The 72,089-nt window shown below is 41.6% G+C and overlaps 3 protein-coding genes across 11 annotated transcripts; 2 read left to right on the forward strand and 1 right to left on the reverse strand.

Moving 5' to 3' along the window:
- The first annotated feature begins 15,398 nt into the window (after positions 1-15,398).
- P5CDh1 (delta-1-Pyrroline-5-carboxylate dehydrogenase 1) lies at positions 15,399-20,617 on the forward strand. The gene is made up of 11 exons (XM_090160613.1): positions 15,399-15,484; positions 15,713-15,786; positions 15,857-16,049; positions 16,116-16,475; positions 16,533-16,795; positions 16,878-16,951; positions 17,522-17,670; positions 17,735-17,913; positions 18,151-18,339; positions 18,395-18,513; positions 19,523-20,617. The coding sequence occupies exons 2-11, from the start codon at positions 15,734-15,736 to the stop codon at positions 19,636-19,638; spliced, it is 1,695 nt and encodes a 564-aa protein (XP_090016739.1). The 5' UTR covers positions 15,399-15,484; positions 15,713-15,733; the 3' UTR covers positions 19,639-20,617.
- A 261-nt stretch (positions 20,618-20,878) lies between these two features.
- Camta (Calmodulin-binding transcription activator) lies at positions 20,879-32,859 on the reverse strand. Of its 9 annotated transcripts, XM_090161531.1 has the most exons (23): positions 32,690-32,859; positions 30,975-31,093; positions 30,793-30,893; positions 30,523-30,726; positions 30,365-30,448; positions 30,099-30,246; positions 29,974-30,020; positions 29,494-29,906; positions 29,008-29,422; positions 28,487-28,945; positions 28,304-28,430; positions 27,909-28,040; positions 27,371-27,483; positions 27,032-27,304; positions 26,514-26,964; positions 26,358-26,408; positions 26,263-26,295; positions 25,874-26,198; positions 25,481-25,808; positions 25,134-25,408; positions 25,000-25,074; positions 24,834-24,861; positions 22,450-24,281 (listed from the first exon to the last, which is right to left on the reverse strand). In XM_090161531.1, exons 2-23 carry the CDS (start codon positions 31,060-31,062, stop codon positions 24,189-24,191), a joined length of 4,263 nt encoding a protein of 1,420 aa, XP_090017657.1. In that variant the 5' UTR covers positions 31,063-31,093; positions 32,690-32,859; the 3' UTR covers positions 22,450-24,188. The 9 variants fall into 9 exon arrangements, with proteins under 9 accessions (XP_090017653.1, XP_090017657.1, XP_090017655.1 ...); XM_090161527.1 differs by lacking the exon at positions 24,834-24,861 and adding an exon at positions 20,879-21,558 and having other exon boundaries at positions 24,142-24,281; positions 26,358-26,964; positions 32,690-32,857; XM_090161529.1 differs by having other exon boundaries at positions 26,358-26,964; positions 30,377-30,448; positions 32,690-32,858.
- A 6,456-nt stretch (positions 32,860-39,315) lies between these two features.
- LOC149923396 (uncharacterized) lies at positions 39,316-41,135 on the forward strand. The gene is made up of 3 exons (XM_090161615.1): positions 39,316-39,331; positions 39,469-39,781; positions 39,815-41,135. The coding sequence occupies exons 1-3, from the start codon at positions 39,316-39,318 to the stop codon at positions 41,133-41,135; spliced, it is 1,650 nt and encodes a 549-aa protein (XP_090017741.1).
- Positions 41,136-72,089: the final 30,954 nt, after the last annotated feature.

Raw genomic sequence — 72,089 nt, forward strand, 5'->3', positions numbered from 1 at the left:
GAATTTATTTGACGATTTTTGATAGTTTGATTTGAAAGATTTAATTTGAAGCATGGGCAAACTACATCCTAGCAAAAGTGACATAATTACCAAAAGTGTGTCAATCGGACCTATTTCTGAATGAATGTTACGAGCGAAATACAAGTTGGGAGGGGAGAAGGGAAAGTATGCCTTGGGGAGGGAAGGAAGTTAAAACCAACAAATAACGCCTCGTAGTAGGGAACGGAGGAACTAAGTAGCACTGGTCAAAGTTAGTGTATTTTTTTATTTTTCGTCATTCTGTGGAGATGCTATCGCCATCTACCTACGATATAATACCATAAACTAAAAATAGATCCAGAAAGGCGACAATAAATAGTATTTTATGTGGTCGATCTCGATTCGAGCATTCATTAACCTTTAGTACAGGGATTGTCACACTTTTGGTAATTATGTCACTTTTGATCCTAGTTTGCCCATGGTTGAGAGAGCTGCAGAGCAGCGAAAATACCATACCGTTTCCGTTCCGTTTTGTTTCCCGGTATGGTACATATATCCGTTTCCGGTCCGCTTTGTTTCTCGTCCGTTGTTTCCGTCCGTTTCCCGTCCGTTTAGTTTCGCGCCTATTATTTCCGTCCGTTTGCGGTCCGTTTAGTTTCTCGCCTATTATTTCCGTCCGTTTGCGGTCCGTTTTGTTTCTCGTCCGTTATTTCCGTCCGTTTCAGCTCCGGCTTATTTCTAGCCCATTATTTCCGTCCGTTTCCGCTCCGCTTTGTTTGTCGCCTATCATTTCGGTCCGTTTCCGCTCCGCTTCATTTATCGTCAATATTTTTCGTCCGTTTCCGCTCCGTTTCAGTTATCGTCAATATTTTCCGTCCGTTTCCGCTCCGTTTGTTTCTCCGATATTATTTCCGTTCGTGTTCCGCTCAGTTTCATTAATCGTCTATATTTCTTAATATTTATGCTCAGTTTCCGCTCCCGTTTTATATTTTGCTTTCCCTCAGTATACACTCTTTTTAGAAACGTTTACTGGGCGCCGCCATTATCGTACAAACAACCAACGAGCCAGCCCTCTACCGCAGACATTTCATCCCCCCATAACCGGTTTTCTCATCACCCTCCCGGAGACTGTATGGTAATGGCGGTCGATTGGGAAGGCGCGTTTAATAGTCTATAGTCTTGAAAAATGAGGAAAAATTATTGTATTTTCCCGAATACAGAAATTTACAGAAACAATTATTATTTCTATTGAAATTTGCTCCGATCCCGTTCCGTTACAACGATTTTTCGGAAATTTGCTCCGATCCCGTTCAGGGCCGTAACCAGGGGGGGGGGCGGTCGGGCCGTGCCCACCCTGGACCGTATGGTTGTATGTACAATTTTTTTTTTAATTTTTTACCATTGCGTGCCCACCCTGAAATCAAATCCTGGTTACGGTGCTGATCCCGTTCCCTTACAACGATTTTTCGGAAATTTGCTCCGATCCCGTTCCCTTACAACGATTTTTCGGAAATTTGCTCCGATCCCGTTCCGTTACAACGATTTTTCGGAAATTTGCTCCGATCCCGTTCCGTTACAACGATTTTTCGGGAATTAGCTCCGATCCCGTTCCGTTACAACGATTTTTCGGAAATTTGCTCCGATCCCGTTCAGGGCCGTAACCAGGGGGGGGGGGGGGGGCGGTCGGGCCGTGCCCACCCTGGACCGTATGGTTGTATGTACAATTGTTTATTTATTTTTTTTCCATTGCGTGCCCACCCTGAAATCAAATCCTGGTTACGGTGCTGATCCCGTTCCCTTACAACGATTTTTCGGAAATTTGCTCCGATCCCGTTCCTTTACAACGATTTTTCGGAAATTTGCTCCGATCCCGTACCGTTACAACGATTTTTCGGGAATTAGCTCCGATCCCGTTCCGTTACAACGATTTTTCGGAAATTTGCTCCGATCCCGTTCAGGGCCGTAACCAGGGGGGGGGGGGCGGTCGGGCCGTGCCCACCCTGGACCGTATGGTTGTATGTACAATTTTTTTTTTCCATTGCGTGCCCACTCTGAAATCAAATCCTGGTTACGGTGCTGATCCCGTTCCCTTACAACGATTTTTCGGAAATTTGCTCCGATCCCGTTCCGTTACAACGATTTTTCGGAAATTTGCTCCGATCCCGTTCCGTTACAACGATTTTTCGGAAATTTGCTCCGATCCCGTTCCGTTACAACGATTTTTCGGAAATTTGCTCCGATCCCGTTCCGTTACAACGATTTTTCGGAAATTTGCTCCGATTCCGTTCCGTTACAACAAATTTTCAGAAATTTGCTCCGATTCCATTCCGTTCCGCTACTTTCTTATAAATTAGCTCCGATTGCGTTCCAGCGCCGCGGAACGGAACGGAGTCCGCGGAAACGGAATAATTTCCGCTCCGTTGCAGCTCTCTATAGAAGCATGGAGAAAAGGGCAGATAGTAAGGATGATGATGTGAACCATGTGACTGTTTTTTTTAACTTCAAACCGTTTTCTCCCTCCTCAGAGTGGGGGGATGAAGGAAGAGAAGGGAAGGGGTATTATCACGTGACGGTTAAACTCCAATGGGACGTTTCAAAATTTCTATCGAAAGTTTTAGTTTTGTATTTGGTTTTGATTTATGGAAAGTTTCCATCGCATTTTTACTTATTACCTGATTTACCTCATAATTATCGTTATTATTATTATTTGATTTAATTATTTCGCTGTATATTAATATTTTATTCGATAAAATTAAAAAAAATAATATTGTTTCGATAGGTTAATAAATAACTTGCATTGGTATGATTGATTTGATAGGCTAGTTTATAACGTATTTCATTAATGAGTTTGATTTTATTGGTTTACAAAAAATCTATTTTTATTGGGGGTATGATTTATAGCTTTATGTCTGTAAACAAAATATATAATTGATAGTTTCCAATAAGTCATTTAGGAAAAAATTGATACGATCGTAACTTTTCAACTACAATTGATAGCAACGCCATCTATTATATTTTGATAGGAAAAAAATTTATCTGCAAAAGTGTGCCCAGCTTTGATAGCAACTCCCTTTTAACACCAAAATTTTTCTTGTTTTTCCAAAAACCTTAAAAATGAATATCAAACTATATATAATTATATTTAAACTGCGCAATTAACCTACAAAATATAATAACATTTTCCTGAAAAAATTACTCTGAATTGCGCAGGAATATAAAATATGGTACACAGGACTCAAACTGTCTGAGTAAACTGAGTATTTGAAACCGGCGGGGCGGTTAAAAACTCATTTGAGTCACAGCCAAATCAGGGAGTAAGGAACCTTACGCCAAGGCCAAATTAGACCTACTCGAGCGGCCGTTAGGCTATTTTGGTTGGTCGGGGTGGAGGTCATCGGTCGCGGCCATAGAGATAATAATAACAACAATAATAATAGAGAGGAAATTACCACGCAAAGGCATGTATGAATAGCGGAGATGAGCAGAACTTAAATTAATGAACTCATAGGGATATTGCGGTCTCGTAGAAAATCCCTCGCTACCGGAAAATCGTACGCTACTAGCCCTCTATCGGGAAATATAGGCGTATCAACGTTTGTGCATGACCAAAAAACGGGGGCACACTTTATTTCCTTTCTGAACCTATTTCGTGCCCCGTTTTTCGAACTTTCGCAGACATAGCTTAATGTAGTTCATTTTACTTTTCTAGTTTGTGGTTAATATTTGCTTCATTCAACCCTTTATACTTTTTCTCGGCAATTTTAAGATTATACGAATCAAAAGTGGGGGGGGGGGGGGCAATTACATTAGTCGCCCCCCCCCAGGAAAATGTTTGGGGTTTCTACAACCGTGTACTTCAAATAAAATGTTAAAAATAATTAATATTTTTTTCTGTAGTTGGTGCTTAGGCAAATATTTTTACAGGGTCGGCAGCAGTCAGCGAGTGTACCTACTTTTAATTATTAACACGTGATGCCAGATCGAGGGAAATTTCCTACATCTAGGGAAATTCTGACCCCGAAGTGTACTAAATCCCATTGATAAAATGTAAACTTCTTCTCCAAAAAACTGCACTAAACGGAATTAAGAATATTGCCATCTGCTTAAAAGAAGTTCCTTTTTTATTAAAACAAATTTAAATTTTATTAATTTTACAAAGATAATACTCCTATATTTACCTATATTATCAAAGAAAATACTAATATTTTTACCTATATTATCAAAGGAAATACTCCTATATTTACCTATATTATCAAAGAAAATACTCCTATATTTACCTATATTATCAAAGAAAATACTCCTATATTTACCTATATTATCAAAGAAAATACTCCTATATTTACCTATATTATCATAGAAAATACTCCTATATTTACCTATATTATCATAGAAAATACTCCTATATTTACCTATATTATCAATGAAAATACTCATATATTCTTCCTTAAATCGTCTTTGGAATTTCTTATATTCTTATAAATTTTAAATTGTGTGTAATTTTTAATTAAATTTTATAAATTATACGGTACAAAAATAATAATAATAAAAAAAAACACCCACACGAACACTTAGGGCAGGGAGTACAAACAATCACCTAGGGAGGCGCCCGGAGGGAAAGTGTTTAGTACTGAGGCCGCATTGCCTCTCTGCACCGCGATGGCGATCCGTTGCAAGAGGAAAGTAACCGACCGATGCTCGCCTGTGACCTCCTTGATCCGACGGCCTATCGAATGGATCAAGGCCAGACCATCCCGCCCGAAGGAGCCCAGGGTTTCAACCGCGACAGCAGTAAAGATGAACCGATTTTCCAAGCCCGCGTATTTGGAGTTCTTCCGTAATTCGGCCTGGGTTTCCGCCCAGAGGGGGGCTGAAGAGGAAGATGCCAAGTAGGACGGGGCTAGAGGGTCGGTGCACGTAAAGTCCCAGACCAGGGATTTTCCACTGGACCATGGGACCAATGTCATGCCATCGGGTCGTTTCCCATCGTCCCGCGACAGGCCGGGGGGTTCAAGAATGGCCGGAACACCGGCAGAAATGAGGGCGCGTTTAAGTAGGTCATTGACGGCGCCGTGGCGCAACAGCCGACCAGAGCTTCGTTTGCAACTCAAACCGTGGGTGCCCAAGGAGTCCACACGGCTACCACAGTTGCAAACGTGAGGGACACAAATGTCGGCACCTAACCGAAGGCCGACAGCGATCCGGAGGAGTCGTCGTCTAAGAGCGTGCCCAAAGACGACGAAGGAAGGGCGTTTAGCCAACACCCAGAGTCCGCGGAGCTGACCGAGAGTAGCCGAGCTTTGTCCCTGTCGTTGGAAGTACGGGCGGACAACCGAGTGATAGACAGCTCGACAAGAGGGGCCTCCCACGCGCGTTGATCCGGCGATGGCAAGACCGCACCCGAAAGGATTTCCCACTGAGATGAAGCGTCGGAAAAATCCAACCCGTTAGAGGCAGACGAGAGATAGGCGGGGAGAGCGAGAGTAGATGCGTGGCGAATACCCAGGCCTCCCCGAGACACGGGAAGCGTCCATGAGAGCTTGGAGTAGAGAAGTTGACTCAACTTCTCTACTCCTAGATGAGAGTGTTCGTAACTGTTTGCAGCGCCGAACGAAGGGTTTCGTCGAACGACGTAAGGCCAGAGACGTCACGCCAAACGGGGGCGCTGCGGAGGAGATACGATAGCTTCGGGATAGCAATTGAGTTTTTCAATAGAAAAAAACCCTGATGGGCAGATATTTGCTGAAGATTTCCGACCATGGTATTCAAGAGGACAAGCAAGTGGAGATAGCCTCGTCCGAAAGGGGAGCTCCGAAGAGGATGTATTCGGAGCGCGATAAGAGTTTAACGCCAGGAGCCACCGCATGGAACATAGATTGGTAGTGTTGAAGGTCAAAGCCGCCGGGGTTTAGGAGTAATAACTCGCATTTGGAGGGGTTTAGCTCCAGGCCGATATCAGCGGAAAGTTCTTGGAGAAGTAGCAGGTCGTCGAGGACGGAACGTGGACTGCCGCCCAGCGTTGAATCATCGAGGTACTAGATGTTAAGCTCAGATGCCATGCGGGAAGCCACTCTACGCACAAGGAGGCAAAAGAGCGCTGGACCCAATGGGTCGCCCTGCTGGATGACAGGATTGATTCACCGTAGCTGAGATGTGATGGCGCCCTATAGCATTGGCGTAAAAACCAATAGAGGTCGGGGGTATCCTTGCGAACGCATTCAAGTAGACGGTCTCGTCAGATCATGTTGAAAGCGTTTTTAGAAACAATGGGAGCCTGATGAGGGTGGTTAACGTAGCGCCAGGCGGCGTGAGCCGCGGCTTCGCCCCCCCCCCCCATGAGTACCGAACCCCAACTGCGATGGACGAAGAAAAGGGCCGAGAATTGGCGCAATATGCGAGCAAGCTAACTTGGCTACCAGACGCCGAACGGTATGGCCAACAGCGATAGGACGGATACCCCCGTCCTTCTTCTTGAGAGCGCACAGAGGCGCCGTACAGCGCAGGGCAGATCTCCTGAGGGACGAGGCCATCGAGCATAAGATTACATAGTCTCGTTTGTAGTTTTTCAGTGCTCACCCTGCAAGATCTTTAAATTGATGTTTAAAAACTCGGGTTTTCGAAACGTATCATTTCGATATACAGGGTGTTAACTAAAAAATGGACCAGGGCGAATATCTCAAAATGTGTTTGAGGTACGATTTTGAAATTTTAGGTTGTTATAGAGCGCTCAGGGGGTCAACCAACTAGGAAAATTTAAATGACCTTGAACCATGTCTTCAAGGTCGTTTGAAATTTAACTTGAGAACCGTAAGAGTTACGAAGTTGGTTCCAATTAGAAAAGTGTTCCCCGTCTCTTTTTATGGCTAACTAGCTTTGACTCGATCTGATTTGCGAAATAGGGAGTCGATAAATGTTAGGCCATAAACAAGAAGGTCGTTAATTTGATAACGTGTGGAAGATGAGTTTTGGGAGCTGAAATTTTCAAACTAAAGACCCTCAACCACGATGAGGTTTTTTAACAAATTTCAGTACTCTAACAAGAGTACTTTTAAAGTTATCAGTTGAACATAGTCTTTAACACGTTATCAACTTAACGACCTTCTTGATTTTGGCCTAACATTGCTCAACTTCCTATTTCGCAAATCAGATCGAATCCAAGCTAGTTAGCCATAAAATGTGACGGGGAACACCTTTCTAATTGGAACCAACTTCGTAGCTCTTACGGTTCTCAAGTTAATTTTCGAACGACCTTGAAGACATGGTTCAAGGTCATTGACATTTTCATAGTTGGTTGGCCCCCTGAGCGCTCTATAACAACCTAAATTTTCAAAATCGTAGCTAAAACCCATTTTGAGATATTCGCCCTGGTTCATTTTTTAGCTAACACCCTGTATCATGATCATGCTTCGTAGCTGAACGATGCCGTTGGTGGCACGCCTTGTAGGTGGGGTATCGTTATTTAGTTTCGAGTTCCTTCGGGCCGGCGTCAAATTTTCATGTCCATTTTGCGGTTCTGGTCACCCAATAGCTCGGGGCACCGTACTTCTAGGAGAGATTGAAACTCTTCCTCTTAGCCCGAAAATCCCAGAAATGTATACATAAAGTCGATGATAGTAACCTTACGTATAATGTATTAAAACTAGAAATCATAAAATTTAAAAATCACTTTCACGTAGTGAATACTGTATTTTATTTGAAATATGTGGCACAACTACATTCGGAGTCCTTCGGTTCCTTCATCAGGTGTGATACTGAAGAAAATTTAAGGCAGTTCCCAGAAATTTCTTTTAGATAGATATATAGGCCTAGTTAAGAATAATTAAATTAAAATAACTCAATTACGCGGTCGAAACATAAATTATTTGTTGATATTTCCAGGAAAATTCCGCAATCTTAATTTTTCCTTGTTTTTGACCCTGGGTCCGGGTTATCTTATTTCCGCGTTTTGTCGGCGATCGTGGAACAAGCAAATTTAACAAGTAAATATTTTACGTATTTATAACTATTAACCATGTTATATTTTAATGTAATAATTGAGTGTCTAATATATGCGTTTTAAAGTAATTAAATGAAAATTATTGAGAATTCGTTTAGTTTTATTTCTAGATTGAAGGAGAAAATAATTAAAGTCAGAAAATTCTTATAAAATTTATGAACTTGTGAAAGCAACACAGCTAATCCAGGCCAATGTATAGTAACTCTTTAAGTTTTTTAATTCGATTTAAAAATTAAAAGTCCGTTGAATGTATTCCATTCTACTAAACGCACTTTAAAGTATTCGTGCTTCAATTATTTTATGTGGAAAATCGCCTTTACGGGTTTTTCCTCGCTTGCAAAAATTCCTTGTTTTTACCTCTTAGAGGGGACAAAGTTCCCTAGGAGGGGTTATACAATCACCGTGTCTGTCTGTCTGTCTGTCTGTCTGTCTGTGGGTGGGTGGGTGGGTCTGTCTGTCTGTCGGGGCAAAGGGTAATCATTGCGTACGCAGTTTCTCGAAATTTCTGCGTTCGCAGTTTCTCGAAGGGTTGGCAAAACCACCGTGTGACGGTGAGCGTTAACGGATTCATTTGCGGATGGGTTTGGTTTGGATTGTCTTTTTTTCGTCAACGCTCACCGTCGCGACAGTTTTAATTCAGTTTGATTGGATATTTCGTTATTGTAATGTTTATGTGTAGGTTGTGAATGTTGAGTTCGTGTTGTGAATGTTGTGGGTGTTGAGTTTGTGTTATGATGTTTGTGGATGTTGAGTCTGTTGTGTTTGTATGGGCGTTTACTCTCCAACGTCTTCTTAATTACTTTGGGACGGACCGAGTGCTGAGTGTTATGCAACCTCTCAACGTCCAATGGCAGGGTTTCCACCAGTTGTACACGGTATCATTTTGCGATTTTTTGCCGCCGGCCGGGAATCGAACCCGGGTCTGCCTCGTGCAAAAGGTGTACTCTAACCACTCAGCCACCAACGCTTGTTAATTTACGGTGTTTTTCTAAAAAACAGCTTTGGCGAATGTCCTTTACAAAGTTATAACGTTAGTTACTATAATTTATTCTACATCATTTTAAATATTTATAAATTATATTAATATTATATTTAATAAAATATTTATAAATTATATTAATATTATATTTAATAAAATATTTATAAATTATATTAATATTATATTTAATAAAATATTTATAAATTATATTAATATTATATTTAATAAAATATTTATAAATTATATTAATATTATATTTAATAAAATATTTATAAATTATATTAATCTTATATTTAATTAAATATTTTAGTATTTTAATGTAAAATTTGATCGTGATCAGGAATTGAACTCGGGTCGCATTGTAACAATGCGGATAGTTCACCGCCGAGCCATTGACTTCCTTAGGGAAAATATTAAAGTAAAGGAACCATTATGATGAGGCGGGTTTTTATACTAATCGGATTAATACAATATCTGTATATATTGTTTATTGAACTTTGTTTGTTTATTCTTTGGTACGGTTTTTTGTTTTGTTTTAAATTTTTGTTTAATTCTTAACAAACTTTCGTTAAAACACAAAAAGTAGTTCATTGTTACCTTTCAATAACGCTTAGAAAAAGGATAATTATTCAAAACTCCCGCGGAAACTATATCAAAGTAATAATATAGCGCCACCGTGTGGAGAACTATCAATCAAACCGGGTAAAAAATTTAATCTCTTCAATTTTTTGAACTAAAGGCTACGTTCAGCGCTGACCTCAGTATAGTTGCATCAAGTTGAAGCGGACATCGGTAGTAGATAAATAAAATGTTTAGCTACAAATTGGCCAAAATAATTTTCTGGATAGACTTATAATTTGGCCTATTTTGGCCTAAAAGAGGGGGTGTCAACTTTTTTATTTTTGATCTCAGGTCATTTTAAACCCGATTTTCGTGTTCTCCGGGGTTGATTTATATTTAGAAAGTGTTGGAATTATTGAAATCGACGCATTGGTTCAAAAGATATTCACCAAAGACGTTTTCACAGAAATTGAGAAATATCTAAACATCTCACCAAGCCATTTTAAATAATATATGTTGACGGGTTTTGTCGCCATCTATAGTTCCTAGAAGTAATATTTTTTGTTTAATTCTAAATATGTAACAAATTGAAGGTTAACATAAATATTTTCTGGCGTCGCCTCTGTTCGTTTCTCAAATGAGCACATGAAAACATTTATTATTTAAAATGGCTTGGTGAGATGTTTAGATATTTCTCAATTATGATATTCTGAATAAATTAAAATCGTTTCGTCTCAATTATTTTAATTATAATTAAAATTTTATACCGGGCGGGATAGAACTGGGATAACATTTTTAACAAATAACTCTAAATTGCGGAGATTTATCTTTAAGGGTTATCTCGAGAAATTAATACCACTAGGGACAATTCTTAAGAGGAGAGGTATATTTTGGCTTGCCAAATTTATTATTTAGAGACGTTTCGAGCCGTGGGCCATTATCAATCCACTTTTTTAAGCCAAATAATAAATTTATACCGTACGTGTGATCTTCTCCAGTTTCATTGTTTTTTAGTATACTATATCATGGTAATTAATAAGTTCAATATTTATAATTAGAAATTTCTGATTTATATTTAAAGTATCGTAAGGACTAGAACGCAAAAATTAGCATTAATTTTTCCGTGGTTTCTCCATTTGCAAGACTAGCGGCAGCGGCATCTATCGCAGGACGTGACGGCGATTGTATATGATTTAAAAAATCCTCGTTTTAGTCGCTTGCAAAAAATCCTCGTTTTAGTCGCTTGCAAAAAATCCTCGTTTTAAATTTTCCGCGTTTTCAAAGAAAATGGTTCTAGCAACGTATTTCTGATTTATATTAATGTATCGTAAGTATATGGAACTCGAATTAACATTTAAATGGTTAATAAATAGCTTTAATTACTCTCCAATTCGAATAATTTAATTTTTCCTCGTTTTACTATTTGCCTTGATTAATTAGTACAATTTCATTTATTCTCGTTTTAATTGTTCCGCGATACTTTTGATCTAAGACGTCGATGTTGACCAAACTTGTCGAGGATACGGAACTGTTAAAAGGCTACGTGGTAGCGTTAAGAAAACCCAGGTTTTCGATTGTATAAACGGAAAAGTCCGGGTTTTAGTCAATTCCTCGATTTGTAAAGGAATTGTCCGTAATAAGCGTTTAAATTAACGTAGTGAAGGCTTGAGTGAGACAATTTAAAATTAAAATGTTCAATAAATAAATAAATAAATAATTTCGTATAATTTTTTTCTCTTCGTTTTACTATTTCCGCGATTTCGAAACAAATTGTTATAATTACGAATTTCAGATTTTATATTTAAAGTATCGTAAAATTAGCATTTAGCTGCTTCATAAACACCCTTAATTACCGTAATTTAATTTTTCCGTGGTTTGTACATTTGAAGGAAAACACTACGAATTAAATACTCAGCCGCCGGACAACTAGCGGCATCTATCGTACGACGTGACGGCGATTGTTTTAGTCGCTTGCAAAAGTTCCTCGTTTTACTATATTCCTCGATTTAGCAGCCGAATGTTATAATTACAATTTTCTGATTTTATATTTAAATTATCGTAGGTACGAGAACGTACAATTATTATTTAGCTGCTTCATAACCACCCTTAATTACTGGAATATTATCGTAATTTAATCTTTCCGTGGTTTGTACATTTGAAGGAAAACACTTTTAATGAAATATTCAGCCGCCGGATGACTAGCGGCATCTATCGCACGACGTGACGGCGATTGTATATGATTTAAAAAATTCCTCGTTTTAGTCGCTTGCAAAAATTCCTCGTTTTACCAGTAGCAGCCGAATGTTATAATTACAATTTTCTGATTTTATATATATATATATATATATATAAACACCCTTAATTACACGAAAATTATCGTAATTTAATTTTTCCGTCGTTTGTTTATCCTACGGCAAAAAATCCTCATTGATTATTTTCCGCGGTTTACTTGCTGGGCGCAGTGTGACAACGCCGTCATACTATGTAACCCTTCAGGTTCATTTTCCCCCGTATACTTATTTTTTTTTTACTTTTTCTGTGTTTTATTTACTTTTGTTATTACGTTTTCCCCGCACTCTTGACCCTCTAAATTTACAGTTTTTGTTAAGTATTCGTAAAGCCCCATACGTCAAATATCTTAGAATTCCGAGCTCTATTTAATGAAACTAATCCCCGTGTTAAATATAAATTTAATTTAATGATAAACTAAAAACTTAAATAACTTTTGAACCATACATACAAATTAATTAGTGTTTATAAGCCTTACAGAACTCGATCAAACCCAACGATAAAATATAAAATTAAGATAATTAATTAAACCATTCTCTCAATATAAATTATAAACTAAATCCCTGCCTTCGGCAACGCTAAAATTAATCCCTCGCTAATTAAAGTGTTTTTATCTCGGTCACAAGACCATGGTGCAATACATTCAGCAAACTTTCCCAGCCCAGATTTCCCTAAAACTTTCCGAACTAAACCAGTAAAGCTCCCTCAGCTTACAGCGATCCCACGAAGTCATTTCAAGTCCACAAGCTTCATATTAACTATCAGGTAGCAAGATCCCAAGAAAAGCGGACGTTTTCCAAGGTTGCCGCCATAGGGTCAAGAGGGCGCCCGGACGTTTCCGCTTGGAGACAGAAAATCGGGAACCTCGAGACTCTCTGGCATTTCCCCCCCGCAATCCCAAGTGACCTTTCGTAAATCGGACAACGTCACCACCGCATGACTAGACACGAGTCTTAAATACACCAATGACCTAGGTAAAATGGGAGGTCACCAGTTGCTTTTTGTTTCAACCCCGCCCCCCAATAATCCGAACAAAACCAAGAGACAGGGCCCCAAAAAGAGAGAAGTTGAGAATCCTGGGGAGAAGTGAAGAAGTCTGCTTTTGCAAGAACGGACAGGACTCTGCTTTGGCAGACCTGGACAGAACTTGACAGAACTCTGCTTCTCGGGCAAGAGAAGAACCATGTCGAAATAAATATAAAATAATGTGCGATGAAGTCGCGCTTAAATATTAATTAACCCTCAATGCAAACCACATGATCGGAACAACGCTCCATGATTGCCTAGATGACCCACAGCCAGGACATTCCGGCCGGAAGAACATAAGCCAAGCAGTAATGAGTCTGAGAAGCGTAATGCCCTCAACACCCTCGAATCACCTGTTGATCACCCAATATCTAGCCATTCCGAGAGAAGACAGCCAGATGACCGAGACCGATTCCCTAGCCTAGCTGGACATTTCAGACTGAAACCCGAAGTACCTACGCCCCCGTCAGCTTGTGAAGTAAAAGAATATAGGAAGAAACCCGCAATTCGGCCGCCAAACCGTAGACGAGTAAATAAAGAGAATTAAAGAAAAGTGTGAATAAAGAAACGCGTAAACAAGCAGCCCCCAAAGACGTCCCGTTCTGTGAAGTGCGTGTGTCGGGCATCTTACGTAAACCGAGGAACGAGAAAACCCGTAAACGGAGAGACGACAACGTAGCGGAGGACACCGAAACCAAGTGATGAGTAGAATTTCCATCATAACCCCCCCCCCCCCCCCTTGTAGAGTACCCAGGGTCGAAATACGAAGTAGCCAGTGAAAAGTAGAGAAAAAGTTTTAGAAAAGAAAGCTTAATCCCTCGCTATTGTCCGAGAAAAGGATTTAAGACAGGTCCCCTCGAGGTTGAGAGTTCATTCTGCTTCTTGTATTTATACAGTTCAGATTACTTTTTCCGTTCGCGTTGTGCCCTCGCCGTTGTTATTATTTTGAGTTAATTATTGTCATTGTTTAATTGTAGAATCTTTAATTGTAGTATTTAATTGTAGTGTTTATTATTATTTAGTGTAAGTGTATATTTGTTTCTGCCCCCTCCATCCTTTGAAACCAAGATGCCTGAGAGTAGGGATACCGGAACTGATCCCATAGAAAATAGTAAGAGATAGTTTCATTAACAAATTTAAGGTCAAAGAGTGTATTTTTAGTGTTTAAATTCTCCTCTTATATTGGAAAAAGCTAAAAGAACCATAGTAGAGATGGCCTAACCATCACTAGAAGCGAAGTAAGATTATCCCCTCAGTTCCCCCCGCAATTTTGTTCATTTGTTTTTGTATTTTAGTGTTATTTATAAATTTGAGTGTTAAATAAAGATTTTGTGATTGATTAACGACAAAGGGTTTCCATTCTGAATTCGAATCTCCCCCTCTTTTTTATTTTTTTCTTTCCCCTGTATGTAACCCCCCTCTCTCAGATTTAATTCACTCCACGATAAGGCCACGACTCGCATTTTGTCGCCATCTTCCCCCCGCCTTGGTGAATTAAAATCTATGAGCAAGGGTTAGGAATATTTCCGTCCATCAATTGTATGACGAATTCCTTAAAAACCTTACAACTACTATGTGGTAGATTTCCTTCCATTTCCTCGATTTCCTCGTTTTCCGGGTTCTCCTTGTTTTAGTCGTGGTCGTACCCTTGGAAACTTGCCGCAAATAGCTTTTACCAAATTATCTCTGCTTTAACATTCTAGAGCCACGTAGCGGCCAACGCGAGTAGCTAGATTTTTGACGATTTGCTGCCATTGCCATTTTTAAATCACAAAGCTGACAAAGCTTAGCTGCAGCAGGACGAAAATCCAGCAGCTAATGAACTTCTCGTGTTGGCCGCTGCGTGACTCTGTGAAAAATTGAGAAAACTTATTGTTCTACCTAAGCAGTACGAATGTACGTGTGTGATCGGGCTGGAGTTTCTAACTTTCTATTACTAGAAATGACGAAATGTAGTTTTTTTTGCTACGAAATAGAAACTCCATGCTGAAATGTAGTGTCTAAATTCTAAATAATGATGTGCGATTAGAAATTTTTAGCAACGTTGCAACGCACGAAAATTATGTTTACAGGAATCGCCCCGTAATAAACTTGATATTCATCAGTTGCTAAAACTGTTTAATGTTACCAGGGAGTTAGTTCTACTCCCTGATGTTACTATGGCACCATGGCACTGGCTACGATTTATTAAAAAGAAAATTGATCAGTGACAGAATAATCTTTTGAACCAATCGAGTTTGAGAATTATGCTGTAAGCCAATCAAAACAATGAAATCCTAGGAATAAAGAAAAAGATCCTAGAGGGTGTAGGTTTGCCAGACGTATGATAATTATCGTACATGTATTTTGTGGGCCTTACAAAGTTAAATAGCTCTGATAATACGTTATTTTCGATAATTCGCCCTCAGTGTACCTCCTACTTTTGAGTAAATATTTTCTTCAAAGAATCGCGATAGCCGCTCACCAATTTACAAGTTTACGATATTTTTATTCTGATATCGATATTTTTATTCTGATATCGATATTTTTCTGGCCTTTTTAGGTTCAAAACGCGGTTTCTAGACTTTCTAGCTTGAAAAGTTTTTCTCTAGGGTTTCTACTTTCTTGTCGAGGGGGAGTTTAATCCGGAGCTGCGAGCACGATATCAACTCAGCAAGGTAACAATAATCATGTGCTATTTTTAGTTTTGTTTCGGTTTTGAATGAAAGTAATATTCGTATTATTAGTTTTACTTCCAAAGTTACATCCGTACCATCAATTGCGTCAAACCGTTTTTAGGCCTTGCTATCTTCTTATACTAGGAAAAATTAGTTAATTAGTCCATGGAGCAGCACATGACTGTGAGCTTTGTTTTAAAGTCTTAAACTATTTTTTTTTATTTTTAGGTCCCATAGCTAAATTTTAAAATGACTCTTTCCACAACATTGAAAACGACTCTTGCCAGACCTCAATTGAAAAGGTAAATCTAGTTTTGCAAGGAACCTATTACTTGAGTAAATGGTATAACAGAAAGGGTTTTCTTTTTCTAGGTTTTTAAATTTAGCTACTCAAGTAGATGATTTTCATATAAATAATGAACCTGTGCTACAATACATGAAAGGGAGTAAAGAGCGCAGAGAGTTGGAAGGGGCTCTTTCTAAATACAAAGATGTCTGTACTGAAGTTCCCATTATTGTTGGTGGGAAAGAAATTAGAACTGATAATGTTCAATACCAGTACATGGTAAAAAATTAAAATATTAGATATGGTATGATTAACAACAGTATTAATGAGTTTTGTTTTCTTAAGCCATTCAATCATGAGGAAAAGGTTGCTAAATATTACTGGGCAACACCTGAAATCATCAAATCGGCTATCAAAAGTGGCGAATCGGCTAGAGTCAAATGGGAATCTGTCCCTATTAGGGAAAAAATGAATATATTGTTAAAAGCAGCAGATCTAGTCAGTGGGAAATATAGAATGGATTTAAACTCGGCTACAATGCTAGGTCAGGGAAAAACTGCTATCCAAGCTGAAGTAGATTCAGCAGCTGAATTAGCAGACTTTTTAAGGTTTAACGCATACTTTGCTAAAGAAGCCTTAAAATACCAACCAATAAGCACTGATCCGAAGGTCCATAAAAATACATTCAGATTTAGAGGAATTGAGGTTTGTCTAATTCAGTTATCAGATTCTACGTATAAATACTAAGTATTCTGTTTTCAGGGTTTTATCGCTGCTATTTCGCCCTTCAATTTCACCGCGATTGGTGGAAATTTGGCTACAGCCCCAGCATTAATGGGAAATGTAGTACTATGGAAACCATCTGATACTTGCATTTTGTCCAATTACATTACTATGAAAATTTTTGAAGAAGCCGGTTTTCCTCCTGGAGTTATTAACTTTATTCCTGCTGATGGACCGATCTTTGGAAAGACTGTCACTGAGTCTCCTCTTTTAGCAGGAATTAATTTCACTGGAAGTGGCGTGTGAGTACCTTGTTTTTTTTTGGGTGGATTTTGTCTTACGAAGCACTCAAATGTGGCTAATTTGTTTCAATTATTTTGATAGAACTTTCAATCATCTTTGGAAGGAAACGTCAAAAAATATTGAGATTTACCAAAATTATCCAAGACTCATCGGAGGTTGGTCATTGCATGCCAAAATCTTTTTCCTGCGTGAAAAATGCATGTATAATATCTTATCACTACAGTTCTTATAGCGAAGTTAGGTCTAATACTAGACGTAATAAACTAAAACTATGCTTTGAAGGGCGAAAACTAAAATTCAATAGGTTTAACGTGGTACTATTGGCTAATACAAAAATATATTAATACTATTCAACTATCTAAAAGCACATTATGAAAAATTTTACCAAAATCGTGCAACTAAGGATAAAAATCCACTAAATAGGAATGTTATAACAAAAGGAATTTTGCAATAAGTTTGATGGGAGAAATACAGGAGGAAAATGACTGGGAAGGGGAAATAACAAATTTTTTAAAACAAACCCTCTAGTGCCATAACTAACCCTAGTAATGGTTCGCAATTTTATTGGAAACTGTTGCTATGCTTAGTTACTTCAGTCCTATTTATTTTGTTGGAGTGAGTTGCCTATTATGGTTTGTGGTGGCATAGGTTTAATACATCATGATTCGTTGCCTATCGAGTGACAAATCTAGGAGCTAATTTGTAACCATGTTTCTTGTTTATAGAATGCAGTGGGAAGAATTATCATTTCATACATAAGTCCGCTGATGTTGATACTGTGATTGCTTCAACTATACGGGCAGCCTTTGATTATAGTGGTCAAAAATGCTCAGCTTGCGCACGAATTTATGTACCTGATACTTTATGGCCAAAGGTAGATTTTTAGACTTATTTTAAACTATTATTAATCTGTTCTCTAATGCTTATTTGTATTGCAGATCAAAGAAGGTTTATTGGAGATTCGTAAGCAGCTGAAAGTTGGTTCTCCTTTAGAATATGACACTTTTACGTCCGCTGTTATCGATAGTAGATCGTTCAATAAGATTGGCAGCTATATTGACCACGCTAAAAGCAGTAGCAATTTACAAATTTTAGGTGGTGGAGAGAGAGATGATAGGTAAAACAAATTTGATTATCCTTAGTTATCATTAATTAAAATAATTAATCATTGCACTAATAATTCTAATTTTATTATCAATTGTTAATTTTTATTATTCATGTCAATTAGTTTTATTAATACTTTTCATAACTGACAGTTTATTTTAACCAATTTTATTTATTTTGATATAATATTTATGGAAGTTATAACTTATTGGCATTTTTTGAATAATTAATATTATACAATTTCTTGCAGTGTTGGCTATTTCATTCAACCTACCATAGTACAAACCACGGATCCCCACGATAAAATCATGAAGGAAGATATTTTTGGACCTGTGATTACGGTTTTTGTCTATCCTGAGAGTAAAACGGAAGAAACTTTAAAATTAGTATCTGAAACGACGCCGTATGCCCTAACTGGTTCCATTTTCAGCAAAGACGAGTAAGTGTTTAAATACTTCTTAAAGTTTCTTGAAAATTGAATTCTCTCTTATTAGAAAATTCAACAAAACTGCGGTTGAAACCCTTAAAATGACAGCGGGAAATTTTTACATCAATGACAAGTCTACTGGATCTGTGGTTGGCCAACAACCGTTTGGTGGTGGCAGGCGTTCTGGTGAGTGTGTTTTTATTTTTTAATGACTGGCTTTGTTTTGTACAAAAAGGGGTGTGATTGAATAGCTGGCAATTATTTAGTTTTGCGTCAAGTTATGTAGTTGTATTTCAAATTGCTTTTTGTTATCCCATAACCAGTGCGATTTTGCAGTCCTCTTTTTCTCATCCTTGTTGTGAGCTATGCCAAAAATTTGTTTAGGTTACTGATAATGTAAGAGTTCTTTCCAGGCATGCTAGCCTGATAGTTACTCTAATCTCTTAAACAGAAAACCGACAATTACTCAATTTTATCTAGGGATGCACCGATATATCAGCATATTTTTCTAATATCTGTAGCGGCCAATATTGGCCAATACTGATATTAGAAAAATATTTTCAGAAAAATTGGCCGCGCCATCTACGCCAGACTTCAGAAGCTAGATCATACCTTTTATAGACAGAGGGTTACGAGTGTAAACAAATAAAAAACAATTATATTCTATTTGTGATAGATGTGTATCACATGAAATGAAAAGAAACATATTTGAATATACTCTGGCAAAGCTTTTTTCATGAAAAATTAGAATAAAATGGAATGACAGTGTACTCAACTGTCTTTTACTGTGATTTTATCATATACACTACTGTTATGATAACTTTGTTAATATCGGTGCATCCCTAATTTTATCACCAAATCAAGTATCAGGTGCAAGAACTTTTTTAATATTTACAGGAAATGAGTATAATTAGTTTGTCTTGGTTTGTGAAATTTTAATAAAAGCTGAATACAATGATTTAATTAATAATAGTAGATCCGAGATTCTAAAATTATTGTAACAAAAAACGTTTTGACATTTTTATAGCCTCTTACTTTCTCAGTTACCCTAATTTGTTCTTGGCTAGAATATCACATTATTATAATGCTTGGTATTTTTCTGCATTTGAATATGACTTGTGGCTTACTTCGCTTTCTATGTCTTATTTGCCCCAAATATTTGATTGAAATTCTCAAAAAAAAATTGAACCTTTAGGTACTAATGACAAGGCTGGAGGACCTCATTACTTGTTAAGGTGGACTTCCCCCCAAGTGGTCAAAGAAACCTTTGTCCCTATGACTGAGTGGAAATATCCGCACATGGAAATATAATTATGGTATAGTTTTCACAAGTGTTTACTTTAAAGAAATTCTATTGTTTTTTGCTTTAGGCTTTTAAAAGCTAACTCGACTACCAAAGAATAATCAATTTTAGTGATATAAATATTAGCTTTACTTTTTTAGAATAAGCATTTTAACTTTTAAATTAAAACCTCTTAAGTCACTGCTTTTTTTAACTATGCTAGTCTATCTAACTGGAAAGCTTTATAATAATTAGGCATAAATGAACTTGACTTGCCAAAGGTAAAATATAGAAATTTGTTAACTCATTTTTTTACCAAAGGAAAGATTTTAAAATGTGTGAATGTGGAAGTAATTTTAGTTTTAATTGTTAAGATTTTTAAGTTTGATAAATTAGGATTGTCTCGAATTATAGTTTGATTATTTTCCCCCAAGTTTCAATTGAGAGAAATTAGATCAAATGAGTCTGTATCTTTTTATATATTCCTTCTTTTAGCAATAACATTGCGTAGTTTGCTCTGTGATAAACTCCTTAAGCTGTAGTGATAGAATGTATCAGCCATTTAGTAATAGTCAAAATAGTGGCTTTTAGTATTTTAGTCTTTAGAGCTTTCATTTTCACTGCCAATTAGCTTTACTTCTATACAATACACCTTGTATGTGTTTTTAAGATTTATACATGCGGGTTTATGGGTTTATATTTGATACGCGTGTAAAATTTATATAAAAGATCTGAAATATATAGGATATTAAAGAATTAACTACTTTATTTTTATACCATAAACTGGTAAAGTCATAGTAATAAAATGTATAACTTGTTAGTGAGGGTTTTGTTAACTACTTAAATAAAAACTATTTCTATAATAAGTACGGCCAAATGAAACATTTTGAACCAAACCCTAAAAAAATTGTAAGTTAAGAAATTATAAAACTTGTATTATACGTGTAACAGTTGAATCGTATCATGTTCTAGATTTTTTTTTTTTATTAATAAACAATTCCTTTTTAATATGGTGTTGATGATTACCTTGGACATGTATTTAGTAAATGTATCAATTATCTAAAACACTGTTGATAACCATATTCTCAAAGACTGGGTTTTGTAATAGCTAATAACCTTGAACTTTGATATAGATAACATTCGGTGTTATGCCAAACTTTTTTCAATCGATATTGATTTAACATATTGGTTGTCTTATCTGGAACTGGTAAAATTACGACATTATCCAACACTCATATCTAAACATTTTTTCATTCGTAACTCCAAAAATTTATTATACGTAGGCACAGAATTGTACATAATGAGAAAAACTCTCTGACCTTACAGCGAATCTTTTAAACATTCCTTTGATAATAAAGGTACTCTTGGAAACAATATTTAGGTTGACTCCGTATATTATAATATGTACAGGAAAAGTTATAAAACCATGGACCCAGAAAAAAAATTAACTTCTCTCTTTGATAAAATAAAAAGTAGTTAACGATATAGAGCCAATATTTACATAAATACAATAGGGATAATAAGTTTTAGAAACCTGTATAATGATTTGAAATACTAATTAATGAAGAGGATGCGTGTGAAATGGTGGGTGTGACTCTCAATGTGGTAATGAGATTATTTTGCATAAACAAATGCAAATTGAATTAATTCTGAGATCGCAACCATGAATTTAAAAAAAAATGAAGGGGTACATTTTTTAGTCCAAGCATCGGGGTGGAGGGGATTTTAAATCACAAATACATTTTGTTATCCATTTTAAATATAAAGATCTACGTTAATGCAAAACTAACGATCATAAAAAATACTTTTTCTGTAGAGAGTATCTAATACAACAGAAATGCTATACATTTTTTTTAATATCTACGCACCTTATTTTTATCCAACACCATTCCGTTAGAGACTTTTCGTTAAACCAAATAATTTTGAGCATGTGTTTTTTATATAATTGCCTTGAAAAAAAGAACCGAATCCCTAATTAATACTTTTAATTAGAATTATGGCAAGGTTTAATTACGTTTTTACGAAACAAATTCGTTTAAATACAATTTGTACTTCTGACCAGAAATGTTTGATTTTTTATCTAAGTTTTTCTCTTTATTCTGAAGAAATATTGATTTGGTGGAAATGCTAAGTGTTTATTTGGTTTTTTAAGACCCTAGAAATTTTTTTATCATCTTCACCAACTTTTATGAAAGATAGTAAATCTCTGAGAGAGCATTTAACAACTATTTACAAGAATAACAACCGTTATAGAGAAGGTAATTGGAATTGCTGAGAATATTATCCGAGGGGTTATTTTTAGGTAATATGTTTATAAGCAAAAATTAAAGTTAGTTTCAAATTAAGTGCTTAAGTTATTATGTGGGAGGAGATACTTTTGAAAAGTTATTAATTTTGAAGGTATTTTTTAAAAAATTCGGTTATCTACTCGTGATAAATTTGTACATATCTAAAGATGTGAGAAAACTGGTGGATTTCCAAGCACAGTGTTTCAAATACCATTTTCAGTTAAAATTTATTTTTGAATTTTTTTAATGTTCTGACCTTAACGTTAGAATGGATTTCAATCTATTTTTTATGTACATTCTATGATTCTTAGCACCACTACTTCATGCTAGCTGTTGTTTTAGACAAACAGCATTTTTTTTAAACTGCTCACTAAATGAAACCTTAACTACTCAAAATTTGAAAGATCGTTAGGAAAAATGTTATTTGGCTTTCTATAACACAGAGATGTTAGTTGAATGTTATATTTTTTTCTCGAAAAGATGAGTTATTTAAAATGGCAAAGTGAACATCCTTCTTTTTTTATGGAACATTTGTAAGCGGAGATAAATAGATTTAGCTTTAGAAATGATTTCAAATGTATAGCGAGTAGGCCTGATGGAAACAGGATTATGGTTCAAAAATTCTAAAAGCTAAACGTTATATATTTAGAGAAAGAAGTTTTCGAAAATACTCTGTATTTAGATAACAGCATTATTGTATTTAGATTTTGTCCTCTCCGGTTTGTGAAATTTCTTTAAGATAACAATGAGTTTTTTTTAACATCGGCGTTTTCTCAATTAAATAAATTTTTTACAGCAAATCTTAAATTTTTCTCGTGGCTTGTAGCAATTTTGGCAGTGTTCAATAACTCTTAAACTCTGAATAAGAAAGATAAGCCCTTAAGTGGGACTCATTTATAATTAAAGCCACTATGAAAATTAAGATGGGTGATTTATATGAGTATTAATAATACAGAAATTTTAACAGCTATAAAATTAATTTTATAAACTTAGAGTAGTAAAAAAAAACGCGTAACAAAAAACAATACTTCACTTCCGAAGAAGAAACTTAAACTTAACTTTTAAACAATTTGATATCTTAAAAACATAAATTATAAAAACCACCACCCAATACTAAAGTAAAGAAACAACAGTAAAGGTGGTCTAAAATTATCGGTACTAACGAAAATTACCGAATTTTAGATATATATATATATAAGTTACAGCATATATTTATTTTCATTTAAATTAAATAATTTACTAGTTTTGGCACGTAAACTAATATCCGTCAACAGTTTAATATATTTATTTCACCACCGGGTAATAGCAATAGGCCTATTGCGTTTCATTTTGCGCAAAATGCCAATAATAATGATTTATTTTTTATGCCTATAAAACTAACTTTACATAGCCTTATTTCTCTTTCTGGCAAAAATGAATGGTTTTTGGGGATGTTTGTGTGCTTTTTATAATTGTAATTCACAACAAAAAAACACGCTGTAATTAAACAATCCCCATAATAAATATGAGAATTTAAATCTAAGAAAAAATTCTTTTTGGAAGGATGAATTAATGACTAGCTCTAATGTTTTTTTTTTGTTTTTTTTTTTTACTATATTTAATTAAGAGAAAGATTTTATAAAATGAAGTATGAAGTTTATGGTTATGTTGTTTTTAAATTTGGAGAAGTAAGTGCTCTTACGCGAATGAGCCTTCAAAGATGGGTACGTTTATTTAAGATAACGTAGCTAAATGGTATTCATGAACTTAAATACCAAAATCTTAAACTAATACTCTTTATATAGTTTTAAAAACGCAATTTGTATAACATTGGTTTTGGAAAACTGGCACAAACTTTTATGTACATTTTTTAATTAAAAAATGTGTGGCCTTTTTCTTATATATCGTACCCAATTTAATTCATTAATTACTTCATACTCCAAAGTGGAAGGTTTTGGAAATTCATATCAAATGCTCTTTAAGACTCTCCCGAGCCAGAAAAGCAAAAGCCACAAAAAGGCCTAAAATAATATCATTTCTCATTCTCGTCCCGTTAATTATCATTTGTATCATTTTCATTTAATTATGGTTATTTAATAAAGTGAGGGGTGCCTCAATTAAAACTTATCAAGGTGACAATATTCTCAAAGGAGGGGGTTAGGAGATGACTCTCGACTCCAACGTTAGGAAAAGCCAAAGTTCCCCGTGAACGTTAACAATCCCCGCTGTTAATTACCAAATACATTTGAGCTTTATTTTGTTTACCTTAAATATTTTTACATACATAGGTAGATCACGTTGTGTCCAGGTTCTTAGAACGCAGCTCCTGGTATTTTGGCAGCGGGTCTTCCATCTCGATTTGTGGCCTCACGCTTTCGGCAGCTAAAGCACGCTCTTTCTGCAATCTTAAAGTAATTATGAACCACATTTAGTACACAAATATCTATTTTCATAGGCAATATACTCCACAGAAGTGGAAGTGGTGCTTAACAGATATGGCAAATAACATCACTGTATCAAAACAGAAAAAGTGGTAAATAATAAATTACTAACAATAATTTATAAAATTCAATTTAAATTCACATTTATCAGAGATTCAGTGGGGCATGACCGACAGTTTTTGTAATGTAAGTAGCGTTTAAAACTTTAAATTGCTTTTTTGGCTTTAAAGAACATCTTTTTAATGATTTACTTGATATAACAAAACATTATTCACTATTTACCGTTATTTACCAGTCGTATATTTTAAAGAAATGCAAATGCAATGTATGCATTTACAATTCTTTAAAACCCAAACTTTGCCTATTTAAAACCTTTAATAAAAAACTAAGCAGTTGTTTCGAAGAAAGGTCTAAAACAAACAACGAAACATTTGAAAGGTGTCAGAAGATTGTATATTAGAAATGTAGGAATGCGACATGCAGAATGAAAAATTTTTAACTCTCTATATCACTCACCGCTTTCCCATGAATATAATCCCAAACACTTCGATTGTTAGCAAATTAGAGTACAGAAAGTTTAAGTTTAGTGGTTGGAAAAAGAGCAGTTATTTTAAAGAAGGATTTAAAAAAAGAGCAAAGACATAAATCCCCTAAGCTATAGCTATAGTTAAAAATAACTCACTTATTTTTCGATTGCCTCATAAACTGCTGGATCTTTCTAGCGGCTTGATGTTGCCTTCGTTGAGAATACGTTCTCCTATAACATTATATACATTTATTAATTTCTTTCCATTTTTAAATGGAGATATTTCTTACTTCAAATTGCAAGAATTTGGAGTTCCTTCCCTGCTGGGTCGCTTATCTGTCTCGGAAAGACTTCTATAGAAAGCCAAACCGTGGTTCGAAGATGTTACGCTCCCTGCATTAGGCTTGCACATGTTTCCAGTACACATTTGAGGCTGAGACGAATTATTGAGAATAGAGATGTCATTTCCCTCCTGGCACTTCTTGAACCGTTTGTGCTCGCAATAGTTTCTGAACTGATTCTGAATTACTTGCGCCGCTTTTGTCATCTGTTTATAATACATATACTGCGCATGGAAAGAAATACAGTAAGGAGCTGGGAAATTTAATTATTAATGCGATTGCAATAACTAATTTACCTGTTTATAGCGTCGATAGTAGCTCTGTATCAATACAGCTGCGACTTTCTCCTTCTCTTGCTCTTCCTGTCGCTTGCGGCCTTTATATGATCGGTAAGCTTTCTGGATTATCTTAGCAGCTTCATAAAGTTCGCGTTGTTCTTTATCAGATAAAGTTAAGTTTGAGAAATCATTTTCCATGATTTTTCCAGAAGCTTGAAAGAATTCACAGAAATCTGCAGTGGTTGGTGGTGGAGAAGGGGAATCTAATGCGAAACTTCCCGGGCTTTGTAAACATGAAGATGAAGCAGGGCTCAATGTTGACGTTGGAGTGTTATTCTCGCAGTATCTAATGATGATTAAATTTAACATTAGCAAACATCAAAAAAGAAAAACTCTGTGAAAAAGTCATACCTGTAATTGTGATCACTAAATTCAAAATTAAATTCGTCTCCTAACAGAGGAGGAGGTGGCTCATCTACTGGACATATTTCCAAATCTGTTGTGGCTTGTAACAATGAAGTACCTGATTTTCCATCATCTGTGTGCATACTGGATAAGGACAGAACTCCGTTCATTGATGCCTCGGAAGTGGCTTTAATTCGATCTGGCATTGCAGCGATAATTTGTTCAGCCAAAGTGAGCACTCTGCTCTCAGTTTCACTGGTAGTCCCCATGAGGAGAGAAAGATCACAACTACCATAGCTTTCCCTTCGATTTTGAAGACTTATATTTGCAGCTAAAGTGAAGAGGTGTTTTAGGTGTGGTTCAGTACATTATAAATAAAACTAATTGATTATCACCATTTCTCATATTCATTGGTGCATGATCATGGTCTAAAATTAAAAAGGAAGCCTATTATATTATATCCTTCATTAATTTGCTTTAAGAATTTTACCATCTCCATCCGCATGGAATCTATCCAACTTCAAATCAGTTTCCCAGAAATCTGCGTGTGAATTTTTGGAAGAAGATAACATACACAAATTGATATTGCTATCCACCGAAGACCGTTTGGTCAGCTGAGGAGGCAACATGTGACCGAAAGACTTACGTTCGAAACGATTGGGCATGCCCATTAGATTATTACCGTTATTGTTCTTAATACTGTTGTTGTTATTGACACTATTGACTAACGAGGTTGGCAAATTACTGGTCAAAGATAAGGTTTCAGATGGCGGAGGTAAGAATAAATTTATGGAAGCGTTATCAAAATTATTTCCTTGAGACAAATTGATATCCATATTGAATTTGGATAATTCTTCCACAGTTTCACTATCCTGAAAGATGTTCCCGGGCATGGAAATATCATTGTGGTTTTGTACTATGGTTGACTGCTGCGCTTGCTCCAGTCTTTCAATTTGGTCCGCCAAATCGGCGTGTCCATTGGTCCTTGCAGAGTCTAATGGCCCACAACCTTTATCATTGGTTATTTGAAGAGCCATTTTGTTCCATTGGTAAAGAAGCAGCGCTACTTCTTTGTGACCACGAGCACAAGCCCACATCTAACCATTTATAAAAATTTAAATATACCTCATTTGGAAAAATTTCACTAACTTTTATTCGTCTTACCAATGGTGTACAATGATTACGATCTCGATGTAGTGCATCGACTTCAGACTCTAAAGTCAAAGACGGATTCTCAGCCCTCCAATGTAAAAGGGTACAAACTAGTCTACTATATCCCAACGCAGCTGCCAAGTGCAACAAAGTCAAATCTGGGCGACCTGAGGTGCAATCCAATGGGTTGGAATTCCCCTGTTGTACCCAAATACCTCTCATCAAATATCTGCACACCGACACCATGCTGTTTTCAAATGAACGTTGCTGATTTTCACTGAATCCCTGAGAAAATGATTCATAAGTTATTTTTATGCACAGTTGCACACTGATTAACTAAAAAGGCTGTACCTCCACTGCTGGTCTCAAATTGGGCTGGTTCAACCCCACATTCTGATTCATGAAACACACTCTGGCTTCTAAGACTTCTAATCTCTCCAAAACCGAGAACTTCAACACACTCTCTGGTTAAAAAAAAATGATTATAGCCTAGTCACACAAGCAAAACGTTTTGAAAAACTTCGTTGGAAAATACAGTTTTCAACTAGGGTTTGCAAAGTATGTACCATTTTTGTTCATAAACACTGAGATTAATAAGCAAAAGAAATTATCTGTATTTCCTATTAATATAATTCCACTACTACAAAAAAATTTAATTTTCAATGTGAACAGTAAAGCTACATCTACACTTCTCCCTCTCAGTTCTTAACATGGGCCTAGACTCTCAATTAATATTTTGGTTTAGTTTTGTTTTTGTTAACTCAAAAGGATGTGTATAAAATTTATTAGAATAAAAATAGGTCATTCTTCAAAACTTGGCCAACAAAGTTTTGCAAAAAAATTTTCTCATGCGAATACACCTTTAACTATTAAATAGTTAGCCAATTACCTTCCACATTGAACCAATCTTCAGTTTTAGGTGTAGTGATAACTGGCCTATCTTTGTACTCGAAGCTAACCGGATTTGATATGACAAATCCCTCGCAAGCAACTTGCAAGGTAACTAGTCCGGATTCGTGCGCTAGCATAAAAATATAGGATAATTAGGAAAATTAGTAAAACCAGAACGTTACACTAAATCTCTTAGAGAGGTATTTAGATCCTTATACAGCTAATGATATTTGCTTGAAACATGTACCTTCGTAGGTATACAATGTAATTTTTATATTTTCTACCCAATTGAAAATACATGTTTCCTTTTCATAACCTAGATGGATCATTCTCTCGTAAAAGACAAATAATATACTTCTGTTATTAATCAATCAGCTTTCTAAAACAATATACCTGGGCAATAACAACGTAAAACCCCGGTTTGAACCAAATTAGTTGGTACACTGACACCGTCGAATATAACTGTATATGGAGATGATGATGAATACCATGGTCCTGTAACCAAAACCTTGACACCACCCTAAAAGTTGGGAGGAGTTAGTGATAAGTTTTATAGTTCATAGTATCAATATTAACTTCTATATAAGACCAATCTGGAGAGTAATCCGTGATATTAGCTGTGCCTTCTCTGTAATCCATGGCTGACTGCTGGTTGTTGTTGTTATTATTGTTGTTATTTGATTGAAAACTTTTGAATGATACTGAAGAGCTTTGGGTGGATGACCCACTGCTCGAAAGACCTCCGCCAGGAACAAAGTCGGAATTTAAATCTTCTAAGCCCGGTATATCAGTCAGCATATCAAATGTATCCAAGTTGAAAACTTCTTCATCGGGAGTCGAAATATCATTGTCGATGAAATCCATCGGATTAATATCTATAGGTTGTTCCACTTCAGTTTGAGAAGGTTCCATCTTTATATGAGTGAAGATCATTTTTGTATTTGGCATTGTTGTAGCGGAGACTGTTTGTTCAGTCACCATATCAATATTTTCATCAAATAAGGAAATATCTTTTGGTTTCGAAGTTGAAGTGACCTGTTGAGATATTTAGTTATAAAATTTAAGTTTTTATGCTATTTAAGTGTGTAAACTCTTACTTCGCTTAAGTCTGGCTCTTTCTGTAACCCGGGTGAGACGCTGGAGCCAGATATAACTGATGTGTTAATGACGGATAGATCTGCATCTTGAGATTCTGCCGGAGGTTTTAATACTTCTGTGCGGTTTTCAATTCGTCTTGTACTGAAGGATATGGCGTTTCTAGTAGTAGCGCATTGAATTGTGGAAGCATGTAAAGCAATGGGATGAGATTTTCCACCATTTCCCGGATCTTGACCACACAGCAATGTAACTGGTGCGGAAGTGAGACCCATCCCGGCTCCAGCAGCAGCTGCACTATTCAGAATTAACAAACCACCTCCTCCTTGTAAATGCGATAAGTTGAGAAATAAAGATGTGGTGGTGGTTGCCGTTTGATTTGTCCCATCACCCACGCTACCATCGTGAATTATTTGCCTGGTACAATGTTACATAAAGGATTAACGGTTATAATTTTCAAAGTGAGTTTAAGTTAAAAGCAGACAAACCTGCAAGGAGTGGCCAGAAGTACTCCACCAGTCGCTGTTGTGTTGACAACTGTTGTGTTTGTTGCGCTTGCGGTTCCAATATTATTTGCATTTCCCTGAGATGTTTGATCCACCTGGTTGGCACTCCCAGTTTGGCTGATAGGTACGATTGATGGTCCAGTTGTTACGACAGTGGCCATTGCTGTCCTGGAGATGCTAGCACTGACAGCAGCAGCTGAGGCAGCAGCCGCTGCAGCAGCCTGAGCTTTCGGTGATATAATACGGTGCAAAGTATGGGTACATTTCTTTGCGTCCGCTGAAGAAGCTGCGGATTTGGAATTGGTGTCACACGAACACTCGTGGGTGCGGATGGCTGTTTTGGCACGCTGTTTTTCCATGAGCTGTTGAACAATAGCTTCCACAGTTTCTGCAGTCTTTACAAAGTAAAAAAATGAGGTGGCTGTTTTTCGTTTATTCAAGTAAATTATAACACATCCTTACAGATATTTCCAATTCATTGTTCAAGTCAGGTTCATTTTCACTATAAACTATACAAGCGTTGATGTTATTTTCAAGTAAAAACAAAATCCAGCAAATAATCAGTAAGAAATAATGAGTATTCTTACACATACACATAGGTTTTAGTTGTGACACAAGCTCGTCTTTTGTCCATTCTTTTTTGTCAGCACAGTAGCTAAGGCTCGGAGTTATGAGCAATTTATTATCATCACTATACGGAACGTTGAGATAGTGGACAAGCACAATGTCCGGGTTCTTTATGTTAGGAAAACAAAAAACAATTTCCCATATTATTTGCAATGCAGAGGAGGACAAATGGAATTTAATTTTACTCTGGATAGAGATCTAAATTGGGCAGTAAAACAAAACGTACGAGATCACGAACCTGCAGAAGCCAGTAACATCTGCGATGGAACGTTGGCAAGATTGCTGAGTGGACATAACAACCATAAATGCACTATAAAAAAAATTCATTTTTAAAATCACATTTAATTTAGGACCTTCCCACATATTTAAAAGATAATTCTTCACCTCAGTGCCTTGAACTTTCAATTTCATGTGATCCTCTCTTGTTGTTTTACCATCTTTTCTTTTTTTCCAACAATAGCCATCCCTGCGGTATCGTACTCTCTTCCTACTGTACAGTAACATGGATCCACTCTTAGGCCGGATCTTAACTTCTTTTGATAACCAGTCCTCATGTTTCTCGAAACTTATAAGAATGGCAGCAATTTCCTAGACAATGTTTTGTTAATTTCATTTTTGATATTTCCAAACTGATTATTTTGTAGCTTCTTATACTTCATTAGTATTCCAACGGTGTCTTTGTGTTGGGAAATGCTCAGCTTTCAAAATACTCTCAAGGCTTTCAGGAAGAGTAGGTTGTCCATCTTCAGTTTCAACTATATAATTTCAATGTGTTCAATGAAATTTTTTTTCAAAATTTTTGTTAAACAGTTGCTATTTAACAAGTTTTATCACACCTTTATTAGACTTCATCGATGTTGTTTTTAATCTAGAATTGGCTGGAGAGCGGATTGATGACTGAACAGCAAAATCTCCAGACGGCATGTCCCCATGGCATAGATATTGCACTCAAAATCTTGTATAATAACGCCTATAATTACTCCTTAACATCTCAAAATCCATGCTGATAAGATATCTTTTATCTCCATGAAATACTTAAGATTCCTTTTCACTGATTTACACCCCTTTATCTTAAAAATTTGACAGCATCTATTAAAGTTTAAGACTTTCCTCTAAAAATTGCCTAACAAATAATAATATATATTTAACTTTAACACTAACACCCTACTAACACATTATAAAAGTAATCTATAAAAAGATTACTATAGCAATATTAAAACTACTATTTAAGGTTGGGCACTATTTAGAATAGATTAAGCACCAGACATTCCATGAATAGTGAAACTATTGCTCTTTTTCTCATTACTTTGAAATGTGTATAGAGTAAATGGGAACATTTCGGTTTATTAAGGCAAAACAGATCAATAATATCTCATTATTCATATTTTGCAAGGTGAAGTGAGGCATTACTTGATTAAATTACATTGCACAGTTTATTAAGGAAGAGTTGCTCTTTGTGTCTTTTACATAGTCTTTTGTACCCTTTACCAAGATATACTATAATAAAAGATGTCAGTAAAATTGAAAAAAAAAAAAACGGTTAAATTCTACTGTTACAGCAGAAAAATTGATTGCTTTGAGTAAAATTAAAGGCACGGTTCCCTAAAAAATAAGGGTGTGTCTGTTTCATGCCATTCAGAATATGAGCTAAAGCAAAGGTGTAGTTTCAAATAATAGCTATCAGAGAATTGTCAACTCATAGCCTACCGCTACAGTTTGAGTTGGCAGAGTCTAATTATAATCTTCTAAACTGGCCCTAGTAACTTGTAATATTTTACTTAAGACTACACAAAAAAATTACTATTAGAATTTAATTTTAATATTAAAAATTGTAATTTTTTCTACACTGAAAAACTATTTATTATACACTCAGGTCTATAATCAGGTCACTAGAATACCTAAAAGTGAATATTTTTCTTTATGGTCCCTAAATCATCTTTTAATAGTTATTTGATTCAGTATATTCGGAGGAATAACAACAGCTAAGTTTAATTTAAAAGTTCAATTTTGTGTTAACTAAAATGTAAGTCAATTTTGGGAGGCAATAACTAAAAACTAAGTGTCTTTGCAATAAATTAGTTCAAATAAAAATATAATTTTGTTTTAATTTATGTACATTGTTCTCTATTATATTCTGTTTTTATCTAAACTATTTTATATGTTTCAGTGGGATTGCTGTACCGTTAGCAATTAGAAGCCTTGATAGCTGCCAAATGGGTAAAAGCTTCCAAATGGTTAAAATAAATAAAATAATGGTAAAAAATTGGTTTTGCCAATACATGTATATGTGTTTAGATGGGGGAAGTATGTTTTAGAATGACCTTAAACAAAAAATTCTACGAATGGTTAGCTAATATGTACTCAGTACAACCTTAATTTAAGGCGAAGGCACAGAGTTGGGGCACCTAGGCAACAAAATATGGGGTTAAGTTGCCAGGGGATCTGCTGGTCCTAGATGCCCTGCCTACTTTTTCAGACTTGGCTTCTCTAAGGCCCATTACTCAACTACCGTTTAAAGCGAAGGCAAAGGATAAATTATGAATACACTTACCAACAATTTAAATATATCTTCTTAAACAACAATAACACAAAATATATCACAATTTGTACAATTGCGTAATAATTATACTAAACCGCAAATTTATTACGCAAGCCCCCCGGAAAATACAATTTCCGCCATTGATCGGATCGGATCTTCGCGAATATAAATCGCAATCACAGATGGCGCTGCACAACAAATTTTTACCAGCCCAGCTTGAGATCATCATTAAGCCCTGGTTTTTAAAAGAACAACGCTTAAATAGATATGTTTTTCACTTTTAAGTTAGTCTGACGCTAATCGTTTCCCTTTCTTTCCCATTTGTGTTTTTGAACGAGATTCAAGATTTATTTTATAAAAAAAAAGAATGCACACGATACATAAAAAAACATTGAACTACAAAGTCGAAAACGTTTAAACAAAAATAAAGGAGAAAAGGTTTAGATCACATGTAGCGTAAATACCGTATGCCGTTAATATATATTTAACAAAACGTTATGAAATTAGAGCATTTTTCCGAGGCCATTCGTCTTTAGCCTTTTTCCATAGTCCGAGGACAGTTTTAACTTGTCTTAAGTCTATGTTCTTATCAGTGAAGTCCAATAAAGTTTCGATTGGCGTCAGTTGTTGGTGTGTGCGCCACTCAGTGATGTCCGCCGAAATATCTAGTGCAACTGTGCACACTCTATTAGGATGTGTCGTAGGTCTTCCACATCATGGCTTTTATTGAAAGGGAGATGGGCGCACTTCAACCGTAGGTCCATTGTGCAACCCCAAACCTTAAAACTTAAAAGAGTCCAATCTGCGTTTGGCCGGCATGTCGAAGAAATCAGAAGTTTCCAGTTAATGCATACCTGTTAAGATGCTCAAAGCTTTGAGCTGCGTAATTTTCGCACCTGCAAAGTATGTGAGAGGACGCTGCAGTCTTGATTTTGACTCTTGACCACTAGACTGTTACCGCCCTCCCTAGCAGTGAGTGTGGAAACCACACCACTCCCGCTGGTTTGATTAGTCTCCTCACATTTTGCTCCCTCTGGTTGAGCCACCTTGACCTTGTCATTTATGGTGCTGTGTTTGTTGATCCTAGTTGCCATCAACCTCTTCAGGGTCCGATAGACTGAAGACTTTGAGGTCCTCTGTCAGCGTATCTTCTTCCGAGTCATCGCTTAACAGAGGCGCTAAGTCCTCTAATCCTGAAATTTCTGAGTTGTTAGACCTAGGTTAGACTCAGATACTGGAAAAGGCTCAAAATAAATTCACTAAATTAGCTACCAAATTTTCATCGCGACCTGCTCCTGCCCGATTAAAAGCCCTTAAATTACAACCTGTTTCAGCGCGTCACAAACTTAATAATCTGTGTCTGCTCCATAAATTTTTTAACAACAAATTAGATCTAGGTTTCTCTGATTATTTTTCGCAAGACACAGATTGTTAGTAGATGCTTATTATCAGCCCATGTTAATACTTAATTCTTTTTATAGTCTGGCAAAGTTAGCAGATGACACTTTTGGAATTACATGGCTTTGAAATAAGACGTGATAATTTGATCTCTGTACTTTAATTAATTTTATATTACAAATAGTTTTAATATGTTATTAAAGTTGGAATCCATTGTTAGAGTTAGAACCCACTAAAAGAGTGACGTTTAAATATAAGTAAACTAACATGGTGTCAGAAGTTAAGAACGTAACTTTGAATGGGAGATCTTTGTCTTAAGCCTTGGTTCTAAATGTCAACCACTTCCGTAAAAAGGGCCGGAGGTAGCACCAAAGAAGAGGAATCAAACATCGACGAGTCTGACGATTCTCAAAGCACTAGAGGTCATTCCCTTAAACTTAAGAAACCTCGTGCCAACACGGCTTTACGCCTTAATTGTTTTGCCCACTCAGTAATTAACAATTGGAATAAGCTCCCCAGGATATTGTTGCAATAAACGAATATCATAAATTTAGAACTGCTGTAACAGACCACCTCGCATCCCATCCCTAGTCTGTATGTCCATGGACTAATTATAGTACTTCGTACAGGGACGCCCCATTCCCAAAATCTACGCTGGGCGATTGTTAAATGTGCGCTCTGGCGGCGGGTTTTGAAAGCTGCGGAAGTCTAGGGTCAAAAGAGGAGAGGGGGGGGTTGCATTAGGGATAAAAAAATTGTGATCTGTCGTCTGCCGGTACTAGCCCATGCTTTTGTAATTTGTACACATTCTTTGGTTAATTTTGGTTATTTGTATGTTTTTTTGTAAATTTTAAAATATGAATTTATCTTCTTTGACGGATAAGACATTATTTAAGTCCCCTACTAAAAAAAAAGTGAAAAAACTAGGGGAAATATATGATGAATTGTCTTCTGGTAAGTGTTTACTAAGGCTTAATACCAGCCTTGTGTTATTTTTAATGTTGTTTGGGTTATATTTTATTTTTATAGATGATGATGAACTTAAAGAATGGCCAAATTTGGCAAATGAAATTAATGATTTTGAGCTATTAGAAAGGAAAAGTGATCATTCAAATATATCAAAATCGCAAAAAGCTGCACCATTTAGAGTTTTTGATGATATCTCAAATGGTAAATTCTATTTCATAAAGTCATATTAAGTTACAAATTTTTATGTCACCCATTGACAGAAAGAAAAGTATAGTAAATTACCAATAAAGTAACAAAATAAAAAAAGTTTACATACAATTATATAAAAAATGAAATAAAAAAAAAAAAAGAAATTACAGGTACTTAGACATACCATGTACGAAGTACTATAATTAGTCCATGGTATGTCTAAGTACCTGTAATTTCTTTTTTTTTTTTTTATTTCATTTTTTATATAATTGTATGTAAACTTTTTTTATTTTGTTACTTTATTGGTAATTTACTATACTTTTCTTTCTGTCAATGCCTGCGCATAAGCCGGATTCGGCTTGGTTGGCAAAGTTCCTTTCTAAATAAATAAATAAATGCAATTACAGGTGTGGGATTAGCCTCACGATCTTCAACAGTTACAACTTTGCTTGGATTATGGAGTATCTTAAAGATATCCCTGACCAAACCTGTTTCAGCCACAAATCCTGCCTCCTTAATGGCGTTGGCCCGACTCTCCACCCATTACGAAAATCGAACGGATGGCAGTCGGTTCCTCCACCTGGCCGAGAACCTTCCAACAGTTGTTGTTTAGTGTTTGAAGACGCTTTATAAAGAATTTATCACTTTGACTTTAGGGTCCTTCGTACAGACGTCCTTTGTGTGAAGAGCGACCTTAAGGTTTCGGCAGGTCACTGGTTTTTTTGACAAAAAGCCTCATTCCCCCAAGAACCTATTCGCTTAGGTCAAACTCCTTGCATATCGAATGACCTGAGAAGTCGTCCTTACACAGCTGGTTACTAAGTTTGCGTCAAAGACTTTATAATTATATGATTCGCTTACTAGACAGGCGTCTCTGTACAAAATATCTGTTAACCCTTTCGAAACACGGAAGAGGCACCAGTTGAAGCCAGCCTTGGAAATAACGGTGGTCAGGTGGTCAAAGACCAGTTAATTAATTGCTCAGACCAGTTTATTTATTAAAAATTTGGGGGGTCACTGGTCACCGTGTCCAGTTTATTAATTCGAAATAATAACAAAAAACAGAAGGTGACCAGTTTAATAATTCCAAATAATAGGAGATGACCTTTTAATTCAAGGTTTATATCAATTTCGATTTCCCTATTCACGGGATTTCTATGTACAGCGACTCCGCTTACTACCGCCGCGGCCGCACGCCGAGGTTTTATGAAGAGTCCCTTCGCTCGAATCCCTCAAATGAGTGGGACTGTCTAACCCCCTCCGGCCTCAAACCCTCAATCCTCTAGTCTTGCTTTCCCCCAAGTACGGTAGGCTGCCGGGAGTAGTGGCTCACTCCTGTAATCCCAGGCGTCCGGGAGGCAGAGTTTGTGGATGGTCGTGTGAGGACGACTACCAATTCCCCAACGGGTGGTCGGAATACTTCCGCCACGGGTGTCCCCACATATCCCCCCGTTGGCGTAGCCGTTACACATATCTCACCCTGATTAATCAGATGGTGTCTCTCCGGGCTCGCGGTCTTCTCAGACTCAATCAGCCCTTTCTTCCTTGAATAAATAAAAAAAAAAAGTACGGTAGGCTACCCTGGCTACGCGGTAACGGACCGGGGACTCTGGAGTTACGGGGCCTAGAGAAAGAGAGATAATACGGTAAATTACGAGGGTCTTCTAGGCTATGGTAGAAGTCTTAGGTGAGATAGTACTATATTGTACTATTCTTGTGGTACTCATAAAATAAAGTTAACTATTTTGAATACGTGTAAAGTTAATGTTACCAACATAATCTAACTTCTAAACATGTAATATAGGTTTTTTAGGCTTATAAATGGCATTAGAACATTTTATATGAGACCAGTTAAATAATTCATAAGCTAGGGGGTCACTGGTCATAAGGACCAGTTTAATAATTAATATGTTAGGGGGTCACTGGTCAGAAGGACCAGTTTAAAAAAAAAGCTTATTTCCAAGGCTGGTTGAAGCACGGGGAAATTTCTTACCAGCGGCTATAACCAAAGAAGATCGTATGCAAGTTGAGCCCAGCAGGACCCCCGTAAAATTGTGCCCCCCTTAAGAAAAAATATATGTTAATAGTTTTTATTTTTGCCTATAATTATATAAAAAGTTGTATTTTTTGGTATGTCATTGGTGGATTTCGAAATTCAGTGTAAAATTAAAACGTCATTTGTTAGTCATAATGGAACACAAATTATTATACGTTTCTGTTTATGTTTTCCCTTACGGAAAAAAACAATTGGAATTGTATGGGAAATATTCCAATTGGGATACTATTGGAAATCTATTGTGTTTTGGGACAAATTACCAATAGAAATATCTTATTGGTCCAATTAAAAACCCATAGCTATTTTCCAATTGAATACCTATAACACTATTTCGCATTACACAAATAGGCCTACTCCCCATTACATACCAATAAGATTATTTCCATTTGGTACCCAATAGGCCTACTCCCCATTACATACCAATAAGATTATTTCCATTTGGTACCCAATAGGCCTACTCCCCATTACATACCAATAAGATTATTTCCATTTGGTACCCAATGGGCCATTCCTAATTGGGTATCAAATGGTTTTTTTCCAAATAAATACCAATAGGCCTACTCCCCATTACATACCAATAAGATTATTTCCATTTGGTACCCAAAGGGCCATTCCCAATTGGGTATCAATTGGTTTTGTTCCAAATAAATACCGACAGGCCTACTCCCCATTACATACCTATTTGTATGTAATGGCTATTGAACTTGTTGGTATTTAATGGTAAGTCCTCATAGATGTCCCATGGGGATGATTTGCATTATATACTAGTATCATACTTGATAAAAACCTTTATTATACAGACATAACCTTAAATATGTCAATTTACAATTTTAATTTTTTTGAAACTTTTCCGAATGTCAGCGATTTTTTTCTGTAAGTGCATGGTGAACACCTTTCACCCCTTTATCTTGTATTTCAGAATTTTTTCCTTTCCTCTGCAGATAATAACGAACACAGGCTAGAAGAAAAAATTATTTAAATATTGATATTTCTTTTAACAACCAATTTTATTCTTTTAGTACTTTTAATACTGTTAACTTTGTGAGGGGTCAATCGGGGTCTCGGGTCTTCTTCTCTCAAATTTTTTAGTCGATTTGAGACCTTTCCACCCACACTTCTCCCAGCTAATGTGGTCGTACCCCATATGGCTACAGCCAAGTTTTTTGTAAAAATTGATTCATTAGGCGCAATGTGGCATTGTTCCCATTTCTCTTTTTTAATAAAGATACCATTTGCAAGAAATATCTAAAAGTTTGTGAAAAATATTTTTATATAAAACCATATAAAAATAAGTATTATTTAAAAACATACTGTATCATTCTCGCGGATATGCTCCAAAAATTCATATTGATTATTTTCCAAATTTGCACATGAACAACTTGTTGAGCTGGCCAATTTAACTTTCAAGTCATTTATTTCTGTCCTATATCTCCTTGAATCACTAAGGAGTTTGTTATATGTCTCTAACAATTTATTATATTTTTCTTCATAAGTTTCAGATTCTAGAAAGTAATGTTACTACAGTCAGTTTATTCAAAAAGTACTATCAGTAACAAATAACGTACCATTATCAGATTCACCCCTCAGAGATAGATTACATAATTCAGGAACAGTTTCTTTGTGTTTTCCTATTTCTGAAGTCATTAGAACTTCTAATTGTGCGTCTGGTTTCAATGCCAATGGATTTTCTCTGATACCTTCCTCCATATATGAATTGCGGGAATCATCATTAGCGAAACCTTGATTGGTTTCCAGTTGAAAGGTATCTTTGTCACTGTGAGCATTATCTATGTCAGCTACTGAATTTTCTTCAGCAACAGACATATGTTCATCATCTGAAAAATCATTAAATGGTGTAAAGACTTAATTATTTAAAGGAGAATTGACACTGCTACCAAAAAAAATTAGCTGACTATTAGGTATTAAGAACTATTAAATATTTTCATGGTAAAGCACTTTTATACAAGTTTTCTTTCAAAACCCACGCATAAGATTAATTTAAGCATTTTGATTTCACTTCTTTCTAATGAGGGCTCTAGGGGGTAGGTTCAACCTTTTAAATAAGTTTTTGCCACATCAGATTTACATCCAATCCAAAAATAAGAATTTTTGGAGAAGTTGAGCATATTTGCTAGGTGATTTAAGAGTTTTTCTTATCAAGTATATTGTAATGTATCAGTTTGGCCCCTTTTTATTGTAGTAAACGAACTTGCTCCTAAAGAACGTTTTAAGAAAATATTATTGGTTGGTTTGTGGTGTGGCAGACTTGACCCAAAAATGGAAGTGTTTATGGAACCATTTGTTTCAGAACTTAAGCGACTTTATGACGTAGGTCTAGAATGGAAAAATTCTGAAGGACATATCATAAATAGCAAAGTAATAGCTATATGTTCCTGTCCTGATTCTGTGGCACGACCGAAGATTCAAAATTCCACACAGTACAATGGATACTATGGGTGTAGTTGGTGTCTGCACCCTGGTCATGTTGTAAAGTTACTACATACATCAAAATCTTCTCGTAAAAGTTGTGTAAGATACACAGAAAATGAAAACAATTATAGTGACCGAGAAGATGAACAAACCATTCGAGACATGGAAGAAGCGTTAGTGACAGAAAAATCAGTCCGTGGGTTTAAAGGACCAAGCGTCTTAATCAATTTACCATTTTTTAATGTCATAGAAGGATTTGTACCGGATTACATGCACGTTGTTCTATTAGGAGTTGTTAAAAGTTTAGTTGAAAAATGGTTATCTGATCCTGCTGAAAAGTATTATATTGGTTCCCCACAAAATATATCAGTAATTGACGCACGCTTGAAGAATATTAAAACTCCGTTAGAAATTACTAGGAGGCCTAGATCTTTAAAGGATAGAAAACTTTGGAAGGCAAATGAATGGCGAAACTGGTTACTTTTTTATGCCTATCCATGTGTTTTAGGAATTTTGCCAAAAAAATATTTAAAGCATTTTACTCTTCTTTCACGTGGCATTTATATATTACTCAAGTCAGATATATCTTTTAAAGAAGTCAACGATGCAAATCTTCTAATCTGTAAATTTGTTTACCAATACCAACTACTGTATGGAGAAAGATCAATGTTAGCAAATGTGCATTTTCTTTTACATCTTTCAAAAAGCGTGTTTAATTTTGGACCTCTTTGGGCTCATTCGTCCTTTGTTTTTGAAACCGAAAATGGTAATATTATTAATTTTGTTAATGGGACTCAAGGTGTACCAAGTCAAATTTGTTCTAGATACGTCAGAAAATTTTTATTTCAATCAGTTCTCCAGCCATTTTCAAGTTATATTAATGTTAAAACTTTATCTTTCTTCAAAAGATTAGGATATGACAATGCAAGGCAATGTGTAAATAACATTTATCCTTTGGGACAAGCTCAGATTAGACCTTTAACATCTCTTGAATTAGAATACTTGACATTCACAAATGAAATGAATACAACTTTTAGTGAAAGTGAATTACACCGCATTGCAGAAAGATGTTTCTATAAGGGGTTGATTTTAAGCGGAATAACTTATCAGAAAGCACCCAAACAAAACAACAGTGTTGCTATTTTTAAATATAACGGAGCTGAGTATTATGGCGAAATTCAATATTTCATTTTTTTTAATAATGAAAATGAACCAAATAACAATGAAGTTGTCATAATTAAACATTTGGAAACAAAAGAAACATCAGTTCCACATATAAAAATTGGCATAAAAACTAAAAACTATTATGCATTGAAATTAGCGAGTATTCAGCAGAAATATGTGTTGATGAATGTAAATAGGAAAATATATATTTGTAAATTTCCAAACACAATTGAATCCAAAGGTATTATGTGAATTAAAAATATACATAATTAAAAAATATAATACATGTTCCCTGATTTACAATTTCAAATAATTTTAGCATCTATACATTGTGGGTAAACCAAAATAAATAATTGATAGAAAACTGTATGCTTATATAAATGCTATTTCAGTAAGTAAATAAATATTATAGGTCCAATCCACCAATAAAGACCCAATTATATTTTATTGGTAATTTTAAGTACCTAAAAACAACAATAAAATTTCAATTACTTTATTAATTGGAATCTTAAGGATCGAAAACGCTATTAAATTTTCAAATAAAAAATCAATTGGTACTTTATTGGCGGAAAGCACCAATAAAAAACGAAAGTTTTTTAATGGAACCTTATAGGTCGAAACCACCACCAATAAAGCCCCAATTATTTTTTATTTGGGTTAACAATTGGTTTCGCAATTGGAAAGTTCTTGGTTGTACAGCCAATTAAAAACCAATATCATTGCAATAGGTAACCTATTAAACTTTTAATTGTTTTTTATTGGCGTTTTCCGCCAATAAAGTACCAATTAAAAAAATCATTGGGACTTTATGGGTGAAAAACGCAAATAAATTTCCAATTAAATGTTTTTAATTGGAACTTTATTGGCGTTTTCCGCCAATAAAGTACCAATTAAAAAAATCATTGTGACTTTATGGGTGAAAAACGCAAATAAATTTCCAATTAAATGTTTTTAATTGGAAATTTATTGGCGTTTTTAACCCGTTAAAGTCCCAATGATTTTTTAATTGGTACTTTATTGGCGGAAAACGCCAATAAAGTTCCAACTAAAAACATTTAATTGGAAATTTATTGGAGTTTTTCACCCGTAAAGTCCCAATGATTTTTTTAATTGGTATTGTATTGGCGGAAAACACCAATAAAAAAACAATTAAAAGTTTAATAGGTTATCTATTGGAACGTTATTGGTTTTTAATTGGTTGTACAACCAAGAACTTTCCAATTGCAAAACCAATTGTTCCCCAATTGGGTTTGGATTGGAGTTCAAGCCCAATTTATTTCCTATACATGATCCAATAGCCCCATTTAAAAACCAATTGGAATTCTATAGTTTTTTCCGTAAGGGTTGACAAACACTTCACAACGTAAATGTGTTCTGTCATTTGAAATTCTACCGCAGCGCCCTCTCAAAGACAGACTTTAATAAAACATTAACTGAGGACATATGCAGAGGTTGTCCTAACAATGAAACTGAAACTGAAACATTACGTCACTTAATGTTTACTTGCGCTGATGTGGCCGCGCCTCGTGTAAAGCTGTACAGTTGTCCTCCTTGTCGCGTGGCGTGTTTACTTCTGATATGTCGGGATTAAAGACGGCTGTCCACTCTACTGAATGCTGTCTCCTGATAATACCCGTGTCTTATTGTATTTTTGGCGGATTTTAGTTGTTATTGCTCCTATCTTCATTTATTTTAGTAGTCACTGATTAATGGGGGTATAAATAAGAAGGACAGCCAACATTTTGCTTTACCCATCAGAATTAAAATAGGAGTTTATTATCACTTGAGCTACATTGATGTGATTTTATTAAATAAAATGGGATTTATGAATATTTAGGTAAATTTTTCACTAGTCAAATTGACTAGTGAGCCCCCAGATTTCGATTAACTTTCTCAAACTACTTAGCTACGATATGTACCTGGTGTTTAGTGTTTTTGAAGTTCAAAATTAAATTTAATTTGGAAATATATATTCAATGATACAAAGGTAAGTTAATCTTTTAATTATATATATATATATATATATATATATATATATATATATATATAATTCTAATACATAATTAGGTTCAAGGGTCAGAGAATGATAAATAATAATAAAATTATGAGGATAGCAAGATTTTTAAGAGAATATGTTAAAAATTACTGCCCTTAAAGGGGCTGGAAAGTGGGGTTTTGAAATCGTCTAGTGACGTAGTATCTCCAAAAAAATCCGGACCCTGCTTTATTTTCTTTTTTCCCCGCTTGAGGAATTTGGCTCTGACGGAGATGTTTTGAAAATAGTGAGGAGCGACCCGAGAGAGACAAGTGACAGGTATTCATACGCGATCTAAGATATTCGGGCCTTCGTGGACGTGGTTTTGGTTCTAGTATTTTAATATTTATTTAATTATAATGAACGAGTTTAATTCAAATAAAAAACCGGAAACGTGATGATACGAAAATATCTCTTGTTGGTGAATTAGATAAGTGAGAAAAGGCAAAAGAACTGTGGTTAGTACTAAGGTTTATCAAAATGCTCCAGTGAAACCAAGGCCCTGAGAAATTAGCTTCGATTCATCTAGCGTTTTGTTACAAAATTCGATGAAACTCGCAAATAATAATTTAAAAAATTACGAACACACTACTACCAAAATACCTTATTGCTCAAATGAACATTTGTTGTTCACTAAACTAAATCTTAATAAAGATTAATGGAGTTTTAAAACTTCCTACGAGCTCAGCTAACACTAACCAAGACCACGCTGGATTTCGTCATACAAAAATTCCAACACAGCGGTGCCTGTTTACGTCTTCGCGAACTTGAGAAAAAGTAGTTCTACGCGCCAATTTTCGTTAATGACGTCACAGATGACGTTTTTCAAAACCCCAGTTTCCAGCCCCTTTAAATAAAATAAGCTTATTTGTGCCTGATGGCTTGGCCCTTCATTTCCAGATTCTTGTCTTTGGCCAGTTTGTTCATTTTACTTTGACCAAGAAAATAATTCATTTGTATTGCAAAGTTATACGATGATGTTCATGGAGATCAGTAAAAATATCATTTCCAACTATTGCTCTTAGAACGGCAAGTTCAATGGCCAAAGATATCTTTGGCATATCGTTGAACACTACAAAGACCGGGAATTTCGGTTTTATCAAGGGCTGTTGTTACCCCCCCCCCCCCAGAAGTCTTACTTCTGAAGTCAAGAAAAAAAATATTCATTTATTTTTGATGTCATGTTTTTTTGTTTTTCGATAGTTAATAAGTTTTTGTGTTTTTTTTATGTTAATAAATCCCCTTTTTATTAAAAGTCTGAAAAAAAATTGTTTCCCCTATAAACGGGATATAATATTTAAACCTTAATTACTTTATTTTCCAATAATAATAGCCAAGATAAAATATAAAGTAAACATTTATTTTTCCCATGACCAATATGTGTTTCCAACTTAAATCCCTAAGAAAAGTTTATTACATCACCTGAATCAATCAGAACAGTAAAATAATAATATATTAAAGTGTTAAATAATTCCTCAAATATGGTTTTCAGATATCATTTTTATAGAGTTAGTTGATATCTTGACAACTATTGGTTGTAGTGGTTTCAGATTGGATCCCTTCATTAAGGATAAAGGTAACAGATATCCATAAAAATATGGTATCACTTAAATAATGAAATTTAATATAGAAAAGAGATAAATAAAAGAAAGTCTACGCAATCCCTAGACCCACGATGTTTGGTATATCCAGAAAACCCTTCTCATAAGCTATAAGAAAATCAGCGTTGCCAGATCGAAAATCTGAAATTATCGTATCTAGGCCAAAAAATTATCGATTTTCCTGGAAAATTATCGTACATTTCTTTTTGGCGATAAATTTTAATTCATACATAAATGCGTTGAATTTAGATGATTTTTTAAAGCACTACAGGAGTTTTATTTCAGGGAAATAAACAAAATGTCTATTATCATTATTAACTGAACTTAATATGTTTAAAAATGTTTTAAAAAATGCGGTAATAGCTAGGAGTAATAAACTCACACTCTGGACTACGCGTACAGAAAATGTATATCATTCATTTTTAAGTAGAAAAGTTATATAAATTAATAATAAAATATAAATCGTTCGTAGGTTTTTAAAAAAAATTAAATATTATCGTACATTATAGTACGTTGAGGCAGAATTATCGAAATAATGGTACGATATCGTACGCCATGAAAACTATAGTACGCCCTAAAAATTTTGATTAAATTATCGCACTGTGCGATAATTATCGTACGTCTGGCAACGCTGAAGAAAATATTACTCCCTTTAACATTAAATTAAATCATCAAATTAAAATCCCTTTAAAACCCATTCGCCAGCCTTAGCTTCGTTAAAATCCTTTCCCATTGTTACTCATTTCACACCTTCCTCCTTCTCCTCTCCTTGGCGCCAGCAAAGTCTGGAAAAACAAGTCGAAGGTCGATTGCACCACGAACCCCAACCAAACCGAAAGAGCCCCAGCAACCCCCTGCTGAAAACTATACTTCATCAGTAGCTTTCAACATGTCAACCTAGATGCCCAGGGACCAAGGAAATTTTCGTTCGTCACCCCAAAGACTAAAGAAGAGAGTAGATAAGGGCAAGCCTAATGAAGCGTCAGTGTTGTTTCTAAAGGATAGCAACAGGCCCAACGAATCGAAGTCGTGGAAGTCTTTCTACGTCATTCGAAACCACAACCAAAATTAATAAGCGCACCTAAACATACACTTCCGGCACCCGACATTTTCAACCCTCCCCAAGATAAAAACAACAAAACCAAAGAGCACCACAGAAAAAGACACAGAGAGAGAATCCGCCGCTGATGTCAAGGCACCATGAGACCAGACTAGTTTGGCTATGACAGAAGAGTTTCCCCAGTTCGCACTTTTTTCTCCGCGACAGCCCCAAGTTCAAATAAAAGAGGCTGAAATGCCCAAATAAATCCCCTAAAAGATGCAAATTTAGCACGAATATCGTTTTAAGCCCAACTACTTCCCCAAATAGAGACTTTTTAAGGTTAGTAGGAACAATGTTCGGTTAGAAGGAGAAATCTTTCAATCCACTCGTCGTCAAAGTTCGACCCGTTTGTAGGAGACAATCCTGGCTCCGTCCCTTCTTTGTCGAGAAACAATGTCGTCCTCGTCATCTTCAAACACCCAGAACTGCGAGACATCAAGAAAGAAGACGTTCATCTATCGTAACGTTGAAATTTTCCTATTTTCCCTCCTCCCACTTTGGAGCACCCATCAAGCTAAAACGATAATCCTCCCGCTAATCTGTCGCCATTGTGTCTCACCCCCTAAATTCTGTTACAAAGGTTCCCCCTCTAGCCCTTTCTTTTTTCTCTCTCGAAGTCCGTCGTAGATGACTAAAAGTATTTTACCATTTATGCTCCGGTAAAACGGAAAATCCCAGAAAGAGTCCCCCCCCTTTTTTGGACCAATAAGAATGTTATTTTAAGTCACCCTCCAGAAATAGAACTCATAAATCGTTCGATTCCATACCAAGAAGGAACACTACTCTCCCCATAATTCTCGATAATTCAAACTTATAAAATAAGACTGTTAAGATTTTTTCCCTAACCCCCCTTTAAATAAATTTCTTAATATTATCTCCCTCTCTCTCTTAAGTAGCCCCTAAATAATTAAAAGTAAAATAATTAGTTATCCCAATGTCTCCCATTAAGCAAGGTTCAAAACCTGATTTATGTAAGTAGAACTGGTTTTATTTGGTTAATTTACTGTTTAAAGGGAAAATGTCAATAAAGGTATTTTTTATTATTTGAATTTCGTCACGATTCCAATTCACTGCCAACTACCTCATTTACTTCCTTTCCCCTTATTACCTGTCCGACCTCGCATTACGCGTCGACCGACAGCGCGGTAATACTGTGACATTTCCATTCAGAGTTGGAGTAAGTCGCGTAGCTAGATATCTTTTATAAGCGCCTTCGAACTGTTTTGTGGTAGGATTATTGTTCCTACCCCCTTTTCATCTGGCTGCATTGAAGAATAACTCCAACTGATCTTCAGAGAACTTGTAGGTAAGTAAATAAAAAAATTGGTAATCAAGAGTTAAGTTGCAATTTGTGTTATTATCATTGACAAAATAGGTTACTTCAATTGATGGTTAGGTGAGATGAGATATTTCTGCGAAATCTCTAATATGCTTGTAATAGAAATTGCCAAATCCATGAGTCCAGTCTTCCAACTGCCCTAAACAATAAGATTTCCTTCTAAATCTTTAAAATTTTTAAACAAGTTCTTTGATTTTCTCCAATGGGGAGTTCAATGTTTTCTTTCCTAAGAGGTGCTTTGTAGCCTTTGGAATTTAGGATGTCAAAACACCTAAACCAATAAACACTTTATGAGAATTCAATTAAGCCCATTGCCGTGGAAACTCTCGGTGCGTTTGGCCGCGAAGGCTTAGCCCTGGTACATTCCATCGGTCGCTGCCTTCGCTTTGCGAGTGGCGAGATCCGTTCCATCGAGTACCTCAAGCAACGGATTGCTATCGCCATCCAACGCAGAAACGCGGCTTCGGTGCTGAACACGCGTTCCCTCCCAGGGCCTCCCTCGAGGACTTTCTGTCATCTCTTTAAATTTCATGTAATCACTTCACTATTTGTCCAATAAAATATATTAATATATATAAAAAAATACAATATTTATTTCATATTTTGCTAATTGAGTACCTATCAATTGACTATGAATTTTACAGTTGACTCGCAACAACGAAAAGCTGGTGCCCTAGTTTCCCCCAAAAACATCAATGCTTTAACCACGGACCTGCTTATTACTTGAACCGCCAGCTTTACCTTCATCTTCTGCGTCTTCCAGTAGATATGAAATTTGGTAAGTTTATTACCCAGAGTCAAACCTCCGTTTTCTTCGATTTTATATAGGGATTTGACGAATTCCCAGTAAATTTCCTAAAAAAGTAATTTAAAATTAGAAACACATTTACTTAATTATAAATTAATCTGTTAATAGATGTTTCATTTACCTCATCTGTTAAACCAGCTATTATCCTTAAGGTCTAGATAAAATATTTCAAAGGGAGTGAATACGGAGGTGACACTGACAGCTAGCAGAAACGCGTAATTTCTGCAGGCTATCCTTATAAGGCGCTATCTATCGGTAAGAAAGCTCGTGCTAGCGTCGCGAGAGCCATTGTCTCCTGCGTAAAAATTATACTAAAAGTCATCATGGAGGAATAGTAACAGGAGGACTTTTTATGGCGCGCTAAAGCGGACAAAATTCGAAACGCGCGTTTCACACTAACCGAATTATTTTAAACGTATTTAATTCATAAATTGCACATCAAAGTTACTCGAAACGTGCAACATTTGCAACACGCAAGAAGCGAAACACTCTATTATCGAACAACTCGTCCCTCGAAACGATCGCGACCCGAAACGCCCTGAAATCGAAACACTCTACTCTCGAACAACTAGTCCTTCGAAACGAGCGCGACATGAAACGCCTTGGAAACGAAACACTCTACTCTCGAACAACTCGTCCTTCGAAACGAGCGCGACCCGAAACGCCCTGGAATCGAAACACTCTACTCTCGAACAACTCGTCCTTCGAAACGAGCGCGACATGAAACGCCCTGGAATCGAAACACTCTACTCTCGAACCACTAGTCGTTCGAAACGAGCGCGACATGAAACGCCCTGGAAACGAAACACTCTACTCTCGAACAACTCGTCCTTCGAAACGAGCGCGACCCGAAACGCCCTGGAATCGAAACACTCTACTCTCGAACAACTCGTCCTTCGAAACGAGTGCGACATGAAACGCCCTGGAATCGAAACACTCTACTCTCGAACAACTCGTCCTTCGAAACGAGCGCAACCCGAAACGCCCTGGAATCGAAACACTCTACTCTCGAACAACTCTTCCTTCGAAACGAGCGCGACCCGAAACGCCCTGGAAACGAAACACTCTACTCTCGAACAACTCGTCCTTCGAAACGAGCGCGACCCGAAACGCCCTGGAATCGAAACACTCTACTCTCGAACAACTCTTCCTTCGAAACGAGCGCGACCCGAAACGCCCTGGAATCGAAACACTCTACTCTCGAACAACTCGTCCTTCGAAACGAGCGCGACCCGAAACGCCCTGGAATCGAAACACTCTACTCTCGAACAACTAGTCCTTCGAAACGAGCGCGACATGAAACGCCCTGGAAACGAAACACTCTACTCTCGAACAACTCGTCCTTCGAAACGAGCGCGACCCGAAACGCCCTGGAATCGAAACACTACTCTCGAACAACTCGTCCTTCGAAACGAGCGCGACCCGAAACGCCCTGGAATCGAAACACTCTACTCTCGAACAACTCGTCCTTCGAAACGAGCGCGACCCGAAACGCCCTGGAATCGAAACACTCTACTCTCGAACAACTCTTCCTTCGAAACGAGCGCGACCCGAAACGCCCTGGAATCGAAACACTCTACTCTCGAACAACTCTTCCTTCGAAACGAGCGCGACCCGAACCGCCCCGGAATCGAAACACTCTACTCTCGAACAACTCTTCCTTCGAAACGAGCGCGACCCGAAACGCCCTGGAATCGAAACACTCTACTCTCGAACAACTCGTCCTTCGAAACGAGCGCGACATGAAACGCCCTGGAATCGAAACACTCTACTCTCGAACAACTCGTCCTTCGAAACGAGCGCGACCCGAAACGCCCTGGAATCGAAACACTCTACTCTCGAACAACTCGTCCTTCGAAACGAGCGCGACATGAAACGCCCTGGAATCGAAACACTCTACTCTCGAACAACTCTTCCTTCGAAACGAGCGCGACATGAAACGCCATGGAATCGAAACACTCTACTCTCGAACAACTCGTCCTTCGAAACGAGCGCGACCCGAAACGCCCTGGAATCGAAACACTCTACTCTCGAACAACTCGTCCTTCGAAACGAGCGCGACATGAAACGCCCTGGAATCGAAACACTCTACTCTCGAACAACTCGTCCTTCGAAACGAGCGCGACCCGAAACACCCTGGAATCGAAACACTCTACTCTCGAACAACTCGTCCTTCGAAACGAGCGCGACCCGAAACGCCCTGGAATCGAAACACTCTACTCTCGAACAACTCTTCCTTCGAAACGAGCGCGACCCGAAACGCCCTGGAATCGAAACACTCTACTCTCGAACAACTCGTCCTTCGAAACGAGCGCGACCCGAAACGCCCTGGAATTGAAACACTCTACTCTCGAACAACTCGTCCTTCGAAACGAGCGCGACCCGAAACGCCCTGGAATCGAAACACTCTACTCTCGAACAACTCGTCCTTCGAAACGAGCGCGACCCGAAACGCCCTGGAATCGAAACACTCTACTCTCGAACAACTCTTCCTTCGAAACGAGCGCGACCCGAAACGCCCTGGAATCGAAACACTCTACTCTCGAACAACTCGTCCTTCGAAACGAGCGCGACCCGAAACGCCCTGGAATCGAAACACTCTACTCTCGAACAACTCGTCCTTCGAAACGAGCGCGACACGAAACGCCCTGGAATCGAAACACTCTACTCTCGAACAACTCGTCCTTCGAAACGAGCGCGACCCGAAACGCCCTGGAATCGAAACACTCTACTCTCGAACAACTCGTCCTTCGAAACGAGCGCGACCCGAAACGCCCTGGACTCGAAACACTCTACTCTCGAACAACTCGTCCTTCGAAACGAGCGCGACCCGAAACGCCCTGGAATCGAAACACTCTACTCTCGAACAACTCATCCTTCGAAACGAGCGCGACCCGAAACGCCCTGGAATCGAAACACTCTACTCTCGAACAACTCGTCCTTCGAAACGAGCGCGACCCGAAACGCCCTGGAATCGAAACACTCTACTCTCGAACAACTAGTCCTTCGAAACGAGCGCGACATGAAACGCCCTGGAATCGAAACACTCTACTCTCGAACAACTCGTCCTTCGAAACGAGCGCAACCCGAAACGCCCTGGAATCGAAACACTCTACTCTCGAACAACTCGTCCTTCGAAACGAGCGCGACATGAAACGCCCTGGAATCGAAACACTCTACTCTCGAACAACTCGTCCTTCGAAACGAGCGCGACCCGAAACGCCCTGGAATCGAAACACTCTACTCTCGAACAACTCGTCCTTCGAAACGAGCGCGACCCGAAACGCCCTGGAATCGAAACACTCTACTCTCGAACAACTCGACCTTCGAAACGAACGCGACCCGAAACGCCCTGGAATCGAAACACTCTACTCTCGAACAACTCTTCCTTCGAAACGAGCGCGACCCGAAACGCCCTGGAATCGAAACACTCTACTCTCGAACAACTCTTCCTTCGAAACGAGCGCGACCCGAAACGCCCCGGAATCGAAACACTCTACTCTCGAACAACTCTTCCTTCGAAACGAGCGCGACCCGAAACGCCCTGGAATCGAAACACTCTACTCTCGAACAACTCGTCCTTCGAAACGAGCGCGACATGAAACGCCCTGGAATCGAAACACTCTACTCTCGAACAACTCGTCCTTCGAAACGAGCGCGACCCGAAACGCCCTGGAATCGAAACACTCTACTCTCGAACAACTCGTCCTTCGAAACGAGCGCGACATGAAACGCCCTGGAATCGAAACACTCTACTCTCGAACAACTCTTCCTTCGAAACGAGCGCGACATGAAACGCCCTGGAATCGAAACACTCTACTCTCGAACAACTCTTCCTTCGAAACGAGCGCGACCCGAAACGCCCTGGAATCGAAACACTCTACTCTCGAACAACTCTTCCTTCGAAACGAGCGCGACCCGAAACGCCCCGGAATCGAAACACTCTACTCTCGAACAACTCTTCCTTCGAAACGAGCGCGACCCGAAACGCCCTGGAATCGAAACACTCTACTCTCGAACAACTCGTCCTTCGAAACGAGCGCGACATGAAACGCCCTGGAATCGAAACACTCTACTCTCGAACAACTCGTCCTTCGAAACGAGCGCGACCCGAAACGCCCTGGAATCGAAACACTCTACTCTCGAACAACTCGTCCTTCGAAACGAGCGCGACATGAAACGCCCTGGAATCGAAACACTCTACTCTCGAACAACTCGTCCTTCGAAACGAGCGCGACCCGAAACGCCCTGGAATCGAAACACTCTACTCTCGAACAACTCGTCCTTCGAAACGAGCGCGACCCGAAACACCCTGGAATCGAAACACTCTACTCTCGAACAACTCGTCCTTCGAAACGAGCGCGACCCGAAACGCCCTGGAATCGAAACACTCTACTCTCGAACAACTCGTCCTTCGAAACGAGCGCGACATGACACGCCCTGGAATCGAAACACTCTACTCTCGAACAACTCGTCCTTCGAAACGAGCGCGACATGAAACGCCCTGGAATCGAAACACTCTACTCTCGAACAACTCGTCCTTCGAAACGAGCGCGACATGAAACGCCCTGGAATCGAAACACTCTACTCTCGAACAACTCGTCCTTCGAAACGAGCGCGACCCGAAACACCCTGGAATCGAAACACTCTACTCTCGAACAACTCGTCCTTCGAAACGAGCGCGACCCGAAACGCCCTGGAATCGAAACACTCTACTCTCGAACAACTCTTCCTTCGAAACGAGCGCGACCCGAAACGCCCTGGAATCGAAACACTCTACTCTCGAACAACTCGTCCTTCGAAACGAGCGCGACCCGAAACGCCCTGGAATTGAAACACTCTACTCTCGAACAACTCGTCCTTCGAAACGAGCTCGACCCGAAACGCCCTGGAATCGAAACACTCTACTCTCGAACAACTCGTCCTTCGAAACGAGCGCGACCCGAAACGCCCTGGAATCGAAACACTCTACTCTCGAACAACTCTTCCTTCGAAACGAGCGCGACCCGAAACGCCCTGGAATCGAAACACTCTACTCTCGAACAACTCGTCCTTCGAAACGAGCGCGACCCGAAACGCCCTGGAATCGAAACACTCTACTCTCGAACAACTCGTCCTTCGAAACGAGCGCGACACGAAACGCCCTGGAATCGAAACACTCTACTCTCGAACAACTCGTCCTTCGAAACGAGCGCGACCCGAAACGCCCTGGAATCGAAACACTCTACTCTCGAACAACTCGTCCTTCGAAACGAGCGCGACCCGAAACGCCCTGGACTCGAAACACTCTACTCTCGAACAACTCGTCCTTCGAAACGAGCGCGACCCGAAACGCCCTGGAATCGAAACACTCTACTCTCGAACAACTCATCCTTCGAAACGAGCGCGACCCGAAACGCCCTGGAATCGTAACACTCTACTCTCGAACAACTCGTCCTTCGAAACGAGCGCGACCCGAAACGCCCTGGAATCGAAACACTCTACTCTCTAACAACTCTTCCTTCGAAACGAGCGCGACCCGAAACGCCCTGGAAACGAAACACTCTACTCTCGAACAACTCGTCCTTCGAAACGAGCGCGACCCGAAACGCCCTGGAATCGAAACACTCTACTCTCGAACAACTCTTCCTTCGAAACGAGCGCGACCCGAAACGCCCTGGAATCGAAACAATCTACTCTCGAACAACTCGTCCTTCGAAACGAGCGCGACATGAAACGCCCTGGAATCGAAACACTCTACTCTCGAACAACTAGTCCTTCGAAACGAGCGCGACATGAAACGCCCTGGAATCGAAACACTCTACTCTCGAACAACTCGTCCTTCGAAACGAGCGCAACCCGAAACGCCCTGGAATCGAAACACTCTACTCTCGAACAACTCGTCCTTCGAAACGAGCGCGACATGAAACGCCCTGGAATCGAAACACTCTACTCTCGAACAACTCGTCCTTCGAAACGAGCGCGACCCGAAACGCCCTGGAATCGAAACACTACTCTCGAACAACTCGTCCTTCGAAACGAGCGCGACCCGAAACGCCCTGGAATCGAAACACTCTACTCTCGAACAACTCGTCCTTCGAAACGAGCGCGACCCGAAACGCCCTGGAATCGAAACACTCTACTCTCGAACAACTCTTCCTTCGAAACGAGCGCGACCCGAAACGCCCTGGAATCGAAACACTCTACTCTCGAACAACTCTTCCTTCGAAACGAGCGCGACCCGAAACGCCCTGGAATCGAAACACTCTACTCTCGAACAACTCTTCCTTCGAAACGAGCGCGACCCGAAACGCCCTGGAATCGAAACACTCTACTCTCGAACAACTCGTCCTTCGAAACGAGCGCGACATGAAAAGCCCTGGAATCGAAACAATCTACTCTCGAACAACTCTTCCTTCGAAACGAGCGCGACCCTAAACGCCCTGGAATCGAAACACTCTACTCTCGAACAACTCTTCCTTCGAAACGAGCGCGACCCGAAACGCCCTGGAATCGAAACACTCTACTCTCGAACAACTCTTCCTTCGAAACGAGCGCGACCCGAAACGCCCTGGAATCGAAACACTCTACTCTCGAACAACTCGTCCTTCGAAACGAGCGCGACATGACACGCCCTGGAATCGAAACACTCTACTCTCGAACAACTCGTCCTTCGAAACGAGCGCAACCCGAAACGCCCTGGAATCGAAACACTCTACTCTCGAACAACTCGTCCTTCGAAACGAGCGCGACATGAAACGCCCTGGAATCGAAACACTCTACTCTCGAACAACTCTTCCTTCGAAACGAGCGCGACCCGAAACGCCCTGGAATCAAAACGCTCTACTCTCGAACAACTCTTCCTTCGAAACGAGCGCGACCCGAAACGCCCTGGAATCGAATCACTCTACTCTCGAACAACTCGTCCTTCGAAACGAGCGCGACCCGAAACGCCCTGGAATCGAAACACTCTACTCTCGAACAACTCATCCTTCGAAACGAGCGCGACCCGAAACGCCCTGGAATCGAAACACTCTACTCTCGAACAACTCGTCCTTCGAAACGAGCGCGACCCGAAACGCCCTGGAATCGAAACACTCTACTCTCTAACAACTCTTCCTTCGAAACGAGCGCGACCCGAAACGCCATGGAATAGAAACACTCTACTCTCGAACAACTCGTCCTTCGAAACGAGCGCGACCCGAAACGCCCTGGAATCGAAACACTCTACTCTCGAACAACTCTTCCTTCGAAACGAGCGCGACCCGAAACGCCCTGGAATCGAAACACTCTACTCTCGAACAACTCGTCCTTCGAAACGAGCGCGACATGAAACGCCCTGGAATCGAAACACTCTACTCTCGAACAACTAGTCCTTCGAAACGAGCGCGACATGAAACGCCCTGGAATCGAAACACTCTACTCTCGAACAACTCGTCCTTCGAAACGAGCGCAACCCGAAACGCCCTGGAATCGAAACACTCTACTCTCGAACAACTCGTCCTTCGAAACGAGTGCGACATGAAACGCCCTGGAATCGAAACACTCTACTCTCGAACAACTCGTCCTTCGAAACGAGCGCGACCCGAAACGCCCTGGAATCGAAACACTCTACTCTCGAACAACTCGTCCTTCGAAACGAGCGCGACCCGAAACGCCCTGGAATCGAAACACTCTACTCTCGAACAACTCTTCCTTCGAAACGAGCGCGACCCGAAACGCCCTGGAATCGAAACACTCTACTCTCGAACAACTCTTCCTTCGAAACGAGCGCGACCTGAAACGCCCTGGAATCGAAACACTCTACTCTCGAACAACTCTTCCTTCGAAACGAGCGCGACCCGAAACGCCCTGGAATCGAAACACTCTACTCTCGAACAACTCGTCCTTCGAAACGAGCGCGACATGAAACGCCCTGGAATCGAAACACTCTACTCTCGAACAACTCTTCCTTCGAAACGAGCGCGACCCGAAACGCCCTGGAATCGAAACACTCTACTCTCGAACAACTCGTCCTTCGAAACGAGCGCGACATGAAACGCCCTGGAATCGAAACACTCTACTCTCGAACAACTCGTCCTTCGAAACGAGCGCAACCCGAAACGCCCTGGAATCGAAACACTCTACTCTCGAACAACTCGTCCTTCGAAACGAGCGCGACATGAAACGCCCTGGAATCGAAACACTCTACTCTCGAACAACTCTTCCTTCGAAACGAGCGCGACCCGAAACGCCATGGAATCGAAACGCTCTACTCTCGAACAACTCGTCCTTCGAAACGAGCGCGACCCGAAACGCCCTGGAATCGAAACACTCTACTCTCGAACAACTCGTCCTTCGAAACGAGCGCGACCCGAAACGCCCTGGACTCGAAACACTCTACTCTCGAACAACTCGTCCTTCGAAACGAGCGCGACCCGAAACGCCCTGGAATCGAAACACTCTACTCTCGAACAACTCATCCTTCGAAACGAGCGCGACCCGAAACGCCCTGGAATCGAAACACTCTACTCTCGAACAACTCGTCCTTCGAAACGAGCGCGACCCGAAACGCCCTGGAATCGAAACACTCTACTCTCTAACAACTCTTCCTTCGAAACGAGCGCGACCCGAAACGCCCTGGAAACGAAACACTCTACTCTCGAACAACTCGTCCTTCGAAACGAGCGCGACCCGAAACGCCCTGGAATCGAAACACTCTACTCTCGAACAACTCTTCCTTCGAAACGAGCGCGACCCGAAACGCCCTGGAATCGAAACACTCTACTCTCGAACAACTCGTCCTTCGAAACGAGCGCGACATGAAACGCCCTGGAATCGAAACACTCTACTCTCGAACAACTCGTCCTTCGAAACGAGCGCGACCCGAAACGCCCTGGAATCGAAACACTACTCTCGAACAACTCGTCCTTCGAAACGAGCGCGACCCGAAACGCCCTGGAATCGAAACACTCTACTCTCGAACAACTCGTCCTTCGAAACGAGCGCGACCCGAAACGCCCTGGAATCGAAACACTCTACTCTCGAACAACTCTTCCTTCGAAACGAGCGCGACCCGAAACGCCCTGGAATCGAAACACTCTACTCTCGAACAACTCTTCCTTCGAAACGAGCGCGACCCGAAACGCCCTGGAATCGAAACACTCTACTCTCGAACAACTCTTCCTTCGAAACGAGCGCGACCCGAAACGCCCTGGAATCGAAACACTCTACTCTCGAACAACTCGTCCTTCGAAACGAGCGCGACATGAAACGCCCTGGAATCGAAACACTCTACTCTCGAACAACTCTTCCTTCGAAACGAGCGCGACCCGAAACGCCCTGGAATCGAAACACTCTACTCTCGAACAACTCTTCCTTCGAAACGAGCGCGACCCGAAACGCCCTGGAATCGAAACACTCTACTCTCGAACAACTCGTCCTTCGAAACGAGCGCGACATGACACGCTCTGGAATCGAAACACTCTACTCTCGAACAACTCGTCCTTCGAAACGAGCGCAACCCGAAACGCCCTGGAATCGAAACACTCTACTCTCGAACAACTCGTCCTTCGAAACGAGCGCGACATGAAACGCCCTGGAATCGAAACACTCTACTCTCGAACAACTCTTCCTTCGAAACGAGCGCGACCCGAAACGCCCTGGAATCGAAACGCTCTACTCTCGAACAACTCTTCCTTCGAAACGAGCGCGACCCGAAACGCCCTGGAATCGAATCACTCTACTCTCGAACAACTCGTCCTTCGAAACGAGCGCGACCCGAAACGCCCTGGAATCGAAACACTCTACTCTCGAACAACTCGTCCTTCGAAACGAGCGCGACCCGAAACGCCCTGGAATCGAAACACTCTACTCTCTAACAACTCTTCCTTCGAAACGAGCGCGACCCGAAACGCCCTGGAAACGAAACACTCTACTCTCGAACAACTCGTCCTTCGAAACGAGCGCGACCCGAAACGCCCTGGAATCGAAACACTCTACTCTCGAACAACTCTTCCTTCGAAACGAGCGCGACCCGAAACGCCCTGGAATCGAAACACTCTACTCTCGAACAACTCGTCCTTCGAAACGAGCGCGACATGAAACGCCCTGGAATCGAAACACTCTACTCTCGAACAACTAGTCCTTCGAAACGAGCGCGACATGAAACGCCCTGGAATCGAAACACTCTACTCTCGAACAACTCGTCCTTCGAAACGAGCGCAACCCGAAACGCCCTGGAATCGAAACACTCTACTCTCGAACAACTCGTCCTTCGAAACGAGCGCGACATGAAACGCCCTGGAATCGAAACACTCTACTCTCGAACAACTCGTCCTTCGAAATGAGCGCGACCCGAAACGCCCTGGAATCGAAACACTCTACTCTCGAACAACTCGTCCTTCGAAACGAGCGCGACCCGAAACGCCCTGGAATCGAAACACTCTACTCTCGAACAACTCGTCCTTCGAAACGAGCGCGACCCGAAACGCCCTGGAATCGAAACACTCTACTCTCGAACAACTCTTCCTTCGAAACGAGCGCGACCCGAAACGCCCTGGAATCGAAACACTCTACTCTCGAACAACTCTTCCTTCGAAACGAGCGCGACCCGAAACGCCCTGGAATCGAAACACTCTACTCTCGAACAACTCTTCCTTCGAAACGAGCGCGACCCGAAACGCCCTGGAATCGAAACACTCTACTCTCGAACAACTCGTCCTTCGAAACGAGCGCGACATGAAACGCCCTGGAATCGAAACACTCTACTCTCGAACAACTCTTCCTTCGAAACGAGCGCGACCCGAAACGCCCTGGAATCGAAACACTCTACTCTCGAACAACTTTTCCTTCGAAACGAGCGCGACCCGAAACGCCTTGAATCGAAACACTCTACTCTCGAACAACTCGTCCTTCGAAACGAGCGCGACATGAAACGCCCTGGAATCGAAACACTCTACTCTCGAACAACTCGTCCTTCGAAACGAGCGCGACCCGAAACGCCCTGGAATCGAAACACTCTACTCTCGAACAACTCGTCCTTCGAAACGAGCGCGACATGAAACGCCCTGGAATCGAAACACTCTACTCTCGAACAACTCGTCCTTCGAAACGAGCGCGACATGAAACGCCCTGGAATCGAAACACTCTACTCTCGAACAACTCGTCCTTCGAAACGAGCGCAACCCGAAACGCCCTGGAATCGAAACACTCTACTCTCGAACAACTCTTCCTTCGAAACGAGCGCGACCCAAAACGCCCTGGAATCGAAACACTCTACTCTCGAACAACTCGTCCTTCGAAACGAGCGCGACCCGAAACGCCCTGGAATCGAAACACTCTACTCTCGAACAACTCTTCCTTCGAAACGAGCGCGACCCGAAACGCCCTGGAATCGAAACACTCTACTCTCGAACAACTCGTCCTTCGAAACGAGCGCGACCCGAAACACCCTGGAATCGAAACACTCTACTCTCGAACAACTCGTCCTTCGAAACGAGCGCGACCCGAAACGCCCTGGAATCGAAACACTCTACTCTCGAACAACTCTTCCTTCGAAACGAGCGCGACCCGAAACGCCCTGAAATCGAAACACTCTACTCTCGAACAACTCGTCCTTCGAAACGAGCGCGACCCGAAACGCCCTGGAATTGAAACACTCTACTCTCGAACAACTCGACCTTCGAAACGAGCGCGACCCGAAACGCCCTGGAATCGAAACACTCTACTCTCGAACAACTCTTCCTTCGAAACGAGCGCGACCCGAAACGCCCTGGAATCGAAACACTCTACTCTCGAACAACTCGTCCTTCGAAACGAGCGCGACCCGAAACACCCTGGAATCGAAACACTCTACTCTCGAACAACTCGTCCTTCGAAACGAGCGCGACATGAAACGCCCTGGAATCGAAACACTCTACTCTCGAACAACTCGTCCTTCGAAACGAGCGCAACCCGAAACGCCCTGGAATCGAAACACTCTACTCTCGAACAACTCTTCCTTCGAAACGAGCGCGACCCGAAACGCCCTGGAATTGAAACACTCTACTCTCAAACAACTCGTCCTTCGAAACGAGCGCGACCCGAAACGCCCTGGAATCGAAACACTCTACTCTCGAACAACTCTTCCTTCGAAACGAGCGCGACCCGAAACGCCCTGGAATCGAAACACTCTACTCTCGAACAACTCGTCCTTCGAAACGAGCGCGACCCGAAACACCCTGGAATCGAAACACTCTACTCTCGAACAACTCGTCCTTCGAAACGAGCGCGACCCGAAACGCCCTGGAATCGAAACACTCTACTCTCGAACAACTCTTCCTTCGAAACGAGCGCGACCCGAAACGCCCTGGAATCGAAACACTCTACTCTCGAACAACTCGTCCTTCGAAACGAGCGCGACCCGAAACGCCCTGGAATTGAAACACTCTACTCTCGAACAACTCGTCCTTCGAAACGAGCGCGACCCGAAACGCCCTGGAATCGAAAAACTCTACTCTCGAACAACTCTTCCTTCGAAACGAGCGCGACCCGAAACGCCCTGGAATCGAAACACTCTACTCTCGAACAACTCGTCCTTCGAAACGAGCGCGACCCGAAACGCCCTGGAATCGAAACACTCTACTCTCGAACAACTCGTCCTTCGAAACGAGCGCGACCCGAAACGCCCTGGAATCGAAACACTCTACTCTCGAACAACTCTTCCTTCGAAACGAGCGCGACCCGAAACGCCCTGGAATCGAAACACTCTACTCTCGAACAACTCGTCCTTCAAAACGAGCGCGACCCGAAACGCCCTGGACTCGAAACACTCTACTCTCGAACAACTCGTCCTTCGAAACGAGCGCGACCCGAAACGCCCTGGAATCGAAACACTCTACTCTCGAACAACTCGTCCTTCGAAACGAGCGCGACCCGAAACGCCCTGGAATCGAAACACTCTACTCTCGAACAACTCTTCCTTCGAAACGAGCGCGACCCGAAACGCCCTGGAATCGAAACACTCTACTCTCGAACAACTCTTCCTTCGAAACGAGCGCGACCCGAAACGCCCTGGAATCGAAACACTCTACTCTCGAACAACTCTTCCTTCGAAACGAGCGCGACCCGAAACGCCCTGGAATCGAAACACTCTACTCACGAACAACTCGTCCTTCGAAACGAGCGCGACCCGAAACGCCCTGGAATCGAAACACTCTACTCTCGAACAACTCGTCCTTCGAAACGAGCGCGACCCGAAACGCCCTGGAATCGAAACACTCTACTCTCGAACAACTCTTCCTTCGAAACGAGCGCGACCCGAAACGCCCTGGAATCGAAACACTCTACTCTCGAACAACTCTTCCTTCGAAACGAGCGCGACCCGAAACGCCCTGGAATCGAAACACTCTACTCACGAACAACTCGTCCTTCGAAACGAGCGCGACCCGAAACGCCCTGGAATCGAAACACTCTACTCTCGAACAACTCATCCTTCGAAACGAGCGCGACCCGAAACGCCCTGGAATCGAAACACTCTACTCTCGAACAACTCGTCCTTCGAAACGAGCGCGACCCGAAACGCCCTGGACTCGAAACACTCTACTCTCGAACAACTCGTCCTTCGAAACGAGCGCGACCCGAAACGCCCTGGAATCGAAACACTCTACTCTCGAACAACTCATCCTTCGAAACGAGCGCGACCCGAAACGCCCTGGAATCGAAACACTCTACTCTCGAACAACTCTTCCTTCGAAACGAGCGCGACCCGAAACGCCCTGGAATCGAAACACTCTACTCTCGAACAACTCTTCCTTCGAAACGAGCGTGACCCGAAACGCCCTGGAATCGAAACACTCTACTCACGAACAACTCGTCCTTCGAAACGAGCGCGACCCGAAACGCCCTGGAATCGAAACACTCTACTCTCGAACAACTCTTCCTTCGAAACGAGCGCGACCCGAAACGCCCTGGAATCGAAACACTCTACTCTCGAACAACTCGTCCTTCGAAACGAGCGCGACACGAAACGCCCTGGAATCGAAACACTCTACTCTCGAACAACTCTTCCTTTGAAACGAGCGCGATCCGAAACGCCCTGGAATCGAAACGCCCTGGAATCGAAACACTCTACTCTCGAACAACTCGTCCTTCGAAACGAGCGCGACCCGAAACGCCCTGGAATCGAAACACTCTACTCTCGAACAACTCGTCCTTCGAAACGAGCGCGATCCGAAACGCCCTGGAATCGAAACACTCTACTCTCGAACAACTCGTCCTTCGAAACGAGCGCGACCCGAAACGCCCTGGAATCGAAACACTCTACTCTCGAACAACTCTTCCTTCGAAACGAGCGCGACCCGAAACGCCCTGGAATCGAAACACTCTACTCTCGAACAACTCTTCCTTCGAAACGAGCGCGACCCGAAACGAGCGCGACCCGAAACGCCCTGGAATCGAAACACTCTACTCTCGAACAACTCGTCCTTCGAAACGAGCGCGACCCGAAACGCCCTGGAATCGAAACACTCTACTCTCGAACAACTCTTCCTTCGAAACGAGCGCGATCCGAAACGCCCTGGAATCGAAACACTCTACTCTCGAACAACTCGTCCTTCGAAACGAGCGCGACCCGAAACGCCCTGGAATCGAAACACTCTACTCTCGAACAACTCGTCCTTCGAAACGAGCGCGACCCGAAACGCCCTGGACTCGAAACACTCTACTCTCGAACAACTCGTCCTTCGAAACGAGCGCGACCCGAAACGCCCTGGAATCGAAACACTCTACTCTCGAACAACTCGTCCTTCGAAACGAGCGCGACCCGAAACGCCCTGGAATCGAAACACTCTACTCTCGAACAACTCTTCCTTCGAAACGAGCGCGACCCGAAACGCCCTGGAATCGAAACACTCTACTCTCGAACAACTCTTCCTTCGAAACGAGCGCGACCCGAAACGCCCTGGAATCGAAACACTCTACTCTCGAACAACTCTTCCTTCGAAACGAGCGCGACCCGAAACGCCCTGGAATCGAAACACTCTACTCACGAACAACTCGTCCTTCGAAACGAGCGCGACCCGAAACGCCCTGGAATCGAAACACTCTACTCTCGAACAACTCGTCCTTCGAAACGAGCGCGACCCGAAACGCCCTGAAATCGAAACACTCTACTCTCGAACAACTCTTCCTTCGAAACGAGCGCGACCCGAAACGCCCTGGAATCGAAACACTCTACTCTCGAACAACTCTTCCTTCGAAACGAGCGCGACCCGAAACGCCCTGGAATCGAAACACTCTACTCACGAACAACTCGTCCTTCGAAACGAGCGCGACCCGAAACGCCCTGGAATCGAAACACTCTACTCTCGAACAACTCATCCTTCGAAACGAGCGCGACCCGAAACGCCCTGGAATCGAAACACTCTACTCTCGAACAACTCGTCCTTCGAAACGAGCGCGACCCGAAACGCCCTGGACTCGAAACACTCTACTCTCGAACAAATCGTCCTTCGAAACGAGCGCGACCCGAAACGCCCTGGAATCGAAACACTCTACTCTCGAACAACTCATCCTTCGAAACGAGCGCGACCCGAAACGCCCTGGAATCGAAACACTCTACTCTCGAACAACTCTTCCTTCGAAACGAGCGCGACCCGAAACGCCCTGGAATCGAAACACTCTACTCTCGAACAACTCTTCCTTCGAAACGAGCGTGACCCGAAACGCCCTGGAATCGAAACACTCTACTCACGAACAACTCGTCCTTCGAAACGAGCGCGACCCGAAACGCCCTGGAATCGAAACACTCTACTCTCGAACAACTCTTCCTTCGAAACGAGCGCGACCCGAAACGCCCTGGAATCGAAACACTCTACTCTCGAACAACTCGTCCTTCGAAACGAGCGCGACACGAAACGCCCTGGAATCGAAACACTCTACTCTCGAACAACTCTTCCTTTGAAACGAGCGCGATCCGAAACGCCCTGGAATCGAAACACTCTACTCTCGAACAACTCGTCCTTCGAAACGAGCGCGACCCGAAACGCCCTGGACTCGAAACACTCTACTCTCGAACAACTCGTCCTTCGAAACGAGCGCGATCCGAAACGCCCTGGAATCGAAACACTCTACTCTCGAACAACTCGTCCTTCGAAACGAGCGCGACCCGAAACGCCCTGGAATCGAAACACTCTACTCTCGAACAACTCTTCCTTCGAAACGAGCGCGACCCGAAACGCCCTGGAATCGAAACACTCTACTCTCGAACAACTCTTCCTTCGAAACGAGCGCGACCCGAAACGAGCGCGACCCGAAACGCCCTGGAATCGAAACACTCTACTCTCGAACAACTCGTCCTTCGAAACGAGCGCGACCCGAAACGCCCTGGAATCGAAACACTCTACTCTCGAACAACTCTTCCTTCGAAACGAGCGCGATCCGAAACGCCCTGGAATCGAAACACTCTACTCTCGAACAACTCGTCCTTCGAAACGAGCGCGACCCGAAACGCCCTGGAATCGAAACACTCTACTCTCGAACAACTCGTCCTTCGAAACGAGCGCGACCCGAAACGCCCTGGACTCGAAACACTCTACTCTCGAACAACTCGTCCTTCGAAACGAGCGCGACCCGAAACGCCCTGGACTCGAAACACTCTACTCTCGAACAACTCGTCCTTCGAAACGAGCGCGACCCAAAACGCCCTGGAATCGAAACACTCTACTCTCGAACAACTCTTCCTTCGAAACGAGCGCGACCCGAAACGCCCCGGAATCGAAACACTCTACTCTCGAACAACTCTTCCTTCGAAACGAGCGCGACCCGAAACGCCCTGGAATCGAAACACTCTACTCTCGAACAACTCGTCCTTCGAAACGAGCGCGACCCGAAACGCCCTGGAATCGAAACACTCTACTCTCGAACAACTCTTCCTTCGAAACGAGCGCGATCCGAAACGCCCTGGAATCGAAACACTCTACTCTCGAACAACTCGTCCTTCGAAACGAGCGCGACCCGAAACGCCCTGGAATCGAAACACTCTACTCTCGAACAACTCGTCCTTCGAAACGAGCGCGACCCGAAACGCCCTGGACTCGAAACACTCTACTCTCGAACAACTCGTCCTTCGAAACGAGCGCGACCCGAAACGCCCTGGACTCGAAACACTCTACTCTCGAACAACTCGTCCTTCGAAACGAGCGCGACCCGAAACGCCCTGGAATCGAAACACTCTACTCTCGAACAACTCTTCCTTCGAAACGAGCGCGACCCGAAACGCCCCGGAATCGAAACACTCTACTCTCGAACAACTCTTCCTTCGAAACGAGCGCGACCCGAAACGCCCTGGAATCGAAACACTCTACTCTCGAACAACTCGTCCTTCGAAACGAGCGCGACATGAAACGCCCTGGAATCGAAACACTCTACTCTCGAACAACTCGTCCTTCGAAACGAGCGCGACCCGAAACGCCCTGGAATCGAAACACTCTACTCTCGAACAACTCTTCCTTCGAAACGAGCGCGACCCGAAACGCCCTGGAATCGAAACACTCTACTCTCGAACAACTCGTCCTTCGAAACGAGCGCGACCCGAAACGCCCTGGAATTGAAACACTCTACTCTCAAACAACTCGTCCTTCGAAACGAGCGCGACCCGAAACGCCCTGGAATCGAAAAACTCTACTCTCGAACAACTCTTCCTTCGAAACGAGCGCGACCCGAAACGCCCTGGAATCGAAACACTCTACTCTCGAACAACTCGTCCTTCGAAACGAGCGCGACCCGAAACGCCCTGGAATCGAAACACTCTACTCTCGAACAACTCGTCCTTCGAAACGAGCGCGACCCGAAACGCCCTGGAATCGAAACACTCTACTCTCGAACAACTCTTCCTTCGAAACGAGCGCGACCCGAAACGCCCTGGAATCGAAACACTCTACTCTCGAACAACTCGTCCTTCAAAACGAGCGCGACCCGAAACGCCCTGGACTCGAAACACTCTACTCTCGAACAACTCGTCCTTCGAAACGAGCGCGACCCGAAACGCCCTGGAATCGAAACACTCTACTCTCGAACAACTCGTCCTTCGAAACGAGCGCGACCCGAAACGCCCTGGAATCGAAACACTCTACTCTCGAACAACTCTTCCTTCGAAACGAGCGCGACCCGAAACGCCCTGGAATCGAAACACTCTACTCTCGAACAACTCTTCCTTCGAAACGAGCGCGACCCGAAACGCCCTGGAATCGAAACACTCTACTCTCGAACAACTCTTCCTTCGAAACGAGCGCGACCCGAAACGCCCTGGAATCGAAACACTCTACTCACGAACAACTCGTCCTTCGAAACGAGCGCGACCCGAAACGCCCTGGACTCGAAACACTCTACTCTCGAACAACTCGTCCTTCGAAACGAGCGCGACCCGAAACGCCCTGGAATCGAAACACTCTACTCTCGAACAACTCTTCCTTCGAAACGAGCGCGACCCGAAACGCCCCGGAATCGAAACACTCTACTCTCGAACAACTCTTCCTTCGAAACGAGCGCGACCCGAAACGCCCTGGAATCGAAACACTCTACTCTCGAACAACTCGTCCTTCGAAACGAGCGCGACATGAAACGCCCTGGAATCGAAACACTCTACTCTCGAACAACTCGTCCTTCGAAACGAGCGCGACCCGAAACGCCCTGGAATCGAAACACTCTACTCTCGAACAACTCTTCCTTCGAAACGAGCGCGACCCGAAACGCCCTGGAATCGAAACACTCTACTCTCGAACAACTCGTCCTTCGAAACGAGCGCGACCCGAAACGCCCTGGAATTGAAACACTCTACTCTCAAACAACTCGTCCTTCGAAACGAGCGCGACCCGAAACGCCCTGGAATCGAAAAACTCTACTCTCGAACAACTCTTCCTTCGAAACGAGCGCGACCCGAAACGCCCTGGAATCGAAACACTCTACTCTCGAACAACTCGTCCTTCGAAACGAGCGCGACCCGAAACGCCCTGGAATCGAAACACTCTACTCTCGAACAACTCGTCCTTCGAAACGAGCGCGACCCGAAACGCCCTGGAATCGAAACACTCTACTCTCGAACAACTCTTCCTTCGAAACGAGCGCGACCCGAAACGCCCTGGAATCGAAACACTCTACTCTCGAACAACTCGTCCTTCAAAACGAGCGCGACCCGAAACGCCCTGGACTCGAAACACTCTACTCTCGAACAACTCGTCCTTCGAAACGAGCGCGACCCGAAACGCCCTGGAATCGAAACACTCTACTCTCGAACAACTCGTCCTTCGAAACGAGCGCGACCCGAAACGCCCTGGAATCGAAACACTCTACTCTCGAACAACTCTTCCTTCGAAACGAGCGCGACCCGAAACGCCCTGGAATCGAAACACTCTACTCTCGAACAACTCTTCCTTCGAAACGAGCGCGACCCGAAACGCCCTGGAATCGAAACACTCTACTCTCGAACAACTCTTCCTTCGAAACGAGCGCGACCCGAAACGCCCTGGAATCGAAACACTCTACTCACGAACAACTCGTCCTTCGAAACGAGCGCGACCCGAAACGCTCTGGAATCGAAACACTCTACTCTCGAACAACTCGTCCTTCGAAACGAGCGCGACCCGAAACGCCCTGGAATCGAAACACTCTACTCTCGAACAACTCGTCCTTCGAAACGAGCGCGACCCGAAACGCCCTGGAATCGAAACACTCTACTCTCGAACAACTCTTCCTTCGAAACGAGCGCGACCCGAAACGCCCTGGAATCGAAACACTCTACTCTCGAACAACTCTTCCTTCGAAACGAGCGCGACCCGAAACGCCCTGGAATCGAAACACTCTACTCACGAACAACTCGTCCTTCGAAACGAGCGCGACCCGAAACGCCCTGGAATCGAAACACTCTACTCTCGAACAACTCATCCTTCGAAACGAGCGCGACCCGAAACGCCCTGGAATCGAAACACTCTACTCTCGAACAACTCGTCCTTCGAAACGAGCGCGACCCGAAACGCCCTGGACTCGAAACACTCTACTCTCGAACAACTCGTCCTTCGAAACGAGCGCGACCCGAAACGCCCTGGAATCGAAACACTCTACTCTCGAACAACTCATCCTTCGAAACGAGCGCGACCCGAAACGCCCTGGAATCGAAACACTCTACTCTCGAACAACTCTTCCTTCGAAACGAGCGCGACCCGAAACGCCCTGGAATCGAAACACTCTACTCTCGAACAACTCTTCCTTCGAAACGAGCGTGACCCGAAACGCCCTGGAATCGAAACACTCTACTCACGAACAACTCGTCCTTCGAAACGAGCGCGACCCGAAACGCCCTGGAATCGAAACACTCTACTCTCGAACAACTCTTCCTTCGAAACGAGCGCGACCCGAAACGCCCTGGAATCGAAACACTCTACTCTCGAACAACTCGTCCTTCGAAACGAGCGCGACCCGAAACGCCCTGGAATCGAAACACTCTACTCTCGAACAACTCTTCCTTTGAAACGAGCGCGATCCGAAACGCCCTGGAATCGAAACGCCCTGGAATCGAAACACTCTACTCTCGAACAACTCGTCCTTCGAAACGAGCGCGACCCGAAACGCCCTGGAATCGAAACACTCTACTCTCGAACAACTCGTCCTTCGAAACGAGCGCGATCCGAAACGCCCTGGAATCGAAACACTCTACTCTCGAACAACTCGTCCTTCGAAACGAGCGCGACCCGAAACGCCCTGGAATCGAAACACTCTACTCTCGAACAACTCTTCCTTCGAAACGAGCGCGACCCGAAACGCCCTGGAATCGAAACACTCTACTCTCGAACAACTCTTCCTTCGAAACGAGCGCGACCCGAAACGAGCGCGACCCGAAACGCCCTGGAATCGAAACACTCTACTCTCGAACAACTCGTCCTTTGAAACGAGCGCGACCCGAAACGCCCTGGAATCGAAACACTCTACTCTCGAACAACTCTTCCTTCGAAACGAGCGCGATCCGAAACGCCCTGGAATCGAAACACTCTACTCTCGAACAACTGGTCCTTCGAAACGAGCGCGACCCGAAACGCCCTGGAATCGAAACACTCTACTCTCGAACAACTCGTCCTTCGAAACGAGCGCGACCCGAAACGCCCTGGACTCGAAACACTCTACTCTCGAACAACTCGTCCTTCGAAACGAGCGCGACCCGAAACGCCCTGGACTCGAAACACTCTACTCTCGAACAACTCGTCCTTCGAAACGAGCGCGACCCGAAACGCCCTGGAATCGAAACACTCTACTCTCTAACAACTCTTCCTTCGAAACGAGCGCGACCCGAAACGCCCTGGAAACGAAACACTCTACTCTCGAACAACTCGTCCTTCGAAACGAGCGCGACCCGAAACGCCCTGGAATCGAAACAATCTACTCTCGAACAACTCTTCCTTCGAAACGAGCGCGACCCGAAACGCCCTGGAATCGAAACACTCTACTCTCGAACAACTCGTCCTTCGAAACGAGCGCGACATGAAACGCCCTGGAATCGAAACACTCTACTCTCGAACAACTCGTCCTTCGAAACGAGCGTGACCCGAAACGCCCTGGAATCGAAACACTACTCTCGAACAACTCGTCCTTCGAAACGAGCGCGACCCGAAACGCCCTGGAATCGAAACACTCTACTTTCGAACAACTCGTCCTTCGAAACGAGCGCGACCCGAAACGCCCTGGAATCGAAACACTCTACTCTCGAACAACTCTTCCTTCGAAACGAGCGCGACCCGAAACGCCCTGGATTCGAAACACTCTACTCTCGAACAACTCTTCCTTCGAAACGAGCGCGACCCGAAACGCCCTGGAATCGAAACACTCTACTCTCGAACAACTCGTCCTTCGAAACGAGCGCGACCCGAAACGCCCTGGAATCGAAACACTCTACTCTCGAACAACTCGTCCTTCGAAACGAGCGCGACCCGAAACGCCCTGGAATCGAAACACTCTACTCTCGAACAACTCTTCCTTCGAAACGAGCGCGACCCGAAACGCCCTGGAATCGAAACACTCTACTCTCGAACAACTCGTCCTTCGAAACGAGCGCGACCCGAAACGAACTGGAATCGAAACACTCTACTCTCGAACAACTCGTCCTTCGAAACGAGCCCGACCCGAAACGTCCTGGAATCGAAACACTCTACTCTCGAACAACTCGTCCTTCGAAACGAGCGCGACCAGAAACGCCCTGGAATCGAAACACTCTACTCTCGAACAACTCGTCCTTCGAAACGAGCGCGACCCGAAACGCCCTGGAATCGAAACACTCTACTCTTGAACAACTCGTCCTTCGAAACGAGCGCGACCCGAAACGCCCTGGACTCGAAACACTCTACTCTCGAACAACTCGTCCTTCGAAACGAGCGCGACCCGAAACGCCCTGGAATCGAAACACTCTACTCACGAACAACTCGTCCTTCGAAACGAGCGCGACCCGAAACGCCCTGGAATCGAAACACTCTACTCTCGAACAACTCGTCCTTCGAAACGAGCGCGACCCGAAACGCCCTGGAATCGAAACACTCTACTCTCGAACAACTCGTCCTTCGAAACGAGCGCGACCCGAAACGCCCTGGACTCGAAACACTCTACTCTCGAACAACTCGTCCTTCGAAACGAGCGCGACCCGAAACGCCCTGGAATCGAAACACTCTACTCTCGAACAACTCTACCTTCGAAACGAGCGCGACCCGAAACGCCCTGGAATCGAAACACTCTACTCTCGAACAACTCTTCCTTCGAAACGAGCGTGACCCGAAACGCCCTGGAATCGAAACACTCTACTCACGAACAACTCGTCCTTCGAAACGAGCGCGACCCGAAACGCCCTGGAATCGAAACACTCTACTCTCGAACAACTCTTCCTTCGAAACGAGCGCGACCCGAAACGCCCTGGAATCGAAACACTCTACTCTCGAACAACTCGTCCTTCGAAACGAGCGCGATCCGAAACGCCCTGGAATCGAAACACTCTACTCTCGAACAACTCTTCCTTCGAAACGAGCGCGACCCGAAACGCCCTGGAATCGAAACACTCTACTCACGAACAACTCGTCCTTCGAAACGAGCGCGACCCGAAACGCCCTGGAATCGAAACACTCTACTCTCGAACAACTCTTCCTTCGAAACGAGCGCGACCCGAAACGCCCTGGAATCGAAACACTCTACTCTCGAACAACTCGTCCTTCGAAACGAGCGCGATCCGAAACGCCCTGGAATCGAAACACTCTACTCTCGAACAACTCGTCCTTCGAAACGAGCGCGACCCGAAACGCCCTGGAATCGAAACACTCTACTCTCGAACAACTCTTCCTTCGAAACGAGCGCGACCCGAAACGCCCTGGAATCGAAACACTCTACTCTCGAACAACTCTTCCTTCGAAACGAGCGCGACCCGAAACGCCCTGGAATCGAAACACTCTACTCTCGAACAACTCGTCCTTCGAAACGAGCGCGACCCGAAACGCCCTGGAATCGAAACACTCTACTCTCGAACAACTCTTCCTTCGAAACGAGCGCGATCCGAAACGCCCTGGAATCGAAACACTCTACTCTCGAACAACTCGTCCTTCGAAACGAGCGCGACCCGAAACGCCCTGGAATCGAAACACTCTACTCTCGAACAACTCGTCCTTCGAAACGAGCGCGACCCGAAACGCCCTGGACTCGAAACACTCTACTCTCGAACAACTCGTCCTTCGAAACGAGCGCGACCCGAAACGCCCTGGACTCGAAACACTCTACTCTCGAACAACTCGTCCTTCGAAACGAGCGCGACCCGAAACGCCCTGGAATCGAAACACTCTACTCTCTAACAACTCTTCCTTCGAAACGAGCGCGACCCGAAACGCCCTGGAAACGAAACACTCTACTCTCGAACAACTCGTCCTTCGAAACGAGCGCGACCCGAAACGCCCTGGAATCGAAACAATCTACTCTCGAACAACTCTTCCTTCGAAACGAGCGCGACCCGAAACGCCCTGGAATCGAAACACTCTACTCTCGAACAACTCGTCCTTCGAAACGAGCGCGACATGAAACGCCCTGGAATCGAAACACTCTACTCTCGAACAACTCGTCCTTCGAAACGAGCGTGACCCGAAACGCCCTGGAATCGAAACACTACTCTCGAACAACTCGTCCTTCGAAACGAGCGCGACCCGAAACGCCCTGGAATCGAAACACTCTACTTTCGAACAACTCGTCCTTCGAAACGAGCGCGACCCGAAACGCCCTGGAATCGAAACACTCTACTCTCGAACAACTCTTCCTTCGAAACGAGCGCGACCCGAAACGCCCTGGATTCGAAACACTCTACTCTCGAACAACTCT

Source organism: Leiobunum rupestre, chromosome 10 (assembly GCF_980474605.1).
Source record: "Leiobunum rupestre chromosome 10, qqLeiRupe1.1.hap1, whole genome shotgun sequence".
Classification (NCBI taxonomy): domain Eukaryota; kingdom Metazoa; phylum Arthropoda; class Arachnida; order Opiliones; family Sclerosomatidae; genus Leiobunum; species Leiobunum rupestre.

Bases quoted from the DNA above. Each gene is read 5' to 3' on its own strand.
- P5CDh1 (XM_090160613.1), top strand. From the start codon at position 15,734: ATGACTCTTTCCACAACATTGAAAACGACTCTTGCCAGACCTCAATTG. The intron at 16,476-16,532 runs GTTTGTCTAATT...TTCTGTTTTCAG, and splicing joins TCAGATTTAGAGGAATTGAG to GGTTTTATCGCTGCTATTTC. The intron at 17,914-18,150 runs GTAAAACAAATT...AATTTCTTGCAG, and splicing joins GGTGGAGAGAGAGATGATAG to TGTTGGCTATTTCATTCAAC.
- Camta (XM_090161524.1), bottom strand. From the start codon at position 31,062: ATGCCGTCTGGAGATTTTGCTGTTCAGTCATCAATCCGCTCTCCAGCC. The intron at 30,449-30,522 runs GTGAAGAATTAT...TTTTTTTTATAG, and splicing joins TGAAAGTTCAAGGCACTGAG to TGCATTTATGGTTGTTATGT. The intron at 25,075-25,133 runs GTAAGAAATATC...ATAATGTTATAG, and splicing joins CCAAATTCTTGCAATTTGAA to GAGAACGTATTCTCAACGAA.
- LOC149923396 (XM_090161615.1), top strand. The intron at 39,782-39,814 runs GTTACTACATAC...TTCTCGTAAAAG, and splicing joins CACCCTGGTCATGTTGTAAA to TTGTGTAAGATACACAGAAA.